Below are 72,089 nucleotides of genomic sequence, written 5' to 3'. Positions count from 1 at the left end.
TAGTGGGTTAGTAGGCCTTGAGGCGCTCCACGTTGACTATGTCGCGCCCTCGACGGCGCATGTCCAAAGCTGGTTCGATGGGTTCGATCAGGTAGTTGACCGGTGATGTGCGCTCGATGACCCGGTAGGGGCCTTCGTATTTCGGCAGTAGTTTTGAAGAGAGGCCAGTTGCAGTGGTAGGGACCGAGAGCCATACGAGCGCTCCGGCGACTAACGTGGACTCAGAAGTGGTGGTGCCACCGTGAAGGCTCTTCTGCCGCTCTTGTTCGTGCGTTGTAAAGGTCTTTGCAAGCTTGCGACACTCTTCAGCAAGCCTGGCTGTGTCAGAAATAGGCGCACACTCAGATGGATCCGGCTTGTAGGGTAGTATCGTGTCAATGGTGTGCGACGGGTGCCTTCCGTACAACAGGAAGAAGGGTGAAAAACCAGTAGTGTTCTGAGGGGCGGTATTATAGGCGTAGGTGACGAAGGGCAGAATGGCATCCCAATTTGTGTGATCGGCGGCGACATACATTGAGAGCATGTCGCCGAGCGTGTGGTTAAAGTGTTCGGTTAGGCCATTCGTCTGCGGGTTGTAAGCAGTAGTTTTGCGGTGAACAGCATGGCACTCTTTGAGAATGGCTTCGACGACTTCCGACAAGAAGACACGGCCTCGATCGCTGAGAAGCTTCTAGGGTGGACCGTGACGCAGCATGAATCGGTGTAGCAGGAAGGAGGCAACATCGCACGCTGTAGCCGCTGTGAGGGCAGCGGTTTCGGCAGATCGCGTTAGATGGTCAACGGCGATGATGGCCCAACGGTTACCAGCCGAGGTCAGAGGAAGTGGTCCATACAAATCGATGCCACGCGCCCAAACGGATGGTTAGGGCAAGGTAATGGTTGTAGACCGACTGGTGAACACGTGCGTTGAAGGTTTTCGCGTGTTGGCAATCGAAGGCAGGAGCGGACGAACTTCTGCACGTAACGGTACATCCCTCGCCAGAAGTATCGTTGTTCGAATGCCGGTGGTAAGTTTTGGATACCCCAGAGTGCGCGCATTGCGGATCAGAGTGGAAGGACTCGCATATTTCAGCACGCAGACTTCGGGGTATCACAAGTAGCCACTGGCGGCCGTTGGCGTTGTAATTGCGTCGGTGCAGAGGTTGTCACGAATGGCGAAATGTGGGCTTGACGACGCAACGGGCGAGTTGGTTGGTGTTGCCGACGGATCAGTGAGCAAGTCTATCAGCGAGGTGATCCATTTATCCTTGCGCTGCTCGGTAGTGATGGTGTGAACGTCGATGGAAGAAGAAACAGCAATGTGAGATACTGAGCAGGAGGCATTGGCGTCAGGCAAGGGGGAGCGCGAGAGGGCGTCGGCATCAGCATGCTGGCGTCCGTTGCGGTACAGCACGCGGATGTCGTAGTCTTGCAGGCAAAGTGCCCAGCGGGCGAGGACGGCCCGAGGGATCCTTCAATGATGACAGCCAGCATAGTGCATGATGATCGGTGACGACATCAAAGTGGCGACCATACAAATAATACATGAAAATTTACTACTTTGAAAATTATTAGAGCAATACAAATGCAGAGGTTCATTATTGCACATAAAGGCCTATTCATACAGCAAATATGAACAAACTAAGAGTGTTTCACCGAAGTAACCATAGCGTCCCAAATTGACTAATTTACTACGCAGCGTTTGTTCGTGAATTTTTAAAAAGCTAATTTGCTCAGAATTCCATCAAAGTATAGAGCTATTTCTTCTCACGTCACTTATTAATAGAAAGATATTTGTAATGTATAGGCTTCAGTAGCTGCCAGCATGGTTGCGAATTTACGAAAACGCACTCTTCGTAAGATGGTCGTCGTCAACCGGCGACGCTCGTCGAATTTTCCTGTGTTGAAAAAAATTTTTATGTGAAAACAAATTGCGATTTCGTGCTGTGCAGTCATATGTGCACAACATACAAAATTATCAGGAAAATCGGAAACATCAAGTATACACCTTTTTTTTATCTTTCGTGGAATCGACCATTGTAAATGATGTTATCTCTGTGAAAACACTTGGGTTCAGGTGATATCTTAAGTATCTGCGTGATTTCTAGAAAAGTTAGTCGTGAGTCAGCACTGCTATGTGCTCTTTTCTTGAGTAGCTGTGCTATCCTGTCAAGATGTTAACAAGTAACAACGCACTTGAATGTGGATTCTTCTTTGTGGCAAAAGAGCGCAGACAATGGGACGAAGAACATACAGGGCACAGAGCTGACTATCACTGATTTCCTTATTGGAAAGGTCTGAGAATCTGTAGGCAGGCGAGCAAAAATCGAAAAATGGCACAAATGCTATCAAGTGACTCGGCCCGCCCGGCTTTTTTTTTGGATAGGGTTTACAAGATGCGGCAGAAGCCGATTTCAATAAAACACATAAACACAAGCAAAAAATGGCAAAAAAGACAATGACATGGTGGTCAATACCAAACTGATTAAAACCGCTAAAAGTCTGACATTCATAAATCAACAAAAAACGAAGAACCAGGGTCTGAAAAAAAAACAGGTTTTTTAAGCAAGTGACAGCAAGGCTAGAAAACTGCAACCACCTAACAATAAAACAGAAAACAAACAAGAAAACAAAACATGTGACAACAAGCTTAGTGATCACAATGAGGCTCATGGCAGCTAATTTCTTCGGCAATAGTGCTAGTGATAGCGCGCTAACGCAAGCTGCTCCCCTTTGTGAATTATGTGCGCCTCACAAATTTTGTGAAGCACATTACTCCCGATATTTCATGAGAACTTGCACATTGTCAAGCAATGGGGAGCAGCCGCATGATGTACAATGCCAGGTTCCTGCCTGTTGTTGCTTTTAAGATTTGGCATGTTCACGCATTTTGTAATTTATGCATCGTCCGGTTTGTCCTACATATATTTTCTCGCATGATAATGGAATGTCATAAATGACGTTCTTCACGCATTCAATGAAATGATTTCTGTGCTTCTTGTCACAGCAAAGGAATACTGTTTCATCCCTGTTAACTAGCCTGCATAGGGAGGCCAGATGGTTTGGGATGGAGCACAAAACTCTTATGCCCACTCTGCCTGCAGTCTCTTCAACCTATGAGAGAAGCCGTGAATGTAGGGAATGTCAGCCAAGGGAGAGCGAGTGTGCTTGTTTGGCCTGTTATTTCTGATCATTCTAAGAGTGACGAGCATCTTTTCAGCTAGGGAGCTCAAAAGAGCACTAGGGAACCCCGCGCTCCTCGAGCGTTCCACCTGAATCGTAAAAACTTGTTTCCGTCCACTGAGGGCATGATCGGATGAGGGCGTTTCTCATGGCAGAATAGCCTATTCCTGGAGTCATCCAGGAGTCATGCATGGAGTACCATTTGAGTAGCGAAAGGATGCTGTTATGCAACGTTACATCAAAGAAGCTGACCGAGCTAATTGGCCTGTATATGATAGCTGGCCTATCTATGACACCACAGCCCTCAGAAGTGCTGTATAGCGGTTTGTTTCTTATGTTTTGATCAAGCAGCATTAAGCCAAGGCTATGGGGTTGGGCATTGAATACTTGTGGATTATTCAAGTAAAATGGTAAAAATGATATCACTATTTCGAAACAGAAAGTCATCAATCATAAATTGCAGCATCTGTTGATGTGTTGCGCTAAGCTGTTCGCTTCAATGCCAAACTACATTTTCACACTCTCTCTTGCAGGTTTTCAAATACCAGCAACTGTACCACCACAACAGTGCAGCACAGGAGAGCCATATCGTCAGTGCCGCGTCGAGAAATTAAATAAAAAAGCACTTACATCCTGGAAACTTCTCGTATCATCTTATTGGCTTGTTTGTGATATAAAACTGCACTTTCATGGGAATTGAATCAACTAGCCCCATTTATTGTCCCATTGAAACTAAATAATTGACAATGTAGAGCTTGTTTCCAAATGCCTGCATCATAGGCCTACAAGATTACTTATTGCCTTCAAATACTCTTACATGTAAGAACGCTGTTGATATAGTCATTGCTGGAAATGTTCTGCTGATATTTTTGTACAATCCTCTAAAGCCTACACACTTTCGTATTGTTAACCACAAAAATATTATTGACCTGGTGCAGCAAACATGCTGTTGCAGGCATAAGGCTGCAATACGCTGAAACTCATACATCAGAAATTCTACACACTAACAGCAGCCAATTCCTGTAGACCCTCATTACGTGTGCAATGAGAAAGCGCATTAGACTGGCAAAAGACAGTCTAATGATTCTGATGTCTAAAGACATTAGTCTCTTTATTGAAATACATTAAGTTTTTTCATAAGGGATATACTTCTGTGAGATTAGCTGATGCATGCTCTTGTAAGTTAAGTAAGATGCAATTTTTCTAGTTCATGAAGTGACTGACGTTATCAAATGATGTAGCAAATTTTCATCAATAGTTGCTGCAATAGCTACATTCACCGTGGAAATTTGCTAACTTACAAATACTATTTTCCTGCATTTAGTAACTAAGTATAACCTTCATGGTAGTAATGTTCTAGCTTAGCTTACTACCTTTTAATAAGTAGTAACAGAACTAGTAACTGTCATGGTAGTAAATTTACTAACTTTCTTTACTACCTTTGGTATGTAATAGCTGCAGGTAGTAATGACATGGTAGTAACTTACTACCTTGCCGTTTACTACCTGCAGTTACTACTTAGTAGTGAATGTTGTGACAGCAATTACTACCTCAAAGGTTAGTAAGTCGCACTACCGTTTCTTTTAAGAGTGTAGAATGATGTGTCTTGTAGTTAATATTGTTTGGGACACAATCGCAAGGAAAAGTGCACACGCTCAAGCCAAATTGCTAAGGTAGCTTGCTAGAAATAACAAGTGGACTGCCCCCTTATTTGTTTGAAAGGATAAGGTTCATGAGATTCAATTAGCTTAATCTAATCCAGTAGCAGCTTTGAAAACCACTTCAGAGAAACTACTGCCGAGATCCTTTAGGGGGCCATTATGTGCACAGGTGCTGAAGTGGAACACGTGGAGGTTGAAAATTGAGCAATAAAGAATATGGCATGTATTTTAGGGTGATTTTATTTTTACAATTCGTTATTTTGTTCACACAATGCCCTATTACTCCAACAAGAGAGCATATAGGTGAAGAACCCTTGCAATGCATCCTATTGTATATGTAGTGATGCTTGTGCTCTGCAGGTGAGAAAGACAATGGGGACATCAATGAACATCAATGTCTAGTGGGTCTATGGGATTTTGCCGAAGACATCATGTTTGTCCATGATGAACCGCAGTGCAACCACACACGGACATAGGAAAGAAGGCACATAACACAGTGCTGTGTTTCGTGTACCTTCCTCTGTGTGTGGTTGTGCTGCTGGTTCATCATGAAGGACAACCAACTAGCCCAAGTTTCAGTCTTGCTAGACATGTTTGTGCCTGCTATTTTTTTTTGTGTCAACAAGCTGGCCTCCTACTCTTGTAGAACTTCTCACTGTCTTGTGTTTGCGTTGTAGCGTGACAATATTCTCTATATTTTCTCTCATGGCTCTACATCTCATTGTTCTGCTCAGTATGCAGCTGCGCAGCAGCATAACATGTTACCTTCATTCACTTAGTGCACTAAATACTGGCATGGGTACTCGAAGAAATGGCACAAAATGTAACAACAATTAGCGGTGCCAGATGGAACACCTGAATGCCACAGTTCTACAGTAATGGGTGAAGGGAAGGGCTTGAAGCTAGAGAATGGAAATAGGGACCCATGCATACATAATTAAGTGCCAGGCTGGCACAGTGATGGATTTGGACTCGATGCCGACTAACTTATTGCAAATATATGTCTCAACACTGCAAGGGAAAGGTCATGTTTTGAAAGGTACCAGAAAAATAACAAATACATTTCAGGTCTCAACATTTAGTGAAGGACAAATCTAGTACTATATGCAATACCCTTGATGTGGCACAATGTCTGACAGATGGTGGCCGTGGGTAACTTGCAACGGAAGGGGGCTGCACGTAAAGGATAATATTGAAGAATTGATCGCTGGGCAAGTTGGTAATCCATGACTACAAAGAACTGCGCGAAATAAACTGGCACAAGGAAGACGCTTGTCCGTTGCGTCTCCTTGGTGCCAGTTTATTTCACGCAGGTCTTCGTAAAAAAGAATAATAGCTGCACATTTAGACGTGTATGTCTGCATGCTTATGTGGAGCGCTATATGAGGCTGCTAATTCTGAAAAAAAAGCTGCAACACTTGCGCTTGAACTACTACAGAATGTTATTGGTGTATAGCTAGTGTTGGTACTCGGCAATAAATCTTGGAATTCTCAAGCACAGTTTGTATTAGCTGCTGTACCAGCCAAAGCTAAGGATGTTGCATGACAGCTTATATTTAAATAAAGGGTGCACGTAAAGCTACATGGTATGGAACAGGGGGCGTAGCCAGGGGGGGGGGGTCATTGGAGGGCGTTTCAACCCCCCCCCCCCCCGAAAATTTTCAATTTTGCTTGTGTATATATACACACAGACATGCAAACGCATGCACAAACATACATAAAGCATGGATGACTCCCCCCCACCCTGAAAAAAATTTCTGGCTACGCCCCGGGTATTGAACATGAGGGAGGTTGACTGGAACACGTAAAGCTCACATTTATGGGTGTGCTATTAGTGTGAAAGCGTGCTTTTTATTTGCAGCTGTTATTTGCAATTATGACACCTACTGAGTAAAAGAATTGTTCCTCTATATCTACTATTTAGTATTATACGTTTGCATGTCGTGTCCCATGATCCGAATCAAGCAGGATGCTACTAACTGCACATTTTTAAGACAGGTGAACATTTATTCCTAGAAGTCAAGATTACTGCCCGAGTTCAGCCACTTCTAGCATTCTGCTAGTTTATACGTTAAAGCGTTGTTAAGCTCAAAGCATACTCGACTGGATGACGTGGAGTGAAGTAATACTGGCCCTTGTCGCTCCGATCACATCTCGTAGCCAAGGAAAGAATCACTTTCACTCGTCGACAATGGGTGGGATACGAAACAACCTTCAACCTGCTATGTTTCCCAACACAGGGCCTCCACCAGATCGCTGTTCGGCGCTGATATGTGGTCAACTGAGGCATGTTATAGAGCTTAACGTTCATGAAGCTTCAAGGTGCAAAACAAGTGCATATTTAATTTGGGGTTGTTATTTAGATTTAACAGCACCTATTAAATATTAGAATGTTTCAAGTATCTTTGCATCATTCAGTATAATTGTTCACATGATCCTTCTGAATCCTTCAGGCCACTTCTGACTTTTGAAGAAATAGCATGGTTTTATCCTTAAAAGCTGGATCATATTGTGACTTCATTCGATTTCATGCGTGCTCTTTCCGCGCCAGTCATGCACTATACGTTTCATCGTTTGTGGAAGCCAAGGGGAGCATCACTTCCAACTGTCAACAACGAACGAACCACGAGAACGAACAACCTCAGACCCGCCGTCCTCCCCAGCATGACAATTCCACGGCATCGCTCGTCCGCGCCGTCAGCCTCGAGCTCGGAAGACTGCATTCTTTTTCTGCGAAGGCTCGTTGTTCTTTCGACTCAACAACAACGTTCTTCATCGTCTATGCTACACTCGAGAGAGAAATGAGCGCGCCCGTTCTGAAAGCTGGTCCGTCGCCTCGTACGCGCTGCACTACACCAAACCCATCAGTTGCGCGAATAGCGATTATGTGTTTTAATCCGATTCTCTGAGACGAACCTCTACATAATACTGTCCGTATAACGCACCGACATCAACGCGATGCTCGCGAAGGACGTGGGAGACTGTACTTCGCCAAGTAGAGATGATATCAGCTGACTTCCACCGCCTGTAATGCGTCAAACATCGCAGAAAACTTTCTTTGGCGGCTGGTTGCACATCAGGGCACGTTCGGCTGCTGTATGATGCCGGCAAATGGAAATGCACTCGGAAACGCATCGTCATTGTCACCTCTTTCTCCGTGCGGGATGCGCAAGCAGTCGGACGAGAAACATAATTCCAGACACAAACTGACTGTGACTGCCCGCGAGGGTTCGCTTAAGGTCGTGCACACGTATACACGCGCATTATACGCGAACGATGCCTCTCATATATGCAAAATTATAGCGTTGTAGCCGATCAAAATCGTCCAAGATAACGTGAAGTGCATATATAAAGCCGCGGAAGTCCACCAAGATCGTGTGGTGCGGTGGCGTAGTGGTTACAGTGTCTGCTTGTCACGCGGTTGGCCTGGGTTCAAATCCCCGTGGTGGAGTGTGTGTGTGTTGATACATGGTTTGTGACTCTCTGTGCAGTGTTCTTGTGATGTGTGAATGCATAATCATGAGTTGAAAGGCTGAAGAGAAAAAAAGAAAAAAGAGGAACACTGCACGATCAACGTAGAAGAATTTTTTTTTTCTAAAATTTGCGGAAAGTACCGCATATATTTCGGCCGCATATTGAGCCGTATATAAGCCGGACAGATTTGACCTGAAATACCGCTTAACCACATCGACGGTATGCGTTACTTTAAGCGGTCACTTTTAAACGGTCTTCTGGCAACGAGATGGCCGCGCATAGGGAAGAGCCGCATAAATTTAGGCCGCATAAAAAAGAGCCGCTTAGCCATAGGCCGTATAAAGAAGGGCCGCATGAAAGAGCCGTATAAGTAGGCCGCTTAGAGAGCCATTTATAAGCGTCGAAAATTTGACCTACTTTCCGCCTTATATGCGTTGTTTTAAGCGGTCGTTTGCTAAGAGTGTACGTATAAGGGCCTGTTTTCTATTTTCGATATTTCTATACACTGGGTAAGAACAAACAGATTATCGTCTAACCGCCTGTCTGTTCGAAATCCATTCTGAAGTTCTCCCAAAATATCATTTTTGTTCTACCCACGCTTCTATTTTTAATTTTACTGCCTGCATCGCCAACCTGTATAGCACCGATGTAATGGTTAGCGGTCTATACGAGCGAATGTTATCCTTTTCTCCCCTGCCTTTATAGATTAAGTTCATTCTACTTTTTCGCCAACTATCTGGTATTTCCCTCTCCTGTAAGCACTTTTCTACGGCTTTCAGCAGTGCTTCTTTAGTGTTATGTCCGAGTTCGTTAATGAGGCTGACGGGAACCCCATCTAAGCCCGGTGTAGTGCGCCTAGGAATTTTTCCTTCGGCTTTCTTCCAATTGAAATTCTCTAGTACTACATCTTCGTCGGTTGCAATCCTTTGCGCACTTTTACTCACCGGGGGAATCCCCTGGGCGACCTTTTTAAACGAATCGGCTGTTATCTTTCGGATGTAACCTAGCGCTTCATACCCTTCCAATTGATTTCCTCCTTCATCTACCTTATGTTGTTGCATTGTGACAGACTTCCTACCCAGCGCTTTTAGGTGGCTCCAAAATATCCTAGGCGCGGCCTTCTTCTTTTCGCGAATCTCTGTCATCGAGCGTTCACTTTCACCTTTAATTTTTGCCTCGACTAATTTCTGCACAATGGATTTTTGCTCTAAATATATTTCCCATATTTGGTTGACTTCGTCCTGTGGCCGCTTCTCCTTTTTTGCTTGTCTGTGCTCCCGTGATGCCTCACGTCGCTTCTCGATCGCCTCCCGGATTTCTTTGTTCCACCAACTTTTTGGCTTTCTCTTTCCTTTCCAAGAAATAGTTTTCTTCTCTTTTTCCATTTCTTTTGTGATTATATGTAGCAGCTCACTATACTTCCACTCTTTACCTGGTAGGTCGTCTACTTATGTACTTCTATGAGACAGCGCCATCTGCCGTTTACACCGGACAGAGATACTGCCGTTGACGCCGGACAACGGAGACGTGACAAGGTTAGACTAAGAGGAGCTACGCCCCTAAAAAGCACTGCGAAAGAGATCCCAAGTTCGAAGTGTGGACTCCCGGTTCTCGAGCCATGTCCTTGCTGCATCTTCCAGGTAGAAGTACACGTGGCGCAGTTTGTCGTCGGCGTTCCAGTTGTTAAATGTTGCGACCCTTTGGAACGTCTCCAGCCAGATTTCGGGGTCTTCACATGGCGAACCACAAAATCTCGGCGGCTCCCTGGGCGGCTGCATCACTATCGCGGCAGGGTTCGCTGCGGTCGTCATCGTGCCTGTCGTTCTTGTCGCCGTGGCTTTTGTCTTGTGCGGTAGAAGACCGAATTGGGGGGGGGGGGGGAGTAGTCCATTCAGTCTGCGGCTGGCTCGACTGTCGCTGATGTTGTCGGTGTCTCTTCGCGGCCAGGGCTCGGCTCACGGCTGGATGGGGGCGTTCGGTACATGGACCGGAGCTGCACCTCCACCAGATGTCACGTGGTCGTGACGTCGACGAAGGCAGCAGACAGCGTATCCCAGATGAAGCTTTTTATTTGGCCGAACTTGTCCGGGAAACTGAAAGTCAAACTATGGCAATACACTGATACACGGCGTACGCTGATAGCGGCGAACAGACCGTCGACCGTCGAAAAACTGACAAGCGGTGAAGCCTGTCGGCATTTATACATGTGCCGTCGAATATTCCAGCGTTATCGCTGGCTGTCGTGCAAGTTCTATAATAAGCTCGAGTGTTCGCGTCTTGCGCGCAATCTTAACAAATCGATCTACAGTAATCGCGAAGCTTCTCGAACAATGAGGCGCAGTTTGCGCTGAGCGTTGCTGACAGTATTTGTGGGCGAAAACCGAATGCACGAAAAAGTGATAATAAGAAACGCACGTGGCAATATACTGAAGCTGACATGTACCGTTTTCTGCTTCATATTTCTTTTTTTTAGGCAAGACCTCGACGTCCCCACGTGGGAGGCCTAGGCCAAGGAACATAAATTGCTGGTTGATAATAAATTTATTCCTCCTCCTCCTCCTGTCTTCTATGGTAGCAAGCTGGTCTTCTATGGTGTGGAAGATAATCATGAACATGAGAAGGCTACAAAATCTGAAGGCAAAGTGACAGAATTGTGCGAACTACACTTAGGTATGCAACAGGTTAGCATCGAGAGGGCACACCGTCTAGGAAAGTTCAACCCAAATAAAAAACGCCCGTTAATCGTTAAACTTGCCAGCAACAAAGGGAAGCAAAGTATTTTATTTAAGACAAAAGGCTTCAGGGGTACAGACGTTAGCATCTCGGAAGACTTCTCGAAAGCGGTGCGTATGAAAAGAAAGAAGTTATGGAACTACGCCAAAGAGCACTGCAAAGAAGGCGATAAATTTAGCTTACGGTATGATTCTTCGATTTTTAACAACAAAAAGTTCGTTTATGATGAAGTATTAGGTTCGGTCATACCATCAGGCTGACTGACAGAGAAGCAGCATTGCCAAACTGAAGGTGCTACTTATGAATTGCAGAAGTGTTACAAATAAGGTGGACAATCTCGCTAGTCTTATTAATATGACTAATCCTTCTGTTGTACTTGGATCAGAATCATGGTTGAACAGCGAAATTAGTGACAGTGAAATCGTTCTCACTAATTATACGGCTTACAGAAGAGATAGGGCCAGACACGGCGGATGTGTTTTTATGTTGCTGAAACGGGAAATTTATTCCAAAATGTTAGAAGTGGGAACACAAACAATTGAATTAATGTGGGTGAAACTACGCTTGCAAAATGGAAAGACTCTGTCAGTTTGTTCCTTTTATAGACCGCCGAGTAGTCAGGTTCAAGAAATGAACGACTTGAATGAGGAAATTGAGGCAGTTAACGGTGATCACGTAATAATGGGAGGTGATTTTAACTTGCCTGAACTTGACTGGAATAAACCAAATAATGATTCTCGCATTATTAGTGGCTCATGTAAAGAGTTGTTAAAGATGTGTAACTGCTACTCGCTTACCCAACTTGTACGGCAGCCTACAAGAGGAAATAATATGCTTGATTTATTACTTACTGAATTACATGATCAGGACCAGCAAACGATAGTGTTACCCGGTGTTAGTGACCATAGCGCTGTGTTTTGCGAGTTGAGCTTGCGTCATGTTAAGGTTACGGACACTGGAGCAACAAGAATATACAGCTATAAGAAGGCGAACACTGAAAAGATAACAGAAGCACTTGATCGGTCTACGACATTTTCGAGACACTGTCAGATACGTCCGATGTAGATGATCTGTGGGAGCAATTTAAATGTAAGCTGTTTGATTCCCTTGTTACACAGGCAAGTTAACCGCAGTTACGACCAACCACGGTTAACCGCGTTGAACCACGGTTAGCGCCAACCATGGTTCGCCGATGTTATACGGCGCACAAGCGTCCTCGCTTAAAGCGGACTTTCTTTGGCGTGAATGGTTCTGCGTCTGGCGGCAGTCCGGCGTTCAACTCGGCTGTTGTTGCCGCGTCCACTTTCTCATTGCTTAGGTGCTCCGTAGATGATGCAAATTGTTTTCCCAAAGCCTAATCAGGCCTTCTTTGGTTCGTGCAGTCCAATTCGTTCGTTTTCACGAACGCTCGCCGGCGTGCACACATCCTCCACGGAGGCCGCCATTTTCTCGGTTAACTGCCAAACCGAGGTCGCCAAGCACGGTTTGGTACAACCGCAATTAGCGGCATAACCGGAGTTTCGCATACCGTGTAACATAAACGAACCACGGTTACGCGTAACCGCGGTTACACTAACCGAGGTTTAGGCTGTCTGTGTAACAAGGGTATGAGTTACGTCACCAGTATGTACCTTCATGGTTCATGTCAACGCGACGCAGCAAATGTAAACCCTGGTTTACAAGAGATATACAAAGATTAACTCGCAAGCGGCAGCATGCGTACAATAAATTTAAAAAGAAACCGAACGAAGAGGCAAAAGGAAAATTACTAATTCTCACGGCAAAAATTAATGACGCCATAAAAAAGGCAAAGGCCAATTACTTTGAAACTCGAGAACTGAGGATAAAAAATTGCCCAAAAGAACTGTGGCAAGTTTTCAAAAAAAAATGGAAAAGACGATCTAAAACCATACCGACTATTGATGACACCGACACGTTTGTGTATAACACTCGGGAGAAAGCTGAATGCTTTATCTCTTTTTTTAGTTTTGTCTTCTCCAGGCATGCGCATACACTCGGTAAGGTTCCTAGAAAAGTGTGTGGCATTTCTATGAGCAAGGTTGAATTTAGAGGTACATTTACAGCGCAAACGTAAAGACGCACCACAAAGAAAGAAACGACACACACAAGCGCTGACTATCAACTGACTTTATTAAGGCGATTGTCAATGCATTTATACCTCCAAGGCAGCCTTACCGCACATGCGCCACGCAATCAACATAAAAACAAAACTATAACAAGGTGGAAACAAAGAATCGGTGTATTACATACGCGATGAAATGAAATCAAACTCAGATGAGTGCAGGGACAGAGACGTGTCGCTTATGCAAAGATGAGCCCTTTTTCTGATATGATAGGCTTCTAATGCCAGCCGCGCATGCTCATTGTGGCTCCTGCCAAGGATCGACGTCCCTTCAAATCGTGCCTCACAATTGCAGCAAGCGTTAATGTGAGCCACAAGATGGGCTCCTTTATCTGCATTCTTGTTAATCTTTTGCGCGTGTTCCCTGAGCCGCTCGTTGACGCATCTTCCAGTTTGACCGACATAGGTCTTACCACACGAGAGCGGGATGGCATAAACCACGCCGACGGTACACGGGACGTAGGTCACACCGTGTCGTATTTGGCATCCTTCTCTGCTCAAACCGCAGGAGCGGGAGCATAGCTTGGACAGCTTGTTCGGGGCAGACAACGCCATAGAGACACCATGCCTGCCTGCCACTTTCTTGAGCTGATGGGTGATCCGGTGCATATACGGGACCACCACAGGCCTCACTTTGTCCCGAACGGCTTCCGCCCTCTTGGTGGTTTTCCTTTTCTGGATTAGCGTTTCAGCCACTGCAGTCAAAAGCGACTTGGGGAACCCTGCAGCCAAAAGTCGGCTGATCTGATTAGTGAAGCTATCTTGCATCTTGTGAGTGCACGATTTTCTAAGAGCCGATTCCATAGCAGACATCGCAATTCCTCTTTTTACAATTTTAGAATGAGCAGACTTAAAAGGTAAAAGGTCCTTATTAGCCCGTGGTTGATAAGACCAACACACATGGTGTTCACAAAATTCAAGCCTTAGTTCTAAAAACTGTAAAACACCATTCCGCGGGAGCTCAAATGTAAAAACATCGCAAATGTTTTTACATTTGAGCTCCCGCGGAATGGTGTTTTACAGTTTTTAGAACTAAGGCTTGAATTTTGTGAACACCATGTGTGTTGGTCTTATCAACCACGGGCTAATAAGGACCTTTTACCTTTTAAGTCTGCTCATTCTAAAATTGTAAAAAGAGGAATTGCGATGTCTGCTATGGAATCGGCTCTTAGAAAATCGTGCACTCACAAGATGCAAGATAGCTTCACTAATCAGATCAGCCGACTTTTGGCTGCAGGGTTCCCCAAGTCGCTTTTGACTGCAGTGGCTGAAACGCTAATCCAGAAAAGGAAAACCACCAAGAGGGCGGAAGCCGTTCGGGACAAAGTGAGGCCTGTGGTGGTCCCGTATATGCACCGGATCACCCATCAGCTCAAGAAAGTGGCAGGCAGGCATGGTGTCTCTATGGCGTTGTCTGCCCCGAACAAGCTGTCCAAGCTATGCTCCCGCTCCTGCGGTTTGAGCAGAGAAGGATGCCAAATACGACACGGTGTGACCTACGTCCCGTGTACCGTCGGCGTGGTTTATGCCATCCCGCTCTCGTGTGGTAAGACCTATGTCGGTCAAACTGGAAGATGCGTCAACGAGCGGCTCAGGGAACACGCGCAAAAGATTAACAAGAATGCAGATAAAGGAGCCCATCTTGTGGCTCACATTAACGCTTGCTGCAATTGTGAGGCACGATTTGAAGGGACGTCGATCCTTGGCAGGAGCCACAATGAGCATGCGCGGCTGGCATTAGAAGCCTATCATATCAGAAAAAGGGCTCATCTTTGCATAAGCGACACGTCTCTGTCCCTGCACTCATCTGAGTTTGATTTCATTTCATCGCGTATGTAATACACCGATTCTTTGTTTCCACCTTGTTATAGTTTTGTTTTTATGTTGATTGCGTGGCGCATGTGCGGTAAGGCTGCCTTGGAGGTATAAATGCATTGACAATCGCCTTAATAAAGTCAGTTGATAGTCAGCGCTTGTGTGTGTCGTTTCTTTCTTTGTGGTGCGTCTTTACGTTTGCGCTGTAAATGTACCTCTAGGATTATGAACCAACTAGGCCCAAAAGAAGTTTTACTGAAGGTTGAATTTAGTTTGCACGGAATCGAAGCCTTCCTAAAAAAATTAAATCCCACAAACTAGCGGTCCAGACGACATCCCGGATGCTTTATTGAAATTAGGTGCGCAGTCATTATCTAAATATTGATGTCTACTTTTCAGTAAATCCATAGAGGAAGGTTGCTTACCTTCTGATTGGAAAAAGGCACATATTGTGCCCATTCACAAATCTGGACCGCGTAACTTGGTTTCGAACTACCGTCCTGTGTCGCTAATCAGTACGGTATGTAAGGCGATGGAACATGTACTCTTCTCAAGCATAATGAAGCATCTAAATGAGAGCACTTTATTAAACAACTGCCAGCATGGATTCCGTTCTGGACTTTCCTGTGTCACACAACTAACAGAGTTGACTCATGGCCTATCAAGTGCACTGGACCGAGGTGACACCATTGACTGAATATTTCTCGATTTCCAGAAGGCTTTCGATGTTGTACACCACGATGCGTTAATAGAAAAGCTGTCGTGGTATTGTATTGACAGTTCTGTGAGTTCATGGATTAAAAATTATTTGCACTTTAGGCGCTTAAGAGTTATAATTCATGGTGAAAAATCGGGCGAGGCTGACGTTACCTCAGGAGTGCCGCAAGGGTCGGTGCTTGGCCCCTTGCTCTTCTTGATTTAACGAACGACATCAGTGATAATATTGTTTCTTCTGTACGCATGTTTGCAGATGACTGTGTGCCGTATAGATTTATTCACGACAAAAGTGATTGCGCAATTCTGCAAGATGGTATATAGATCGGATTACACAGTGGTGCGCAGATTGGCATATGAAACTGAATGTTAAAAAAAAACAGTACACATGTGTTTTTGCTAAAAAAAAGGAACTCAACAATTTCAGACTTTTTACAACATTAATGGAACACAGCTATTGTCCGTACGCGAATTTAAATATTTGGGAGTGCTCTTTACGACCGATTTATCATGGACACGACATGTTGACTACGTTACTGCCAAAGCATCTCGTATACTCGGCTAAAACAGAAGGAATGCCAAACAATTTCCAGTGAACGCAAGGGCTCTACTTTATCTTTCCAGTGTACGATCAGTGCTTGTGTACGCCAGTACGGTTCGGTATCCCTGGACACAAACGAACATAGACAAGCTTGAACGAATACAGAGTAAAGCAGTGCGGTTTGTTTCTCGAAATTATTCAAGGCAATTCAGTGTATCCGAGGCAAAAAAGTTAATTTGATGGGACAGTCTTAAAAAACGACGCTGTATTCATAAATTGAAAATTTTCTATGACATCTACCATTCACGTACTGGAATCGACCGCGCGAAATATTTCCATGACCCTGATTATGTGTCTACGAGAGTGGACCACGATTTAAAAATAAAAGAAATATTCTGTAGAAGTACCATGTATAAAGAGTCCTTTTTCCCCAGTACAATTGCAGCCTGGAATCGGCTACCATCACACATTGCGAGGATAAGTTCAAATGCAGCGTTTGTCTAGGCGCTCCATGATGTTATTGTACAGGTATAACTACGTTGTGATGTACTAGTATAGTTATGATCATGTTTCTCTTTCTACGCACGTAACCTGTATTTTTGTATTATGTACTTTATGTATCCCCCCACTGTAATGCCTATGAAGGCGCTGTGGGTATTTGATAAATAAATAAATAAATAAATAAATAAATAAATAAATAAATAAATAAATAAATAAATAAATAAATAAACAGCGCAAAGCCTTTTCCACGTTAGTTTAACCATCAGCCTATGAGACGCAGAACTGCGCTCTCTACTTTTAATGTGATAGAGTCATCGGAAGCTTTTAAGCTTTACGGATTGGCGAATAATCCGAAGACTAAGTTGACAATTTTCGAAAGACGATTTCTCTTTACCGTGTATTTTTACTGCTAAGTGTAGACAGGATCCCACCAGTCTTTGAAAAAAAAGGCACTTGCTATGCGCACTTCAGAGTCCTGCCTAAATGCGTAGTTGCATATAGCGAACGTGAAGGCTCCAACCGCTACTACTACATGCGTTTCATAAGCACTCTACTCAACAGCGCGCAAGGTGGAAGGCGGTGCATCGCGTCATAAAAGAAGAAAAAAGATGACAAAGGACTCTTGGGTGAACGCGCGGTGTAGCGAGAACAAGCATCCCGTCACAAAGGACCAAATTCGCACCGTCTTAGCTTACGCGCGGAACAGAAGACTACAGCGCAAGCACCGCAGGTGAGACCAGTACGTACCTTAAAACAGCTAATATTCGAAGTAGTATAAGTGCCACGTCTTCTGCCCCAAAGGGCAGCCCAAGCGAACGCGTAATAGAACAGAAAAAAAATCACAGCATATCCACGGAGTGAATGATGATGAGTGGGCGAAGCTGCGGAGGTTCATCGGTAAACCGTGAATCTCCCGTGAATTCTGCCCAGTACATCATCGCCGACGTGAGATCGGGCGCGTTTATACTAAAGGTTCGATGAGAGTTATGACGACTTGCAGCTCACTTTAATTTTACATGTACGCTGTGAATTTTCATTGTTTAGAAAACATCTGGCGTCTTTCGTTAAGAAGCTGGCATCTTTTCGTTTTGCTTTAGAAACATCTGGCGTTCTTTCGTTCTGCTTTTAGAAAACATCTGGCGTCTTTCGTTGGTTGACTTCATCAATCAACGGCGTTTTGAACAAAATTTTTATTGTTTATTCACGCACAGGAGAAATCTCACCAGGCACTACCTTGGAGGTAAACAATGGATGCTAATGGGAATGAGAGACAGAAGAAGTCGGCTTTTAGCTAACACTTACACTTCTACTTCTACTAACGTTTCCTACTGGAACATGCCAATGGCTGCTAATGGGGAATGAGAGACAGAATTCGGCTTTTAGTTAACGCGCACGCTGCGAATTTTTTATTGTTCAACAACGCACAGGAAAAATCTCCCACCGGCACCACCTTGGAGGTCAAGATCTGGTGCTAGCGTTACGACTGGTTACGCACTACGACTACGAGGGACGAACGGGTGCAGCTTTAAGGAGTTTCGCCCCTAAAATTACACCATCTCCCGCTAAAGAGAACCATGTGTGGATGCAAAGCAGCGGGGAGATGGTTCGCTTGAGCGGGAGATGGTGTAATGTTTAGATGCGACGCAGCTCTTGCTCGGGGCTGTGTCCGTCCTTCCATTGGCGACCCTCCGCTCATATCCCACTAAAGAGAACCATGTGTGCTGGCACGCGCTAGCGCGTTCGGGCCTGTGTAAGGGGCTGGGTAAGACGCTGTGGCCTCTCCCCCTTACGCTCTGTCAGCAATCATGTGATGGCGTCGGGGAACGAGATTCTGCAGACGCGCGATGAACCAACGCGTCGTATCCTAGTGAGAACGCGCTGGCACGCGCTAGCGAATTCGGGCCTGTGTAAGGGGCTGGGTAAGACGCTGTGGCCTCTCCCCCTTACACTCTTTCAGCAATCACGTGATGGCGTCGGAGAACGAGATTCTGCAGACGCGCGATGAGCCCGCGTGGTGTGCTCTAACAAGAGTTCGGGACGAGTACCAGCAACAGCAACAATAGTGCACTCATGGTGTGCTCCATTTGCAAGGACGTGTTATGGTGCATCCAGACGACGGGCCAAACCGCTCTTTTCGCCCGCGGCCTCGCCGTCACGTGACCCTCCACTTCCGGTTGGGAGAGGCCGCGGGCGGCCCGGGGACGGAGGGCGCGAGAAATCCCGAAAACATTTTCACGGGCCGCCCGTACCGGCCCTCGACGGCGGCCCGCGCGCTCGCGGGGGTGGTGTGTCAAGAAAACCGGGTTTTTTATTATCCTTTTTTGGTAGCTGGGCACGCCGGCGGTTATTCGAACATGTGTTCCTGTTTGAAAACAAGCGCGCGGGATCATTCGCGTCGTTTTTGTGGCCCAGTACTCGTTCTACCGTGCTTGTGTAAAGACGGCTACGTGGAGCGACGATGCTACGTTATACTTTCTCTCATTGGTGGAGCAGTTCCCGACACTTTTGAACGAATATATCTGCAGATCCTCGTCGTCCTCAACCGATAGCGCGAGAGCCATAGCCGCCAGGGATTTCTTTCGCGCAACCTCCATGTTCAAACTGAGAACTTCCGTAGCGGTACATTCTTTCCTCTTAGCTTTCGTGTTGTCACCTGGTATCAATTAGGTCTTTCGCGCGTCTCGCGCGGTTCTTCTCAGTGTATTTCTTTCCGTCACTGCATTTTTTTTCTTGTTCACATGCGAAGCGCTCCCGACTTTCGCCTGTGGCCAGTGCCTTTTCCCATTTTCCGGCGCTTCCTATCCTCTTTTGTCTAGCTCCGAGCCTTCGCTGCTCTCCCCTCCCCCTATTGTGACCTCTGTCAGCGACATCCACACGCCAACCCTTTGACCGACACCACCAACCTCTTGGGAGGCCACACACCGTGCTTTGCCCGCTTTTACACGCGTTTGTTTTTTTGTACCATCACTCCTGGCTTTATTTGTTTGTTTCTTTCGCAAAATAGGCTTTCTGTTTCTGCCAGCTCTGTGTGTACTGCGCGAATAGACAGACGGCTGAGCGGAGCCTGGGGTCTTGAGGCGTGTGAGAGGCACGCGCACCGCGTGTGAAAGTCACTGTCGCAGCGTCGCCCACCAAGCTGCGGCGAGAGGCTTGAACTAGCCTGGCCCACGCATCTCCCTCGCGTGTGTACGGCGCGTGTGTTTTGGTCCTCGCGTGTGTACGGCGCAAGCGGCCGGGCCCCTCGCGGCCCCGGCGTCACGTGACTCAGCCGCCCGCGGCGGGCGGCAGTTTGGCCCGTCGTCTGGATGCACCATTAACAACGGGCATGGTGGCCGTGATGAGCGGAAATTTATGCCGACCCATGCGTTGCTTCGCATGGTATCTTTAGTGGACGATGGTGTAATTTCTTTTTAGGAGCCTGCTCACCAGGTTAATAAGCTGTGCCGAAGTCCCGCGCCGTAAGCTGCATCCATCTATTTGAAGCGTCGTGGAACGGGAAGAGGAACGCTACGCGCGTCGTGTCTTCTCTCTAGCCTAGCCGTTAATTCTCTCATGGCGAGCGGGGAATGCGGTCGACATGTGCGCGAGAGCGGGGGAGCGTAGGAGAGGAGAGAAAGGGAGAGGGGACGCGCATGCGCTGGCGCTCATCGCGGCGTTGCGCAGGAGAGAATGAGGTGCGCGAGAAGAGGGGGAGCGTAGAAGAGGAGAGGATGATGCGCATGCGCAGTGGGGTGTGGACGCCGCACGGTGGAGGGAAGGAGTGACATAGCCCCGACCATAAGCTGCTTCGCATCTAAAATTGGAGGGAACTAGCTGCGTAAGAACACCACCCGTTTGAGCGAAAAGCCAAACATTTCGGCGTCCTCTCCACGCGGCGCGCGACAGCTCAAAACAAACTGGCCATAAGCGCCGCCATCTTGCCTGAAAACATACAAAATACCGGAAGCGCGCGGGGATCACGTGACCACCTCCAGCCAATAGCGGCGAAGCATGGGTCCCAGCCATTCTAGGGGATATGTTTCGGATACACGCCACGCGGTCCCGTACTGCCGCGTGTGTTTTGCGCGCTCGTGAAAGTGGCTTTGAAGTTCGACAAAATGCCGCATGCATGTGATGTTGCCAGATGCCCGAATGGTGCACGCCACCAGCGCACGCCGCCGCGCAGGAAAGACGGCCAACGTTGGACATGGCAACAGTGACGTGAGAAAGACCGCTTTCAGGCGCGTGATTTGAAGTGCGCTAACGCGATGCGCACCACTAAAAAGTGATATTTGTTTTTCAAAATAAGCACTTCATTGGCACAAAAGAAGCACTACGAGGTTTCGGGACCGCTATTTCAGCAATCAACGCCGACTTAATATTTGTCTTTGGTGTCCATTTAAAGACGTAACAAGTTTTTATTTCATTTACCCAGGCAATCTGTAGCGCGTCCTCTTAACCGAGGTTGCTGCGGCGGTTGCTACGTTAATTAGAGAGCACCTGCCTCCCTTGGGCTCAAGAGTCACGATGAATGAATGAATGAATGAATGCACAAACATTAGCGCAAGATAGTGATCATTTCATTTTCATTTTATTATCAATCCGGAAAAGATTTTAAAACCATTGTTCGCCTCACTTCTCAAAATCATACTTTTACCTGCATACTTGTGTTTTGCTCAATTGTGTGACGATTAATTTTAGGCTTCTGTACAGCCGAATTACATTTTCATTGTAAATCACTGTGCAAGGCAATCTTAAAACTCATACACAAGGCGCTCTTTGGCCAGACTTAGTCCTTCTACCATTGCAAGCCACACATGATCATCATCATCATCCCAACTCACTGGATAATATATTTCGTAGTCTTGGCCCTGCTGCAGTATGCATATATAAATAAAACAGATAAACAAATATATCGATGCATTTGTACACTTTATTCCTTTCATATTTGCACGTGTAAATCAATAAATAAATAGTAGAGGCAAAAGTAGACGCAAAAAACAAGGCGCCAGATTATATGATGCTACTTCTTCGTCCACGTTCCTCTTTTGCGCCAGCGATTTTTCTAACCAGTTATGCACCAACTAGCCCGACAGCACGCGTCATTGAACTCTTCACAGCGGAGACGATGCTGCTCTCTAGAAGAAGAGTGAGCCAGCTTACATAGTTTTTGCATATTTTCTTCTAAATACTATTTCGCCCCCCCCCCTCCCCCTCATTTACGGCACAGTGCCGCCGGAAATGGAAAGACCAGCGCGCCGCCGCCGCCGATTTGCAACCGGTGCTCAGGTCTAGTTCAGAGTGCTCTTAAGGTGTGCTGCAAGAGCCAGTTGGCACTCTAGCACGTCCTATTGACATTTAAACTTGCGTTAAGCTGATCAAGTCCACTGTTCGTTCCGTCAAATGAGGTAACTATGTCCCTTGGAGGATCCATCATGCTAAACTGTGTATAGCGCTTACTGGTCCATACAGCCGTGTTTTAAGGCTTCCTTGTGTAGCAATCCGCGTTTGCTCCCATGTACGCAGGCCACCGCTGCCGTCCGAAAGGCAGCGGACCCGCGCATCGGTCACAGGCGCACTTCAGACGCACGCGGTACACAGTCAGCTGGCCCATGCGCCGGTCGAACGGATCGTAGGCTAGCTGGTCATTGTCGTCGTCTTGGCCGCACTCAGCTGCTGCCAGCTGCTCGAAGGCATCGTGGTCAAGCCCGTACAGCGGGCTGTCAACTTGAAAGCGGGCCCCCTCGTGGGCCCTAATTCGCTCCAGGCAGCGCCGTTCATCTGTCGACATGGTGCGCACGCGCGTCGGCAGGAACCAAAAGGTGGCGAAAACCAGGTCAATGCTATGCGGCTCGGAGCCCGGCATCAAGGTACCTGCGAAAGCGCGCGGTGATTCACTGTTGCAGCAATGCTGACCTTCCATTATGAAAGAGGGACGTACCGGTAGAGATAGTACGCTGTACACCACCCGCATCATGCGGCCCCACGTGGCGACGTATGCGGCGGTACTCGGGGTGTTGCTCTAAGAAGCGGGACCCAATGGCCGTGAAGTTGAGTAAGCCGCTGTACTCGAGGGTCCGCTTTTCATCTGCAAAGTGCGCAAGCAGCGGAACGCAATACCGGAGACGTGATTTTTTAAACCCTTAATATGGTAATTTACGTGCTTACTGGGTTAATCCTGACCCCCTAGATTGCTTTGGCACATACCGATAGGTCTATGTAAACGAGTAATCTTTTTGTCTTTCTCACCCACTGTAACGCGGCCGACGTCGATAGGAATGAAAACCTGGAGCTAAGCATCTACAGCTCAGCAATTCAGCTAACAAGATGATTCATGCCAAGTGGTGCTCACCTGAGTCGTAGAGAAGCACGCCGGGTGGCCCGGCGTTAGACCACAGAGCGTATAGTCGCGTGTAGAGGCGCGATCCGAAGCGCAGCCGGCAGAAGTCGGCTCGGCTACGCAGAAACACACTGGTGCCTGCAGCCAACGCGAACTCCTTGTCCTCGCGTACTTTGGCACTGTGGCAGTCCGAGAGCCAGTAGAGGAAGATGTCGCGGCCCACACCGGGCATACTGATGGCCAGCGGCGATGCCTGCGCTCCGAGCGCGGAGTGCACAGGGCGCGACAGCAGGGGCCGACCTGTGCGACCATCCAAAACAGTCGTTTGGCTGGACACGTACAACGGGAAGCCCGGCCCTGTCTGGTAGCTGACCATCACGTCGGGTGTCCTGTCGTCGTTGAAGTAACCCACGGCCGGTGTGCTGTACGATTCAGACTGGGCAAAGCGCTGTGACCAAAGTCGCGCGAAGCTGAGGCCATCCAGCGCGAATACGGTCGAATTAAAGGCGGCCATGACGAGGTCCGCGACGCCATCACCAGTTACGTCAACCAATGCGGGTGGTGTCATGATGCCTTTGTGGGGATCTGTATAGAGGGCACGCGCTTCGTCGACGCGACCGGCAAGCAGCTCGCGCAGTGGGAGGCTCCACAGTGAGCCCCCGTGTGTTTCGCCGCCTGTGCCGAACAACACCAGCTCAGTGCCGTCAGGATAGAGCATCAGCTGTGGAGAGTAGTAAGTCTCTCGGCCATCGGGCACCATGGCCCAGCTGAGCAGCTTGCCCGAGCGCCCACTGACGACAAGCAGGCGGCCCGCCAGTCGGTCCGAGGGTGCGCCCGGCTCACGTAGTGGGTCGCCTCCATGGGCGATCAACAGGTCGGCCGTACCATCAGCGTCCACGTCGCGGATGTGCTGCGCCGTGTACATGTTAGAGCGCTCGACCACGGCATCCCCCGCTCCCGACAGTGTCCACAGTACACCGCCCGTGCGTCCACTCACAGCATACAGCCCCTGCGCAGATGAAGACATACGTCGGCACTACTATTAGCCCCGAGAAGTTGGGGTGGCGCCGCCTGGCGGTAGGCGTAGATGACGTCACGGCACGGACTCTTCGACGCCCGCCGTGGTGCACCTACACAACGTGCGCTCGCTTCGTACGCTGTTTCTCTGTTCGCGTTAGGTTTTTGCTTGTCTCAAGCTTCAGACAAATGACGAAAACAGCATCGATAATGTTCCGAGTAAAACGACAAAAAAGCTCTACATTATTTTTCTGTACAATCGCATATGGTGTCCGCGCTCCGTCGCGTATGCACACTTCTAAAGGTCGGATCAGGTTGTGTTTTTGTGTCGCGCTGCTAACCTCGAGGATGGGTGTGATTTCCGACTACAGCTGCCGCATTCCGACGGCGGTGAAAAGCAAGAATATCCCTGTGCTTAGATATATGGGCACGTCAAAGAATTGGAGGTTGTCAAAATTAACCTGTAGCCTGCCTCACAATCAATCATCTCGTGGTTTTGACTTTATTATATTGCGTTGTTCACGGGCGATTCCTTTAGGAGACGTGATGATTTCGCCTCTGAAAGCGTTATTTGAATTGTACAGTAGAGCTCAATATGACTTGCAACACGGGAGCGTGTGGCTTCGCGAATTGAAAAACTTCTCTTTCTTTCCACTAGCCCTTATTTCTACAACTAAACGCTGTTCTCTCACTGGGGCATGTTCCCAAATAAGAAAATAATATTAAGTTCTCAAATGAAGCAAGTTGAAGCCGTGCGCACTTATTAAACTCGTCAGTTCACGCGCTCCCGTGTTGCAAGTCATATTGAGCGCTACTGTACGCATCCGCGATATGCGGACACCATTTTGCCCGGTCTGCCAAGCCCCGCGGACAGTTACAAAAACGCATGCAGTATCGACTCTCGCAATATATCTAAAGCGCTCGCCCCAAAATACCGCCGAAGCTGTCGTTTTAGTTTTTCTTATGTACTCGCACACTCATCATGTTGTATAGTTCGAAGTTTTTCTTGCAATAATTACGGCGCTTCATTTCACTACAAAAAGTAGAGGTTAATTGCGGAAACTTCAGAGCGTGTCTTCGTGCAGCATTGTCGGAACAGTGCGGCCACGCCGTTTAGATATCCAACTCGTAAATTAACTTTTCTCTCACATCATTACCCCTGAGCAGCATCAACCTGTATAGGACATGACGTGCGAGACCAGCCGTTGCTACAATTAGGCGAAGGAGCTTTAATTATTATGTGGGTCTAATCTTTGAGTGCGCCATCGAAACACTGCAGAACGCCCATCTTGAATTTCTGGCGTTTGTCTGACAAGCGATTGCTATCAGCAGTGTTTCCACGTGAAATGAACATTAATGTTTTGGACGCGGCGGTTGATCGGATCAGTAGTTCACGCAAATAAGGGTATACGTCTACTAACCCATGACGCATGTTGAGAAGAAATCTGTAGGTATGATCCAAGTATATGCCAACATCTCAGCATTTCCGAACCCGTTGTTTATTTAGTGGCAGACATAACTTGCATGACAAACCACAATGTATTTAGTGAATTGAAAACGCCTCAATTTCATTTGTAATACTTCAGGGCATAAGTTTTAACCTTGGAGTCTATTCCTTGTCGTAGTGAAGTTAGAAACATTTGGCATAAATATTTTCTTAACACCGATTTCTTGGAGTATAGGTGGTGAAATCAACGAATGTCTTGCTGGCATGCATCACACGTTTCTTTTCTTTTTCGTTCGGAAGGCAGTTTTTCCATCCTAAGCTATATTATTTAAACTTTTCATGACTTTGTTAAGTCTCGCTAGTGAATACTTCGACTTTCTACCTTGGAAGATTTGCATCGTAAAATACAGGAGTAATCGCCACCGTATCGCGAAAGAGCGCGTAGACCAGTGGGCGCAAAAACGGAGATCCTCGGAGGCGGAGCAGGCGAGTCCTTGCCGTGACGTCGCATCGGCGCGACTGCAGCGACGCCAGTGTTCGTTCTCGGGACTAATAGGCGATGCGCAAATAAAGCCCCTTGATCTTGGGAAAGTACCGCCATTCATTGTACCCGCCGCCGCGCGCGCATCCTCCTCTCTCCCTCCGCGCCCCTTTCGCGTCCTCCCGTTCTCCGCCGCTTTTCCGCGCCGACGATTGGTCTCCTTCGCCGTTGCCCTTGGAGACGCGTGGATCTTGCGTTTTGCTAATATTTTTCTTTTTCGCTTGCGCCATTTTACGCCGGGGCTCCGCGTAGCGAACGTTGCACGCGCTTTGTTTTCTGTGCTTTGTGTGGGCGCTATGCCGCGCTGTTGCGCCTATAACTGCAATAACGAGAGTGCAAACGGTTATCCACATTTTACAATTCCCCAAGGTCAGCGGGATCGCTTGCGCAAGAAGCAGTGGCTGCAAAACATCGGCCAAAGAAACTTCGTTCCGACAAAGAACAGCGTTCTTTGAGAGGTAGGATGCCTGTCCTATTGCTCGTATCAAAGCATCGCCGAATGCTACATTGTAAATATCGTTCCGGCCTGCTCATCAACGTCTTTTTTTCCTAGGCTATTTGCACGTTGCTTAAAAATGGGGTTGTCCTCAATATGCTGAATATTCAGTTGAGAGTCCATCACCTCGTACGTCGGCAACTCTTATTCAGTCTAAAGTGCACAACTATAGGATCTGCTTTCCGCTGCGAACAATTACGCGCGATGATACAACTTCTCGATCACGCTTGTCGTGATTGTTAGATTCCGTTTATTGTGAACGTTTGGTGTAAAAAACAAACGAATGGACGAATAGAGATGACACTTACTGGCGCTGGTTCCCAAATTAGGGTTTTTTTTTTTGGGGGGGGGGGGGAGGATTCACACATAAAAATCGTGACACAAATGCGATCAGTCGCAAGAACAAAAGAAACACACAAGCACAACACAGAAAAAAACATAACATTCTGATGGCGAAAGTAAGCCGTTATCTAGCAGGCCGCGACCGAAATGGCTCGTTTGGTCACGCCTGCATTAACATTTCTTCCGTTCACTAATGAAAAACTAGATTATCTCTTATACCAGTGTCACACGGGTAGTTTTGATCGCGATCAGAATCAGTCCGGATCGGATTTCTTTATCGCGATCAACAATCGTCGCTGCTATTCGGTCCAAACTAACCCGGATCGAGTTTGGCGCAAACGTCAGTCAAATCGCAATCAGGGAGCCAGATATCGATAAACAGATCGCAATGATCTTGATCCCGATCGGGCCGGATCGCAATTATAGTGACAGCGTAGCAACACCTGATCTGGAACGGCCCTGATCGCGATCAAAAGGGCCCCTGTGACACCGCTATTGCTTACGGCGTTGTCGTCTACATGACGACTCACTTTAGTAATCAGTTGTTTTTTTTTTCGTGCCGTGTTTGTGCTTTCCTATTTTCCTTGCTCAGATTTACAATTGTGACTACTAATATGCGTGCTTTCCCAAATAAACCTCACGTACAATTCAGCGCTTATCCGTGTGGCCTCTACTCGCCCGTTCGTTTCTTTTTCCGCGCTGTAACATTCTTGCAGGATAAGTTGTCTGTTTTACTGAAAATGGGAACAGCGGCTTGCAAAGGCGTTATTCTTCCAGCTTACTTTGATATGCGCTTCGGCCACCAAAATGCAACGAATGCAGGCCCTGAAAGAATTAAATGAATGAAAGAATGAGTGAAAGATTAAAATGAAAGAATGCAGTCCCACGGTGTTGTAGATGAGCAGCGCCAGCTTGCTAACAATACTTTTTCTTTTCAGTTCGTCAGTTTGCTTTTGAATTTCGATTCCACGCACGCATAACTGGGAGACGATTATAATTTGGTTTTCTCGCGGAGACGACGTGCAGGGTGTGTTCTACTGATTGCGCTCATTTGCTGTCGTTATCGGCTTCGAGGCAGAGGCCGAGAATTCTCGCTCTGATAGCAAATGCTTTAAAATCACCCTTCTGCATTTTTTTTTAGAGTTTCTTTCTGTTCATGTAACACGAGCCAAAGTCATCGCATCGATGTGTTTTGACATTCGTACGGAATGTCTCCTCTCAACGGTAAACCGAGTGCTAGTTTCTTTGACACGAACGCCAAAATACTATTCTGAAAAATCTTTCTCCGGCGCTTCTGGTATTGCGGTAGATGAGTTGCTGTTGGCGCCGCTTGATCGTACTGACACTGCGAAAGCGTCTTGTTCAGTTTGGAGACCACCGCGCAAGTCTACTTTCACGTCGGATAACACATGGATGGACAAGGTATTATCCACGAAGTCATTTCAAGATGCGACGCTGTAAGTACCTGAGTTGCACATGCGCACACAGGAAAGGGACAAATAATCCAGACACAGGTGTACATGACGCAAGCTAAACTATATCAGATGTAAATGTAAAGCATGTTATCATGTGGCAGAAAAAACATCTGCATCATGGAACGCTGCATAAAGCTCCTTTTAAATTAGCATGCCCCATTTACACGGCTTTCGAAAGAAACTAATATTTTAATAAACGTTCATTTCAGTGTTCTCGATCATGTTATCACCATTCTTCAAAGTTTTCTACAGCACCGGGGCGCGAATGCGGCCCGACATCACGCGCCTTCATTGATTTCTACGGCGCATCTACGGCGCGCCCGCGGGAGCGCCGGCGAAAAATGGTGCTGTGCGCAGAGCGCGCTGGCGGCGGGCGAGGAGAATCGAGGAGGAAACGCGCGCGTGGAGGAGAGTGTCGTTACTTTCCTAGATCAAGGGGCTTTATGCGCAAAGCGCCGACCACGCCATCTGCCGCCATGGCTCGGAAGCGCTTGCGGGGCCCGGCGAACAGTGTTTCAGCGAGCGTCTATGCGAGTGCACGGATGGATGTGTTTTTCAACGTGATTTAACGACTCTCTCGGGCTTCAGCGATGTTGAAAAATGGCTGCTGCGTTGTCGGCTGCTCAAACACATACAAAAACTCGCCAGGAACGCACTTTTATATGTTTCCGGTGCTATTTCATGAGCGAGAGCGACGGCGGCGGTGGATTGTGGCTGTCCGAAGCAAAAGGTAAGCAATCCCACTTTGTTTAGGCCGTGTTGGAACGATTACCGTGTTTTTATTTCTCCATTTATGTCGCTACGTCTTCAGCGAACGCTACTACGTTTATATTTGTCGCCTCGCCTGCATTGTAGACGCTACAATGCACATGAGGTTGTTATCACTGATAAGACGCGATGCCTAGGCTCTCTTGAAAAACGAATGGTGCGAAGCGCTATGCCAGAGAATGTGGGGCAGGTGGCGGCTCCTTTACAAAAGCGCCGTGGAATCACACGTGCGCTGCACGAAATGGGCTGCATTGTACCTAATGATGGCACTGGAATGCGATCACCGGTGCAGAATGTTCGCTGTGCGCTCGCCTCAACTGTATGCATATTGGCTGCAAAACATGGCACCTGTTCGCACTGAAGGCTTTTGACAGGACATTCAACCGATTCAACCTCCCTTTGAATGCCTCGTAACATGACTTCATGCTAATAAAAAACACCCTTGATGTATCCCACTATTACTCATTCGCTTTACACAAGCTGTGTTATGAGTGGGGCCATAGGCGTGCTCACGGGACGTGGGGGCTTTCCTATTTGCCTAAGAGGGGGGGGGGGGGGGGGGCGGCGCAAAATCTGCCCCTTGCATTAACTTAGTCGGGCCTGGGGGCGCTGAGATGATCCTTTGCCCCCCCTTTGATGGGGAACCCTGCGCACGCCTGAGTGGAGCCGATTATGGAACTTACGTGCTTTCTTTTCTTTATTCTTACTGGTGGTGCTAGCTACTGGTTGCTGTTTTCTTTAGCATGTAATTGGTGAGTATATGTTGGTGCTGCTTCATTGTAGTTATATCACACCTGAAAAAAATTTTGCATGCCCAATGCTTGGGGTCGATCCTCAAAGTTTCGTGTGTTTTTTTTTTTATTCTTGCTAGTGGTGCTAGCTACTGGTTGCTTTTTTGTGTGTGAAATTGCATGGACTTCAGTAAAGCGCTTGGTTTTCAAGCAATATATATGACCACTTTTAGCATTTGCTTTCAAACTGTGAATATTGCAAATATGTATTCTTTTAATTAATTCCTTGCTTCTTCCACTTTTCTGTAACCTTATGAACATTTCAGAGAGGATGGGAGCCCCTGGGAACCCACAAAGAACTCCAGGATCTGCAATCGGCATTTTATCAAGCCGCCGAGATATTTTTTCACGAGTTTATCGTGCTGGTTTCAAAGTTTTACCAACTCTGACCCTTCGCGTGGCCGCACCCGTGAAATCCATGCGCCGGCGCGACAGCGCTCCCTCAAAATCTACTATATAAACACATGGCACGCAAACGAAGCTACTGTGTCGAGAAAAAACGTTGGTTCATGCCTCAACGCATGCATGCATTAGTGATCGGGACGTTGTAAAGAAAGCGGTGTACTTACGATGAGCTCCACTTCGTAAGGAAGCTTGTTGACGCTTGTCTGTGGTAAACACTTGGCGCGTATAGTGACATTGTCGTCCCACACAGCTGTTACATCGGACACATGTCCACTATTATAAAGCGCGGCTCCTTTGCGCACACTGTCGCCGCAAAAGTAATTATCAGGGACGCGCACAAGCGGCAAATGCACGCGCGCACTTGCGTCATGCTCGCAGTGAAAGGAGGCGTCCGCTACGCGACCCGCATGCGGTTCCAACGGCCGCCGCTACGCGGCTTTCAGTGGCGCCCCGATAGGCGCTGCGCATCGCGGATACTCGGCGACAACTTATCTTAGCATTGGAGCGAAGGCTACTGTAAGGTTCGGGAAAAAACAGAGAGCTGGGGGAGGGCCGTTGGCGCCAGTATGCCGGCACCGTGTCCCGCGTAAACAGGGGGACGGCGTGGGGGTTACAGACATCTGTCAACGGGGGCAAGTTGGCGCCGAGGGAAGGCAGTCGGTGGCCGGTTGCGGCGTGCCGGCGTCGTTTCTTGAAAGCACCCCCCCCCCCCTTTCCCCGAGTGCGTGCTACCGCGAAAACAACTCGGGAGGTGACCTCATTTGGAACACCGTACGTCATCCCTTCGGTGGAGCGCTTTTCCCTCCGCGGGTGCGGCCACATAGGTTCTAGGAACTGGCGCGCCAGAGTTGGCGGGACGACGTGGCCGCATTGGGGAAAGGGGTGCTCAGAAGGAGGAAAAGAGGCCGACCGTGGGAAGTATGTCAGTCTGAGCAAGGCGGTGTTACAGCGAGGCAGTACTCGGGTCTCCCGAGGTGTGGACGATGTCCAACGTAGACACTCTGACTTTGTAAATACGCTGTAAATATGTTGTTTTTGTAACCATCTGTATATAAACTGCTCTAATTCACCTTGATATCCGAGCCTCTGCCTGCAAATCGCCACCACGACCGTCGCTGACGGGGCACCTCGGTGACGAATCTTCACAAGCCTGGTGATCAGCCTCTGGCTGAATCGCGATTATCGTATCGCGGGTAAAGAACTCCAAACTTTACTGGTGGCAGCGGTGGGATCTCTTCAAGCATCTCGCGACGGCGAAGGGATTCAACAGGCTGTGAAGGGGAGGCAACGCTTCGGCAGCGGGTCAAGATTCCGTGTCGAGCACTCGGCGCGGGCGGAGAGAAAGCAGCGGCCTCAGCAAAGCAGTGCAGCACGAGGACCAGGGTCCTAAGGACGCCAGGAGACAGTCGTAGGGGTCGGCTGGCCCGTTTCAAGCCATCCACCGGGCGCCGGCGGATCGAAGCGGAGGGCTACAGCAAAACCAGCGCGGAGAGGAGGACAGGAGCTACACAGCGGTCGTCTCGACGGGTGAGTGCTCTTCTTCTTCCGCCTGGGCCTGTGCACCGTGTTCGGAGTAGGCTAGGTGGGGGTGTAAATGGAAACACGGCTCGCCTATCTAAATCCAGATAGACGCACGACCAGCGGTATGGGCGACTCTGGCGCCACAACGAGGAGGTCGGAAACGAGGCCGCCGGTCTGGAGGAGCCAGAGAGCCATTCAGAAGTAGAGGTGCTCAAAATGAAAATCAGATTGAGGGAGTTAGAGCTAGAAATTGCAAGAGAACAACGTGGCTCCGGGCCGACTCCGCGCGGTAACGGAGGGCAGGAGAGCCACGGTGAAATGCGACACTTTTCAAAGTTGATTAGCAGTGTGCTGCCAATGTTCCCGACGGAAGCCGAGGTCCCGGTATGGTTTGAGGCTGCCGAGAGCGCGCTGGAGGGGTACGAAGTACCAAAAGCTTGGTGGGGCCAGATTATTTTTCCATTTGTTGAGGAAAGAATCCCATTTTTGTCGACGCGCTTGGCACCACCACAGCATAGGGACTACGAGGTACTGAAGGGCGCGGTACTCGAGGAGATGAAGCTTTCCGCCGGAGAATACCTCCGCCGGTTCCATAGGGCGAAGAAACGAGCGGCAGAAGGGTGGCGCGCGTTCGCGACCAGGCTGCAGAGCTACTTGCGTTGTTACGTGGAGGCGAGAGGCGTGAGTACCTTCGAGGAGCTACTCGAACTTTTCACCGCGGACCAGATGAAAGACGGCTTGTCGGAGGCCGCCTTAAAATATGTAACGCTCCAAGAGGGAGGGAGCTGGCGCAAGGCCCACGAAATTGCGGCGTCAGTCATAACATTCGAGGAAGCGGAAGGCGAAAACAGCGGTGTCAAAAGGTCGGAACGCAAAATCGTTGAGACAATGACCACGGGGCCACAGGATCGGGCTAAACCACGAGCGCGGGACCCCACAAAGGCGCGGGGTTGCTTCCTATGCGGTGTGCATGGGCACTTGAAGGCGGATTGCCCGCGAGTGGAAAATCACGACGCCGCGGCGTCTGGCTCGCAGGAAAGGATAGGTTTGTCCGCACGCGTATCGGCGACGGCGATAGTTACAGGAGGGCATGAACGTGAGCCCATCGGATTATGTTGCCGAGACGTTGGGGTTCGCGCCATGCTAGACACGGGCACTGACGTCACGGTTGTCCGGGAGAGCGTAGTCCCGCCGGAGCTTGTGCAGCCGCACGGGTCAATTACACTGATCTCCGCGTTCGGGGAAGAGGTACGTGCAAAGCTGACAATGCTGCCGCTGGCGCTGGCGCGTGGCACAGGAGTCTTCGCGGATGGTAAGGCAGCAGTGCCGGTGTTGTGCGCGCTGACGAACAAACTAAGGGCACGCACTGACTGTTTGTTGTCCGAGGAAGCGTGGACGTTGCTTAAGGAGGCGGACAGAGTGAGACAACAGACCGCGCACGCAGCGCAGCCTGACAGGCGGGCGAAGCCGTCGGGTGTTCGAGTGAGCGAGGCCGTGTTAGCGTTCGACGAACAGTGCTCCGGAAAAATGTTCCCTAAGCGGAAGGGACCGGGTAGGGTCCGCGGCAGACACCGTTGGCGACGTCGACGGGGCAAAGGTAACACGGTAGTCGCTGGCGCTCCAGGGCTAGAACGTTCTGCACATCACAGAAAGGGCAGCGCCCATGTCAACGAGGGGACGGTGTTGCGCGTGCCAAATGCGTGTCGGTATCCGAGTAACAGTGCAGGGCAGTCGGCGGAAGAGGGGGAGTGCTCCCCTTTGTGCACCAGCAATACGGAACTAAGTCTGTGAGCTCCGTGCCGCGGTTGACATTTTGTGCACGCGTTTTGCACGCCTCTGAAACCGTGTCACCCACAAACTGCGAGGTGGAAGTGTGTGTGCGCAGTGGATGGACGTACATGAACGTTATTTGTTTTCTTGTTTACATTCGCCGGGTCACCCCTGTAACTGGAGACCCTGGCCCACTGTGTTCATTGCCGCCTAACGCAACATTAGACATTGTTGCCGTGTTCCATCTTTTTTTTCTTGTGGAAAATCGAGAGCGTGTTGGCGCAAGTGTCGTGGTGCTTATATGTTTAGCGTTGCGAAGGGCCATTAACCCTTAGCCGAGTACGGAGGACTTAAGGTTTCCCAAACCTTTTTTTTTGTTTCGTTGTTGTTCCCATAAGACGCCTTGGCCTCTTATGTGAATCTTAAGGGGGGCGTGTAAGGTTCGGGAAAAAACAGAGAGCTGGGGGAGGGCCGTTGGCGCCAGTATGCCGGCACCGTGTCCCGCGTGAACAGGGGGACGGCGTGGGGGTTACAGACATCTGTCAACGGGGGCAAGTTGGCGCCGAGGGAAGGCAGTCGGTGGCCGGTTGCGGCGTGCCGGCGTCGTTTCTTGAAAGCACCCCCCCTCCCCTTCCCCCGAGTGCGTGCTACCGCGAAAACAACTCGGGAGGTGACCTCATTTGGAACACCGTACGTCATCCCTTCGGTGGGGCGCTTTTCCCTCCGCGGGTGCGGCCGCATGGGTTCTAGGAACTGGCGCGCCAGAGTTGGCGGGACCACGTGGCCGCATTGGGGAAAGGGGTGCTCAGAAGGAGGAAAAGAGGCCGACCGTGGGAAGTAGGTCAGTCTGAGCAAGGCGGTGTTACTGCGAGGCAGTACTCGGGTCTCCCGAGGTGTGGACGATGTCCAACGTAGACGCTCTGACTTTGTAAATACGCTGTAGATATGTTGTTTTTGTAACCATCTGTATATAAACTGCTTTAATTCTCCTTGATCTCCGAGCCTCTGCCTGCAAATCGCCACCACGACCGTCGCTGACGGGGCACCTCGGTGACGAATCTTCACAAGCCTGGTGATCAGCCTCTGGCTGAATCGCGATTATCGTATCGCGGGTAAAGAACTCCAAACTTTACTGCTACGAAGGCGGGGCATCCACACATTTGTGTTACTACGCAAGTAGTTCAGCATCTTGCAGCGCAGTTCAGTTCCAGTTTCGCTTTCGCTTGCTTGCATCGCTAGAGCGTTTAGCACTACGTATACATGCAGAATAGGAACATAGTGAAATTGTGATCAGTGTGCGTAGATGCATCTACCTACTGTACTGTATATTGTCACGGCGTTGTTACATTGACGAAGGCAGCAGTGGGCGTGTCGAAGATGAATGAATGAATGAATGTGACCTTTATTGAAATAAAAGGACGACTCTTGGTCGTCCTTTTATTTCAATCAAGTATCATGTGCACTTTGTTGATGCGACGGCTAACAATGATGAAAAAAAAATCACAGCATATCCACGGAGTGAATGATGATGAGTGGGCGAAGCTGCGGAGGTTCATCGGTAAACCGTGAATCTTCCGTGAATTCTGCCCAGTACATCATCACCGACGTGAGATAGGGCGCGTTTATACTAAAGGTTCGATGAGTTATGACGACTTGCAGCTCACTTTAATTTTACATGTACGCTGTGAATTTTCATTGTTTAGAAAACCATTGCTTTAGAAAACATCTGGCGTCTTTCGTTAAGCAGCTGGCGTCTTTTCCTCTTGCTTTAGAAACATCTGGCGTTCTTCCGTTTTGCTTTTACAAAACATCTGGCGTCTTTCGTTGGTTTATTTCATCAATCAACAGCGTTTTGAACAAAATTGTTATTGATTAATCACGCACAGGAGAAATCTCACCAGGCACTACCTTGGAGGTAAAGAATGGCTGCTAATGGGAATGAGAGACAGAAGAAGTCGGCTTTTAGCTACCGCTGCGAATTTTTTATTGTTCAACAACGCACAGGAAAAATCTCCCACCGGCACCACCTTGGAGGTCAAAGCGTAAGACTGGTTACGGACTACGACTACGACTACGAGGGACGAACGGGTGCCGCCTTAAGGAGCTTCGCCCCTAAAATTATGGCTGAGCCCTATGCAATGGGTTGGAAGCTTTAACGACCCACTAGTTATGTAATTCGCGTTGTGTGACGCCCGGTCGTTATTTCATTCTCCCACCACGCTATATAACATATGTTAAAGTGAGTAGAAGAGAGAGAGAGCGAAATAACCTTATGAGACCCTGAGGAATTGAATCATGAGGGCCTTATGGGCTTGCACGGCAACCAATACAAGTGCACTTGCGAGGTACCGACTACGCTATAAATCACTATAATAGTTGTGATGTAGAGAAGCAGCCATTTTGTCATTTTTCGTTATTCTACAGAGAACCGTGGTACCTGCTACACATCTGCACGGCATTATGTGCACTTTGTCGATGCTATGCCTGAAGACCAATTAATGCTGCTGTGCCTCAGGATAGCATGTTGGGCCCATTGCTCATTAATATATATGTGAATATGCAGTAAATATGTGCGCTAATACTAAATTGATCATTTACGCAGACGATACAAGTATTTTTGTTACAGAACCTTACCTTTCATACTTCATAGAAAAAGGCAACGTAGTCCTAAGTAAAATTCAAACTTGGAGTATCGCCAACTCCTTGAACTTAAAAGCGGCAAAAACGAAAGCTGTTTTATTTCGGCCTCAGAACAAAGCACTGAATATAACAAAGTCTAAATTTAGGTACGTCAACTGTAGAATTATCACACGTTGCAAGAAGCCTGGCAGTCATTTTTGAAGAACATATGACGTGGACAGATCAATTGAATGCCACCTTAATTAAACTTTCGAAAACTGTAGGAATATTATGCAAATTTCCTTACGTCCTTCCACAGAACATAAAGTTGTTAATTTACAAGTCATTCTTTTTATCTAACGTATCTTATTGTTACTTAGTCTGGGGCACTACCACCAAAAACAACATTCAGAAATTACACAAACTTCAAGAGAAAGCCATTCAAAACTTCGTTAGTGCCGCATACGACGCACACACGGAACCAATTTTCAAGGCTCCGCACTTATTTTCAGTGAATGAACTCTATCGCACAATTTTAAACAAACGCTACACATCAGCTACGAAAAATAATGACATATTTTTCACAAAATCGTCGGGGCTAAGTCGCGCTGAACATGTTTGCACTTTAAGGGTACGTGAAGTCTGGAGGTTGCCCAGAACGTGAAAAGTTACGGAACTCAGATGTTAAAATACCAGTTACCGTTACTACTGAATAATTCCGAGTAACATACGTAACAATTTCGAGTACTTAATTCGCATCTGTGTGATGACAAAAGTATGTGTATCGAGTGCATCTCAATCTTCCGTGCCTTTTTCTTTTCTTTTCTTATGTACATATTTTCTTTCATTCGCTGCTGTGTACATACCTACAACATTGCCTTTTTTCAGTTGCTAGTTTATTTATGATGTACCAGTCAAAAGAACTGACATGTGCCCGTTTGCCCTTTCTGTACACTCTGTATGCCACGTTTCCCAAGCCCGGGGTTTCGGACCCTGTCAAGCCTGATCTCCGGCTTTATAGATGCGAAGCATCTTATGGCGGAGTTCAAACCGGTGGTGTGCGGCGTGACCACCCTTACTGCGCATGCGCAAACCTCCTCCACACACCTCTCCGCTCCATTTCTCCCTCTCCACTCTCTTTCACCTCTCCACTACCCCTCTGCCCTCCCCCTCTCCACTACCCCTCTGAAACGGGGGCTCGACATGCCGAAACGCTGCTTCGCATCGCCTCATGGTCCCCTTTAACGGGAGATGGTGTGATCTTTTGCCAGTACCCACCAAGCTTCATTGAGTGTTTTTGAAGCTGAAAATAAATCCTGATTGATTGATTGATTGATTGAATGATTGATTGATTGATTGATTGATTGATTGATTGATTGATTGATTGATTGATTGATTGAAGGCGATGAATAATTATGGCAGCGCCATTTGTAATGGGTTCGAAGCATTCAACGACCCACTCGTCGCGCAATTCGCTTTGTGTAGCGCCTGGTTACAGAATTCACGTTCTGTGACGCCTGGTTGTTATTTTACCCTTCTATGACGCTATATTACATATGCTAATGTCGTTCTTCGCGACATGAAGCCTCTATAGGTTATTTTGCAACGGAGTTTCAAAATTATGTAGTGCGCCGTTCACTGTAATAATAGGTCATCTTTTTATACATTAAAGAAAAAAGCATTGGCATTGTATTGATATTTCCTTCAACTACAGAATCAATAGTCATTACAGAATCTGACTTCAAAAAACGCATACACTTCACGCATGAATCCTTGCTAATAGGGAAGCGAGGCACAATTAGCAGATACCACTAACACGGCCGCTCGATGAAAAACACACGGTGCGGCCTGCCGCGTGGAGCGGATACTGCGCCAGGCGCCTAGTGCTCCTGGCTGCCGCCGCGGCGCCACCAGTGGGGGAGCCCCTGGTGGTCGTCCGCGCGGCACTTACTTTTGGGAACTCAGTGGTGTGCATGAGGGCAGACGTGCAATCGGGAATGAATATAAATCAAAGGACTGAATCAAAGGACGGGAAGACGGCAAATGAGGCTGTAAAGGGCGATATGGGATGGGCAGGTTTTGAGGCGAGGGAGGCTCAGAGCAAAATAAGGTTCGAAGAAAGGCTAAGGAATATAAAGGAGAGTAGATCGGCAGAGAAGGTGTTCCGTTATTTGTATAGGAAGAGCGTGGACACACAGTGGAGAAAAAGAACTAGGAGGCTCACTGGTAAATATACGGCTGGTAGTGTAAGCAATATGTCAACAAAGAGCGTTAAGCAAAAAGTCAGAGTCAGAGAAGAGGACAGTATTTACTGGACGGCAGCTATGGAGAAAAAACCGGCTTTGAGTAACTACCGAAAGGGCAAAAAATGAAATAATGAGGGAGGCGTTTTACGATAATTCAAGGGCAAGCGCTGTACTGTTTGATGCAAGATCAGGTTGCCTTAGAACGGGTAGTTATAAAGCGACATTCAGTAAAGAAGAAGAACAATGCACGTGCCGCGGTGAAGATAAGGAAATGGCGGAACATGTTCTGATTGAATGTGGAGATGTCCACCCAGGTGTACGTTTGGTCACGAGCCTGCATGACGCCTTGGGTTTTATAGACAATGGAAAGCTGAACACACCCGCGAGAGAAAGGACAAAAATAAATTTTGAAAAAGAATAAGGACATTCTGCCGTAAAGGGCAGGGAACGGAGCTGAAAACTTGTTTTCTTTTTTTTCTGGAGTAAGATAGTTTTAATTGAAGTAAAGACACTAAGCCAACACTAAGAAAAAGAAGAGTAAAGGTTTTTTTTTTTTTTTGTCGAGCCTGGTGGCACACTTGTCACCGCCCCGTCATAAAGGGGACGCTCATAGCATCCATCCATCCATCCGAAAGGCCGAAAGCGAGAGCGCTGGAATTATTGCGGCGGATCGCGGCTTGACAGCGCAGCTGCTATGCGCTTTTTAGTTGTTGAAGGGTTACAATAAACTTGCTTTAGCGTTAACTATATTGGTGATCGTCCTACCGAATGTGCGCCGGCGATGCTTCAACCTAAATATAGCAAGTGTTAGTTTTATCTGAGGTGGTTGCTCGTGCGAGTTGCGATTTTTCGCTTCATGTTTTCTCTCTTTTGTTGCCGTTGCGCTGTTCACCCTCGATAATGTATGTTTGTGCTGCAGTTATTTTATCAACAGGAGAGTCGCTCATTGACAGGTGCGGTTGTATTTCCGGAATTAGTGTTGGTCACACCTTAGAAACAAAAGCATTGTGAACATCAGGGGAGTCATAATTGCTTTATTGCACGTGCCTGAAAAAAGGGTCACTGTGTTATTAGAATCACAGGCGCAGCACTTTCCTGGCGAGAGGTTTTTGCGCCAAGCGTACCAGACGCTCAACAGACGTATTAACATTTCCTACCGAGTTGGCAAGAAGCGTTCGTAAGAGCTTTCTGATGAAAACTTTGCAGACTTCCATGGCGTGGTCGTCCACCCCGCAAGTCCATTTTCAGCACTTCCATGGTCATAGAGAACAGCTGGTCAACTTTCAGACATATCGTGAAAAAATATCCGACAGGAATAATATATGATGTTGACAAGCCTCTTATTACAAAACATAGTAATCGGTTTGCCACTTGGAGTACGGCTGTTGAGTGCTCTTCTTCATCACGGTCAACGAAAGCAAAAAGTTTGTCGACTTGTCGGTCGTACATGACCCTCTGCTGTATGGCCATCTCGTGAACGATCAGGGAGCAGAACGCTTATTTTTGCTCTACACTGGGACCCTTGAATTCAATGCACAGCCACTCCTTTATCAACGAAGTGACGCCGATTCCACCTGTTAAATGGCCTGCATATTTCTGGAGCGTTGAGCGACAAGGGAGCTGAAAGATATTTCTGGACCTTGCATGCTCATAACTCTTGCTGAAGCATGCCTTCCAAACTGCACATTCCCTTAGAATGACGTCACTGTATTGGGGCTTCTTCGTCGAGAAACTGCGGACTTGGTTTCTAGCGAACTCGGCAGTCTTGTCACCTTGCGCAGCACCATTGAGCCACTTCATAAAACAGGCAATGTCCGTGTTATTTTCATAAAACTGCGCGCGCTCCTCAGCCTGATCCACTTTTTCTTGAAGGGCCTGCAGTGCTCCTTTCATACGAGCGATCTTCGCTTGGAAGCCGCGCATTTTAGGGGCGAAGCTCCTTAAAGCGGCACCCGTTCGTCCCCGTCGTAGTGCGTAACCAGTCTTAACGCTAGTACCAGATCTTGACCTGCAAGCTGGTGCCGGTGGGAGATTTCTCCTGTGCGTTGTTGAACAATAAAAAATTCGCAGCGTGCGCGTTAACTAAAAGCCAAATTCTTCTGTCTCTCATTCCCCATTAGCAGCCATCGGCATGTTCCAGTAGGAAACGTTAGTAGAAGTAGAAGTGTAAGTGTTAGCTAAAAGCCGACTTCTTCTGTCTCTCATTCCCATTAGCAGCCATTGTTTACCTCCAAGGTAGTGCCTGGTGAGATTTCTCTTGTGCGTGAATAAACAATAAAAATTTTGTTCAAAACGCCGTTGATTGATGAAATAAACCAACGAAAGACGCCAGATGTTTTCTAAAAGCAAAACGAAAAGACGCCAGCTGCTTAACGAAAGACGCCAGAGCTGAAACTTGTCTTCCTCCGTGCCCTCTGCACGAACTCATTGTTGTGTTTCGGTTTCGGTTGAGTATTGCACTGTACGAAGGCCATGGGGCGCCGCTCTGGCATTCCTGTTTTACCCAGGACACGTGTAAATAAAAGAGTGTGTGGAGAGTACTCGTTCAGTGCGGACATTTCTGCTTCGGCGCGTCGCCCAAACCGCGTGTTCGGGCTGGCTGGCGTCCCCGCCGGTCGCGTTGGTCACCGCCGGTCTTCGCCTGCTGCTGCGCCGGGAGTACCAGCCCGCAACACAGCACTCATGTTTCCCGACGTATTGCCAGATGGCGTCCATATCTCACGGAGCGCCTCTTTTATCGTCTTTAGACGACCTTTGCAGCGAAGCACGCAGATACGCGGCCAATTTTTTCATCGAGCGGCAGTGCCACTAAACTTGGTAAAACATCGACGAGATTCACTTGTAAAAATGTTCGAAGCAGCGGAAGAGCACAGTCCCGAAAATAGAAAAAAACGAACCACCAGTGAGATATCTGATTTCCTGGACATTTGTACAGCTGTCTATATGTTGGATTGCCTAGACACGACATACTGGTTCATGTGAAGAAAATGCCTATTTCACCAATGTCCAAGACATTCTTCTACAAAGTGCATACAGAGACGCTGCCTGTAAAAACCTCGTTAAGCAGCAAAGGCATCTTTGTAACTTTAGTTAACTGTCGCCTCTGTGAAGTTCCGGAAACTATGAACATTGCTTCATCAGTTGTCAAGATGCCATACTCTTTTGAGAAGTACTACAAATGGCTTTGAAAAGAAACAACACGATATAAATTCTTAGAGTATACGTTATCTCGTGCCACCAAAAAGCAATTCTATGCCTGTGGACATGCTCTTACTAATGGGTATGCACAGTTTATGGAAAACTCGCATGTTAGACAGGCATGCGGAACCCATATGGTATCATCACGGTTGCATTTCATTAAAATGGCTCTTCAGCTACAAGACTTTTATCAGCAATTACAGTTTCATGCAGACTGTTGTCCACTCTTCTTGAAATGCTGCATTAATAGTCTTTTAGTACACAGAGTTACTTTATACTTCTTTTTGTGTAATGCTTGTTGTACGCTTGTAGAGGCCGCCTTGAGCATTTTGTTCGCTATGTATGGTAATTACGCACGTATGTAATATACAACATGACACAGAACAAGAAAAAAAGCATCGGCATGGCTCTATGGTTTAATACTGGGCTCCCAGGCAGAAAGCCGAGGTTCGAACCGCGTTCCACCCTGGATATTTTTTCTTATTTCGTTTTTTTTATTTCGCGCGATAACAGTTACGGACACCAGTGGCGGCGGCGCACAACAACGGCGCCAAAAACGGCCGTTGTTGTGATCTCATAACAGCTTTCGCTGTAAAATAAAGAAAACAGAGGACAGATATGCACATCTTCTTGCGCATGCTTCATGCATGTGGCTAAACGTACGGTTTTCAGACACGCAGGCTCTTGAAAGAATAATAATAACAATTGTTGGGGTTTAACGCCCCAAAACAACGATATGACTATGAGAGACGCAATAGTGGAGGGCTCCGAAAATTTCGGCCTCCTGGGGTCCTTTAGCGTGCACCGAAATCTAAGTGCACGGGCCTCAAACATTTTCGCCTCCATCGAAAAATGCGGCCGCCGCGGCCGGGATTCGATCCCGCTACCTGCGGGTCAGCAGTCGAGCACCATAACCACTAGACCACCGTGGCGGGTCGAGTCTTGAAAGAAGCGCTGGATTTTCTGCGCGTGTTTTGTTAGAAGCCTTCTTTATCGAAAATAACAAATATCAGTGTCCTATCGAACCATCTGCGTCGTTGTTTGCGACGGAGATGGCTTTTCTTGATGCAAGAATTTGCGGGCTTATATCCGTTTTTTTTTTCTTTTCGTTGTTATCTTCGGTGGGTTCTGTGGTTGCTCATGTATATTTTGATTCACTAGTGCCCTTTCGACATGCGTATCGTCGTTTACATATATGGGTTCTACTACGTGCAATAAACTATTACTATTGAGCGCTGTTTGCGAGGTGTAGTGGTGAGTACTTGCTTGTGTGATTGTGTGTGTGGATGAGGGAGTATCAAATAGCACCTAATTTTCAAAGTGTCTCCTACCGCGGTGCCTAGGCTTGCATCCCATCCGTAGTCAAACCAATGACCACTGAGGCCTCAAAGCACAACAAACTTATTTACGTGACCACTCACACGGAAGGGTCGGTGAACGCCCTATGGACTCGAGGCAGCTGGGGCAGCGAAATCCAGCAGCCGGCAGCTATTGGCCGGACGGAGTTGCAGCGTGTATCCTTCCGGGCAGCCAATGCATAGCATAAATAACCAGTTTATAGAAGGGAAACTTTAAGAACGGTAGGATAAATGAGCAGCAGTAGCATATGGAACTACCCATGGCAACCAAGAGATGGTGCGGCGCAAACAGGAAGCGGGAACGATAATTGCTTTGTATAGCCTTTTTTTTATGTACAAAAAGTTTCAGAACGCCTGAGCTTCGCCTCAAGAGTAGAACGCAATAGCGTAATCTGGCCGCTTTCGCATCGCCTTCTCAATCGGTATCGCTCCTATGTCAACACCTCATCCGTGCTTCAAGAAAGGGAACGTCTGTACGCGTAATATAAGCCATATAAAACTATCCTACAATGCCTGCTGCAAGTACAATTGTGAAGTGACCCTTACGCCATAATTATTCCTTTTTCAGATCAGCGAGGTAACAACTACGCGTCCGTAAGCCAACACGGGAACCTACGCAGCTGCTCACTTTGTCGATGCTATTGCTGCTCATGATGATTAAATGCCTGAGCGATTTTAATGGGTGGGAGTATAAACCCCCAGTCTTCGTGCAATTCACATGCACTGGCGCCTGGCCTGATTCCACGCCTATGCCGCGCAACATTACATGCGTTAAGGAGACTCCTCGCTCTACATGAAATTCGTATAGGGCGTTTCCGGAAGCAGTTTCAAGCACTGGCGTGGCTCTGTGCTAGAACACCTGCCCTCCGCGTAGGAGGCCTCGGATCGATTTCCACTCGAACCGAATTTCTTAACCGCGGAGCTGTTCAGGCGGTGCGTAATGAGTCTGCTGAATCTTAAAGCTATCATCATTATGAACCGGCACACGTTCTCTTCGTCTTATACTTCATCTTCGTCTTCTTCCTCATTTTCTACTTCGCTCCCAGAACACGTGTGCCGATTGGTCCGGCGTAAAAATGGAAGGCGAGAGATTACAGAGAGAGAGGGAAAGGGATATAGGGAAATTGAAAAATATGTAGAATGAAAACGAAAAAAGAGAGAAAAAGATAAAAAGAGAAAGAAATGGACATAGAAAGAAAGAGAGAAACAAAGAAAGAAAACAATAGAAGGCGAGAGAACGAGCCCGGAGATGCATAGAGAGAAACAGATAGAAAAAGAAAAAATATAGAAAGATAGAGACAGTTACAGACAGAGAGTGAAATAGATACACAAAAACATACAGAAAAAGAGAAAAAACAAAGAGAGCCATGCACAGTGTAGTATAGAAAGGAGTGGTGAGAGTGAGGAGAAGGGTAAAGTATATATAGCACAGTCTTGTATAGTATAGTATAGTCCAGCAAGATGTGGGAAAGAAAAGCAAGGGCGAGGAGCAAGGAATGAAGGAGGAGCTCCGCCGCTTCCTCAGTCTTGGCACCACTAGTATGTAGCTGCCCCAGTGCATTTTATTACTTATTTATTTGCATCTATCTCGAATTTTCTCTCACGGACCACGCAAATTTTTCGCTCAGAACCAACGACGCTGACACCGGCACCGGAATTTCTGCGAAACGAGCTGTTTAATGCGATCGCGTGAAAATGGCGGCTTTGTTAGTTTCTTTTTTTTACGTATTCTGTGCACATACGCCGACGCTGTGAAATAGGACGGGACGCGCGTAAGACAATATGCGCCTACTACTTTTTTGGCCGCTTGTTTCAAGTGCGTTTATACGTCCGGCTGCATACCTCAGAGGCCTTTGGAACGCTGTACGGCTGTGTACAAGGTTTACAAGAAACTAAAGGACATGTGCTTAAACCAGTACAAAGAATTCACAAGTGAGTACAGAAATCAATATTCTTTATTGACAGCGAACTAGCAATGCTCTTTCAATGAAAAAATAAAACTATCGTGTTCAAACCATCATCGAGAGCTCGTAAAAAGCTCGCCTTCGTCTCCATAGACAAAAAGAACTGAAAGGCATGTGTCACTCTTTTGCACCGTCAGTTAGCGTTTGAAACAGCGTTCACGTGGGAAAAGACCACCCGTGTGGAAAAGCCCACCCGACCGGGGAGAAAGGTTGCCAAGCCAGGTATCGGATTCCATACCTCGTTAAACGACGAAGATGGGAACGTGCCAGGATAGAAGAACAAGTGGAATACGACTACGTTGGCAAGCAAAGAAGCCCAAGTACAGCCAGCAGGAACAAATCGGATTCCCTCACAAGCGTCAGGAGCAGGTCACGCTCCAGCAATCGATCAAGGTCAGGGTCCACACTCCGCAGTGTCAAGCCCACCAACCACCCCAAGCCACTGATAAAAGCAAAGGCATAACCGGAAACTATAACACCAGACCCCCATTACAGGTGAGCTGGGCTGACGTGGCTTCCGGAGCGCACGCGGAGAGGCAGAGGCTGAATCAAACACTAGAAACAAAGCGTTGGAAAAAGAACTAGCAGAAATTAACGAATTATGCTACAGCATCATCAACGGATTGTAGCTCTAGAAGAAGAAAACAGTAGATTGAGGGCAGAAAACACCACTCTTAAAAACGAGCGAGGTATCACTATATATAGCATAGAAGAACAAGTGACAGACATGGAGGAAGAGGCTAACACGCCAGCCAAACGCAAAGCCACAGATGATAACCAGATGATCACAGAAAAAAAAAGACTAAGTCCAAGAAAAAGATAGAAAAAAGACAGGATGCGCATGACAGAAAAATTGACAGTCTAGAAGACAAAATAGATATCCTAGATACAAATTTTAAAGACATGGCTGCATAAATTACCCTGCAAGTTACACAGGCTATTATGACCCAAATACAACAACAATTAAACACAATAGCTACTAGATTAACCTATATTGAGATTTGTATGAAGACATGGGGACTTCAAACCAGTGGAGGCGGCCTCACCAAAACAACCAGTAGGCCATATATGAGACCCTCGACATCTATGGTGCAGGGGACCGGAAAACCGTAACTGCCACCATGGATCGACACGACCGTTATTCGCAATGCCCATAGACTGTCGCGCCGCCAAGCGGAATTCAGGAGCGTCCTCTCGAGGAGGGTTAGTAGACGACAAAATGGCAGCACTACGCAGTCGCTCCCTTGTTCGGCTGTGCTAACCTCAGTGTTAACGCGTTGGCAAGGAAGGAACACTACGACTTGGCATGTTCCCTGCATCAGTGAACAAACCGGGCCCTCCGTGACACGAGAAATCTGATTCGTTCTTGCGAGGCGCGAAGTTTTCGTGAAAATACGTGGCGACTCGCGCTTTCAATGCTAGCCCACATCGTACGCATACTATCAGCTTCGCGAGGCTTTCTGTTGCCACGTAGGTTAGTTAAATGTTATCGTCTGACATATTCAGTTGAAATTCACCCTGTTTTACTTGTACGTAGCATTGGTCAGTGTTTCTTGTAGTGCATGAATCCCATAACACAGTACGCGGGAGGTCGCGCCGGCTCGCGATGTGCTCTTGTAAAACTGAGCGATCTCAAGTTTTCGATACATTAAAATATGCCTCCATCCTTTGTCAGCAAAGCGCTGTTACTAATCGTGCGAGCGACGTTTCAATCATTCGAGGACGCGTCTGCTCCACACCTTTCGTGGAGCGAACGCTTTCCACGCCGTCCTTCGCCAGTGTGTTGGTTTCATAGCCAGCGCTGCGCCGCTTGTTTTTGTACGTTTGTTGATAGGTGGCAGCACACTGCAAACGATTTGCTCGTTGACCGATCTGAGAGCGAAATCAGCGAAATGTTCTCCGCGCCCAGACGTCTCTGTAATTGTAAACGTGGTGACGCGGAGTGGTCGAAGTTGTTCGGCGGAGGAAATTCTTCAGATTGCTTTCAGCAGTGATGTTGAAAGAAACCATCTTGACGACGAGGATTTTCACTGGACGTAGAAGACTGTGAAGGCACCGAGAGTGACAGCGACGAACGATCAGCTGCTAACTCACGAGGAGCGAGTCCCACTTCACGTCCCCTCGTGCGTTATTCTTCTTTCACGCTCGTAAGTCACTTTGATTGTATTCAATGTATAATATCCTTGAGCGAGATCAAAATAAAAGCATAGTTCCTCTTGTGCATTGCACGTATCAATTATTGTGGATATTATGGAGCGCCGCATGCCGCGAACACGCTCGAGCTCGACCAGATAAGCGAAATGGTTAGAGCGTTGGAACGTGCAGTCAAAGCCACAATCCACGCCTTTCGGCTAACTTCTTCGACGTTGCGAAAAGGATACGTGTGCATTCTTTTCGATATTCGTGTTTCGATCGTGCTGATCGAGCCTGCAACATGCGAGTGAAGTGAATTGCACACGGCTAGAGTCTCAGCATGGCTGTGACACAATTGCGCTACTGAATGGAATCCGTCAGGCAAGCTCGGTACGTACTACCTCGGAGTGCCGTTATGCTCATACGTCAATTTTAGTTCATGCAGTTTTATGTAGCACGCACAGGATTTCGCAAAGCATCGTTATGCACGGTAACGGAGCTGAAATATAACCTTTCAGACCACAGCAAATAATTAGGTGGCGAGTACTTAGCACTTTCCATGGTTTGGGAAAGTAGTTTAGTCTCATATCCAATTCAGCAGAGCTCAAGACTTCATCCGGTGAAAGTGGCACGGGCCGTATGTCCGCACGTACTATATGTTCCTATGCTAACAAACGGGTTGACCCTCCTCCTGGCGCCATCTTGAAAAGCACGGCGCGCCACCTATAGTTCGTGGGCATTGCGAATACTATCTGGCAATGGAACTGCCGAGGCTACGGTAGAAAAAGATCCAACTTACATCAATACCTAATTAATAAGGAACATCATGATGTTATATCGTTACAGGAGACACACTGTAAGGCCAAATTATCTGGGTACAGATCATTCTGTAGTGCCGACGGGGAGGCAAGAGTTGTCACCACTCTTTTTTAAACGTCACCACACGGTCGTACAGCGTGATACAGGCATTGCGGATGTAGACAATTTATTAATCGAGTTAACACCTCTTGGGAAAAATAATCAAAGCTTATTTATCCTTAATATTTACAGCAACTCAAGAAATAGACATCCCAATTTCCGATCACTTCTCTGCAAGACCCTCTATATCGCCAATGGGAGAGCCTTAGTTATTGGGGGAATTTTAACACTCACCACATGGCATGGGGATACAAATTTCAGGACCGCAAAGGCAGACAGCTATGGCTAGATGCACAACAACAGGGCCTTACTCTCATCACAGACCCTTTGACCCCTACGAGGCAAGGGTCTAGTGTTAGTGTGGATACAATGCCAAACCTCACCTTTACCAAGAACATTAAGGATGCAAAATGACTCAGCACGCTACAAAATCTAGGCAGCGATCACAGTATCCTCGAAATCACTATTAAAAGCAGCGCCACGCAAGTCTAAGGGCCAACAACTCAAAAGCGCAGACTGGGACAAACTCAGACTAATTCCCAATGAAAAGGATAATACTATCTCTGATATAGTGGACTGGAGCACGCAGCTTAAACAGGATGTTAACTTAGCAACACACATCATTCCCTAGGAAGCGCAAATGGAACGGGTAGACAATAAACTCCTACATATGTGGGAAGCGAAAGAAGGTCTCCTGAGAAGATGGAAAACCAAGAGACACAACAGGACGCTGTGACGAAGGCTAGCTCGGCTTAACAGATACATATAAACACACGCGCAACAGCTCTGCATACTACAATGGGAGGAAACATGCACCTCTATGGATAAACAGTTATCCAGAACCTGGAACCTTGTGAAGTACCCTTGGAGTACCGAGGACACTAAAGCCACGTACTGGCACGTACTGACAAAACACAAACAAAATATTACACGCATATGAAAACACCGAAAAAGCTTTTATAGATGAAATAGCCGCAAGGTATTTATCTCGGGATAAGCCAGCAATACACCCACATTACACAGGCACCGAAAACGCACAACTAGACGCAGAGATCATTGAGTGGAGCTGAGAGGAGCTTATTTACAAAAGGCTAATACCAATTCGGCACCAGGTCTAGACGGTATAGCAAACAAGATGATCCGAAATCTCGATGATACTCCTCTAGAACAACTTACCAAGTACATTAACGACTGCTGGGAATCAGGCACAATACCACAACAATGAAAAACTGCTCAAATTATTCTAATACCTGAACCAGGCAAGCGGCTACAGTTGGAGAACTTGAGACCCATCTCGCTCACTTCCTGTCTGGGAAAGCTTATGGAACACGTTGTCCTAACAAGACTGACAAACTATCTCGAGGACAACGACGTTCTTCCGCCAACCATGTTGGGCTTCCGGAGAAATTTGTCTACACAGCATGCAATGCTCCAACTCAAACATGAATCACAGATAACACAAGTCAAAACACCAAAGCTATCCCAGGATTAGACCTAAAGAAAGCGTTTGACAGTGTTATGCACGACACAATATTAAACAGAATAACAGAGCTAGGCCTAGGCCAGCGATTATACACCTATATTCGAGACGTCCTAGCTAACCGAAAAGCACGTATTAAGATTGGAAACACTGAGTCCAAGGAACTACAGCTCGGAAGCGCAGGTACACCCCAAGGGCCAGTAATCTCTCCGATGCTGTTTAACCTCGCTCTGACCGGCTTACCAGCAAATGTACAGGAAATCCACGGCCTCCATCATACCATCTATGCTGACGATATTACCCTATGGGTGAGCGATAACAGTCATGAACAAGTTGAAAATACATTACAACGTGCGATAGAAACAGTCGAACCATACTTATCAGGAACCGGACCGGCGTGTTCGGCGCAGAAATCTGAGCTGCTCATGTATAAACTATCACGACGTGGCCAAAAACCACACAATTACGAGAAAAAGAATAACCTAGAAATTCGCCTCACTACGGCGGATGGTAAATTCATACCCAAGGTTGACAGGATCAGAGTGTTGGGACTCATTATTGAAAGTAACGGCCACAATGGACAGACCATACGCAAATTAGACGACGTAACGTCTCAAATCAGGCGGCTACTTAAACGCATCGCCAACAAATATAGCGGGATGAAAGAAGGCATGGTGAAACTTGTGGCGCACAAAAAAGACATGGACGAAGAAAGTGAAGACTGGACGATGCACTTACTTCCAACAGAATGTTTATTCAACAGAGGCGGAACATATACTATGAACAGTGCGCGCAGGCGCTGAGAGTCCTGGCTGGGCCAACAAAGCAAAATCAAATGCGATTAAACTTGGGACCAGCAGAAGGCTGATTAAAGCGCTTAAAAAACTATACATTGGCACGTGTGGAGCCACGCCACTGCGTTTTGTCTAAGAATGCAAGCCTCTTGTTCCGTTAGGTCAATCGATGCTGTGGTGATACAAGAAGCTCCCGCTTTCGCAATTTCCACTGCCTCGATAATCTCACGGGTTGCCTTATTGTTGCTAGTACCGATGACGATGCAATTATCAAGTGAAGGTACACAACCACAGGCTCTGCAATGCTGACTAAGATGACCGGCTGCTATATTCTGAGAACTTCTGAGAAAGAAGGCAATCTGCTTAGGCTAGGCCAAACGTTTGAAATAAGCGAAATAGTTTACGTAGCATCATACCTACGGTGGCATTCGTCAGAAAGATACAAATTAGACTGTTTGATCAGGCAAATATACAAGCAAGTAATTGGACTGTCCATCACCACTAGCAACGATAGCCTACTGCAGCTAGGTCTTAACAATACACTGGTTGAGCTTATCGAGGCACAGCGCATCGCACAATACGAACGCCTGTCCAAAACTAAAACAGGCAGGCAAACATTCGATCGGCTAGGTATTACTTATCACACCCAACATGGGGTCAAGGTAGATATGCCCAGACATATTAGAGGCGTGATAACCGTACTTCCTATACCCAAGAATATGCATCCCGCCCACCATCAGGGCAGACGGGACTCAACAGCGTGCGATATACAAAAGAAATTTGGTAACAGCATGGACACCGTGTTCGTAGATGCAGCTACATAGACAAAAGCGCGCCTACACAGCCGTGGTGATAAATTATGAGGGAAAATGTTTGACGAGTGCTACCGTCAGTACGTCACACGTAGAAACCGCAGATGAAATATCTGTCGCATTAGCCATAGCACAAACACAAGCGGACGTGATCATCAGTGATTCGCAGAAGGCGATACGAAACTTCGCAAGCGGCCGAATCTCCCCAGAGGCACTGCGATTTCTAAATCTCGGTAATAATGAAGAAAAAAGTCTTCAAAATTTGCTAGCGCGAAATTGACAAGGACTTGTCTTTGTCAATTTCGCACTAGCCCATTTTGAAGATTTAGTCCTTGTCAATTTCGCGCTAGCCAATTTCGAAGATTATGAACCAACTAGCCCAGCAAGGTATACTATTAAGAAAGAAGTGTCCATCTGATATGGACACCCGCTCACACACTATCAGACGGTAGCAATGAGGCGGTGCACCGCATGGCTTGAGGGCTTACAGACAGAGTATCGATTAATGCCGCCTCAGGGAATACCGGTGAGTGGGAGTGGGAAGATAGAATGACCACATTTCACGAAATTACAGTACACGATAGAATGCAGAGGCATACATTCCGACCGCCTCACCCGAAATTAAGCAAGAAACAGTCTGTCGAATGGCGGCAGCTACAAACCCGATCCCACGCGAGTCCAGGTATCATGCATATAATGCACCCAGATTTATGCATGACAGACAAGTGCAGACATTGCGACTCTAGAGCCACCTTCGAGCATATACTATGGGGATGTCCAGATATAATAAACAGTAGCCGTGATGCAGCCTTAAACAGCGACAGCGTCCGCGCGCGCTGGGAGTCTGCGTTGCTCAGCTCGGACCTGGAGCACCAATTCTGGGCCGTCCAGCGAGCCAAGGAAGCCGCCAAGGGCCAGCAACCCTTGGCCGAAGCCTAGGCGGGATCCAGGCCCATCCCACCTATTCACAGGGCAATCAATAAAGTTAATTGATCGGAACTGATCTGAATGATAGTCATCTTGTTTTTTTATTATTGTGCTTAATCAGGCGCCTATAACAGGAAATTTTGCGTTAACACGGACAGCATTTTCAGGGAAGGCACTTTTTTTCTCAGAAGCTGCGCGGTCGATTTTCTTGCCCCCTTCGGCAATGAATAGAACTTGAGACTTTCTGGGCCCTGGCCAAGGAGCCAAGCCCGGGACAGCACGTGGGCTGTCCCTTTTAAACCACGTAAGCAGGCACCTCCACCAGTGGCGTAGGCAGAACTTTTTAGGGGCGAAGCTCCTTATAGCGGCACCCGTTCGTCCCTCGTAGCGTAGTATGTAACCAGTCTTACGCTTTGACCTGCAAGGTGGTGCCGGTGGGAGATTTTTCCTGTGCGTTGTTGAACAATAAAAAATTCGCAGCGTTAGCTAAAAGCCGACTTCTTCTGTCTCTCATTCCCATTAGCAGCCATTCTTTACCTCCAAGGTAGTGCCTGGTGAGATTTCTCCTGTGCGTGATTAAACAATAAAAATTTTGTTCAAAACGCCGTTGATTGATGAAATAAACCAACAAAAGACGCCAGATGTTTTGTAAAAGCAAAACGAAAGAACGCCAGATGTTTCTAAAGCAAAACGAAAAGACGCCAGCTGCTTGACGAAAGACGCCAGATGTTTCCTAAGCAATGGTTATCTAAACAATGAAAATTCACAGCGTACATGTAAAATTAAAGTGTGCTGCAAGTCGTCATAACTCATCGACCCTTTAGTATAAACGCGCCCGATCTCACGTCGGTGATGATGTACTGGGCAGAATTCACGGAAGATTCACGGTTTACCGATGAACCTCCACAGCTTCGCCCACTCATCATCATTCACTGCGTGGATATGCTGTGATTTTTTTTTTCGGAGGGAGGCATGCCCTTGATTCAACATGGGGCCCGGGCAGGTAAGTGTGGTCGAGTGTCGTTGTGTGTCCCATGGGAGACAAACATTTTGGGGAGGGGGGGCACGGGTCTTCCATGCGAGCCCCTGGCTACGCCCCTGACCTCGACTGCACAGCTGCAGCATTAACTATTTCTAGCCGGTGCGCGCGGTTGTATTATCGCGTGGCTGCCTTATCAGTCGGCCTAATTCAACTATATTAGCACGAAACTGTTTTACACCGGGTACCACCAAGACTACAGTGACGTATTTCCGTGACAAATATGACGTTGATAAAATGGACGCTAACGAATGAGAAAGTAACAAAAAAACTATAAAGTTCCGCTGCCGGAAATCGACCCTGCGACCACTCGGTCGGTACAACAAACGCCCGGGGTGCAACCGACTAAGCTACCGAGGCACATGCACGACTCCCTACAAATGCGCCTTATATCTCTGACACAGTCACTCTCGCACTGGGTTCTCTGTTGTTGGGGCAAGTCGGGGTGGTGCGGTGCCGCCATCTGTGAGTGGTGTAGTGTATGCGTGATGGCACTTACTAGCGCCGATAGGAAACGATCTGGAGACGACGCAGTTAAAGCATAGCTTCCGAGATTCCGCGCAGTCTAAGAGGTTATGCTTCAACTGCGTGGTTAACGATGACCTCCGAGATTGCGCTCAATATCGGAGGTCATATTTAAAGCGTTTCAATACCAGCCAGAAATACTGGGCGCGCTGGAATCGGCAAGTAGCCCTAGACGCAGTTACGTTCTCTGCCTTTCGATTCTTGTTAGCGTGTGACGAATCGTTGTCAGAGTAGTGCAGCTACTACAGGCGCCAACGGTGTTCCTCCGCCGCCGACTGCTACGAGTGCGACAGCACCGACTAATAAAACTGCTGCGATAGGTGCTGTAGAAAGGCAATGATGTTGACGGGCGAATATCATGCCTTGGTGGAGCGAGCCAGAGGCCAGCGGGACGTGAACGCCTGTGCGCGTTCGCGGATCATGCTATGAACCTCTGTCTCCCGTGTTGCTGAGGCGCAGTAGCCGTAGTGTATGCATGAGCCTAGGCGCAGGTTACCTTATTACCCGGGAGCGCGCACTATGACGTTTCTCTCCTTAATTAACGACGCTTTGAAGAAGTGCATAGTAAATATCGAGTACCAGTGTTTATTATGTGCGTGTTGATGTCATCATTGCGCTGGATTCATGATAAAGTGTGTCCAGGTATATGCTAACAACTGCATCTAGCCACAATGGTTAAATCATGATCGTTGGCCTTAGTCGTCGCGATGGATATGTGCAACTGGGCATCAGTGTGGGATGCATTCACATCAAACGGTGCTATAGCTACCAAACACCAATAGACAAGCCCTCATATATCACTACACAGTAAGAACTACTTCCGTGAAGACACGTTTCACTTTCGTGTTACACCAGTTCCTCTGACGGAGGGATCAGCCTAGTTTTCCCCCATACCCCACTATCCGGAGCCCTTCACTTCGGCGTCTCTCACAACCATATCATAGTTTTCGGATGTAACACCCCAACACTGACTATTACCCCACCTCGCCGCGCCTCTTGGTTGTGTAACGTACCATCTCTTATGACTTTCATATAATGGTCGATGAAAAACGGCAGCACAGTAACTGAGAAGGTGCATACTCTATGTTTAAAGGAAATTTACCGCCATGCGGCCTCCGGCGACGCAGTCCCACACGCCGTCGGCGTCCAGGTCCAGCCGGCAGTTCAGCGCAAACAGCTCGTGAGTCACGTAGATACGCCATAGCTCGTGTCCCGAGCGGCCGTCAAGCGCTGCCAGGCCGCCGCCACAGCCTCGATCACCAGCCGCGGGCAGGTAGACGTCACACGCCACCAACGGGTACCGGTAAGCGTCCAGGCCTGCACGCGCGTGCTCTGTCACCAGGTCCACGCGGCAAACTTTGTGCACTGACCGGTTCCAAAGCCGAAAACAATGTCAAGCGTGCCGTCCTCATTCACGTCCACGTGGCGGAAGGCCGACTCGGTAGTCAGCATGGGCATCGTGTAGTGCCACACGTCGTGCTTGCGCACCTTCCGGCAGATACCGGAGTGCGCTGCCCGCCGTGTCCGCTGGTACCGAAGCACCAGAGCCGCCGCGCCTGCGAGTGCCGCAGCCCTAACGTTAGATAGAGCTGAAAGCCACTATGACGACTAAAGCCAAAGGGAGAAACACCAGCACCACTTCCAACAACGTTACTCCAGAAAAAAGGATGATATTTGTACAGCTAGCGCTGCCACAGTTCATCGGTACGCATTCGCATTCAGATAGAACTGTTCAGGTAGCGGCTCTCAAACATGCGGCCCGCGGACCTCTCGCTGGCAGCGCGGCCCGCACGTTACTAAAGCACATGCTTCTGGTCTAGTTGGTGCGTATATTGCTTAGGTACAGACGACTGTGGCGCGAAATACATTTCTTGAAAAAGGGACGCTTCTCCCTTTTTCTTCTCCCTTTTTCAAGAAATGTATTTCGCGCCACAGTCGTCTGTACCTAAGCAATAAACGCACGTTACTGTTTTAAGTGCGAATGCACTTTATAAGCGACCCTGAATCCGCCGTCCCATAGCAACGGCGCGAAGAGCGGAGAGGAGCGTCTGTAGCAACGGCGCAGCGACGTCACGCCCCACGTGACTGCGCGCGCTCCGCCCTCCGCTCCGTGGCTGCGCGCGCCCCGCGCATTGCCTGTGGTGACGAAGGCCGGCCGCGAGACGCCGAACGAAAGCGTGCGAAGCGAGTCGAGCACCCCGAAGCCGATCTGGCGCGGGGACGCGCGATGCGTGAGCGAGCGCGGGCCCTCGAATTCGATCGGCCGGATGCGCGCTTCAAGCGAGACTTCCTGGACCGCAGCTTCGGATATAGCTGCGCGGCGTGCGATCGACTGTGGTTCGACAACAACCTGAGCCCCATCTCGGGCGTGCGCAACGCCGCCAACAAGTTGAACGCGTTGCGGGTTCTTTGGAACGAGTTCGGAAGACAGATCATCATCATCAGTAAAAGTGCTTTGCACTTAAAAACGGCCAGACCTCGTGGGGTCGGCTGGCGCGTGCTCTCTCGCTGCCGTCTCCTTCGCTCGGCTCTGCAGTTTAGTCGCGCGCGCCCCCTCATAGCATCACCCCGTGCTTCGCACTTCCTCATACTCCCCTTCGGGGAAATGCGGTTTTTTTTCCCATACTTTTTGCTCATTAATTATGTTCATGAGCTACGCAGACGTGACTCGTCGCAAGCATTTTAAATGCCTTAGTGATACCAAGGCACTTTGAGAATTTCTATCTATCTATCTATCTATCTATCTATCTATCTATCTATCTATCTATCTATCTATCTATCTATCTATCTATCTATCTATCTATCTATCTATCTATCTATCTATCTATCTATCTATCTATCTATCTATCTATCTATCTATCTATCTATCTATCTATCTATCTATCTATCTATCTATCTATCTATCTAACCACGTACGTTTGCACTCAAAGAAAAAAAAAGTATGTGTGAATCCTTCGGGAAGTGCTGACTTGCCACGTATATGAATCTCTTAAAAAAGACGGGTTCACTCTCTTGTGAGTCACACGGCTCTCAGAAGAGAGTATATTGACCACCGAAGAGAGTTGACGTGCCTCTTTAGAGAGAGTCATATACGCGGCAACTACTCGAAAAGAGTCACACATGCTCTTTATTTCATAGAGCGTGGGCACTCTCGTGATCGCCTCCTTAACTTGGTGTAGGCCAAAATTGGCATGGGAGGGTAACAGGTTTCACGAATATGACTGTCTGGTCATGACATGAAAAGGGGCAGGTAGGCAACGGTGTTCAGCTCCACCGACGTGAAACCTGGGGAGGGGCGAAGCATGCAGTGTGCGACGGTGTTTCCCACAGCAAAACGCGCGCCGTGCGCTCTCTCGCGCCACACGGTGAGTGCTGAGGCGCCGGCTCTTGACCAGACAGTCATACCCGTCAAACCCCTTTACACTCCTATTCCAATTCTGCTGTACACCGAGTTAAGGATAATAACAGTGTAGCGAAGCCTTGGAGATTAGTAATGGGTTGCGCTCTCTACAGCCTTGTAGTGGGTCGTCCTTTTGGCTCTTCCCCCTCGCGCTGTGAGTCTGTGTTTTGCCTTGACTGTCGCCATTGGGCATTGTGATGGTTAGGTTCGTCACGTCGCAAGGCGTGTGACGCGAGAAAGATGGAGACAGTGCGTGACAGAAAAGACATATATTGAGCGACAAACACAGAGGACACAAGAATAACAATACGGGCCCGCGTACGCGGTTCCAAACAAACAAACAAATATGCAGTCTCACAATAGTCTCCGAAGACGTCCAGTGCCTTGTGAAGCGAGGCTCGATGCGTCCCTGCGTTGCGACTGTCGCTGGTGTGCGACGGCCAACGTCCCAGCGCAGAAAGAAGCAGCAGGCTCAGGCGAAGCCGCAAGTAGCAGGCGGCCACAGCTCGCTCGACGCGGTAGCCGGCGACTCCGGGGCCTCGAACACGCTCGCTGTCTCGACGATGGCCGGCAGCAGGGCTCTCCCGGAACTTGTGTCCGCTCACGCCATGGCCCGAGGACTTCGACGGCTCGAACACAGGAGTGCGGCCTTCGGAACCTCGCGCGTAGTTGCGGGTCCGCAGTAGGCTCTTTCACCTCGTCTTGCCGGCGTTTCAACCACCGGTCCTCACTCATAAAGCTGCCGATTGCTGGACCAACACAAAGAGTCCAAGCACAAAGCCGCTTTCTGCGCAAAGTGTCACTGCACTGAGCATCAGACAGGTGACTGCCCCAAAAAGGCCAGCACTATCGAGCAGGCCTCGTACTCGTTACAGCACGTAGATCTCCACGCAAGCCGTTGAACCAGAGTCAGGGGCTTTGCGCTGCGTTTCCGGAAGCTTGGAACGCGGACGAACGCAAACGCCCAGACTATACAAAAAATGTATGCCAACAGCTGAGGGTCTACTTGAAGGACATCCTGCTACAGTACTACGTGATACGGGGTGCGATGCCATTATTGTGAAGAGGTCCCTCGTATCAGACAGCAAACTGACAGGAAACACCTCATCAGTCTGTCTTCTGGACAGAACATTGCTCAAGCTGCCTGAAGCAGATGTGGAGATAATCTCACCGTTTTTCACAGGCAAGACTCGAGCTATCTGCATGGACAATCCCTTGTATGATGTTGTCCTAGGCAATGTGCAAGGCGTTCGTGATGTATCCGCTCCTGACAGTGACTGGAAGAGACACATTCGTGCCTTCTATGAGTCATCCAGCGCGGAACATTACAGCAGTGCTACCAATAGATCCTTCTCCGCAGAGACCTCACCATCAGCTACCTGTGAATCAGTTGTCAATAGAAAAGGTGCAGCAGTAAACCAACAGGCAACACGAGAGCCGAATCTGCTACCCGTAGCAGATGTCAACTACTTGGACATTAGCCCACAAGACCTCAGGGACAGGCAGAAGGATGACAGCAGCCTGCGGAAATGCTTCGAAGCAGTTCACCAAGAGTTGAAGACCAGGTTCGCCGACATCCTCTTCTTTATGAAGGAGGGAATTCTTTACCGCAAGTTCACGCTTCGTTCGAAGAGACAAGTGGAGCAGCTTGTGGTACCAAGGAGCCTCCGACGTTTTGTGATGCAATTGGCCCACGAAGGGATTCTTTCGGGCCATCAAGGGCTTAAGATAACCAAACACCGTGTGCTCGAAGAATTCTACTGGCCCGGTGTCCAGTCGGACATTACACGATTTGTTAAATCGTGCCACACGTGTCAGGGAACAGTTCCCAAGGATCTCGTTGGTCGAGTACCACTGGAATATACTTCATTTAAGAGAGTCGCCAACGATAATCTAGGACCACTATCTCGGATGTCACAGAATCCAAACAAGCGATCATTCGTTCCGTTTCAACAAAAAGAATCAACTGGCGATGTGAGCAGATTGGATTCTCTCACTCCTGACCGACGCCTGCAAGTCAAAGGTCGTCGAGAAGAACCAACAGAGTCCGCCTACGGCAGGTGGAAACACGCGACTGTATACGGGCCACGTAACTTCTACAGTCGAGAAAGGAAGCGCGATCGTTTCGAAGACTGATGAAATACGCTTTATAGACTGTGTATGTTATAGGGCGTGAAACTGTAGGGGTAGGTAACAGGAGCTGGTTGCCGTACCCATGAGCGATGTGTCTACGAAGACATAGCGTGTGGCAACAAGAGCAAAAAAAAAAGTTGTTCTTCCTTTCGCTCTTTGTTACTGTGTCGTAGGACACTACGCAGGGATCATGACACTTTAGTAGGACTTGTTTGGGGCAGCGCTAAAGAACACACGGACAAAGACACATAGTAGACGCCACGGGCGCTGACTTACAACTGAACTTTATTGCCTTTGCCAGTGCATTTATATGTGCCATAATCGCTCGTTGTGACAGCCACGTTGCCCGAACTACAAGCAGCGATAAACAACAATCTTAACAATCTGTTTAACTATAGCAGAGGAATTTCACATGGAGCATGCGTGCAAGAGAGAGAAAAAAAAACCAAACAATAACAACGACATAGTAAAATAACAACTGGCGGACGCTTCGCGTGTAAAAGCATAAAACGATGAAAGATCACATGACAACAAAAGGGAAGTGCAAGTGAGAACCACGCTAAATAAAACCTTTGAGATAATCAATCTCAGCGTCAGACAAAACGATTGAAGGCCTGCTAACGCAGTTGTCACCTGCCTTATGTATGAAAAAAGGCTTCCATGATTTCGCGCTCAGTTTTATCTTTCGCTTTCTTGAGGAACTGTGTACGATGAAAATCAGGGGTACAACCACAGCGTTTGCAGTGCTCACCCAGGAATCCTCCAGTTTGATTGCGCACGTTCAAATTATGCTCCCTAGCTCTCTCGTTAAAACATCGGCCGGTCTGACCGATGTAGCGGCGACCACACTCAGGGGAATGCTGTAGACGACATTAAAAACGCACATTGTAAACTTGTTCCGGTGTTGCGTGACGCAAACACGTCGCTTCTTACTGTTAGTCAAGGCACACAACTTTGAGAGTTTGCATGGAGCGGAAAAAACAACCTGGACGTTGTGTTTCCTTGCTATTCGTTTAATATTGTGCGACACTTGGTGTATATATGGGATGACCTTAACCGGCATGTCCGCTTTGTTAGGCTTGTCGTTTGCTTTCGGACGTTTAATATTTTGCAGGAGGGACTCACAAACGGCAGTGATAAGTTCTGGGGGGTAACCCGCACGCTTTAGTCTCAGAACTTGGGCACAGAAACTTTCGGAAAGAGCATGACTGCAAGTCTTATTGAGGGCCGAGTTCAAGCAGTTCTTTGCGATACCACGCTTGACAAGCTTCGAGTGAGCGCTACTGTGCGGTAGTACGGCTTTTTTTCGATCTTGGGTTGTATAACCAACAGATATGATTAACAGAAAAACGCAACCTAACACCCAAAAACTGAAGCTCATTGTTTACAGGCCTTTCGAAAGTAAACTTAAGACCTTGCCCTTCATTCTGGAATACACTGACAACATTACTAATCACTGCATCAAGGTCAGAAACATCTTTCAAAAGGACCAAAAAATCGTCAACATACCTATAGATGCTTACAATGCGCGGGTCTTGCAACTTTGCTTGGATGCGGCTTCCAACAACGGACAGAAAAATATCGCACAAGACTGGAGCGACCGCCGAACCTATACAGATTCCTTGTTTCTGTACGTAGAATTCGTTGTTGAACTCGACCACGGTAGAACCCAAATACAGTTCCAACAATGTTAAAAATTGTTCACAATTAACACCAGTGGCACTTGAAAACGCGAGCTCACCATGATCATCGATCTTCTCGCGAATAGCCACGAACAATTCCTTATGCGGCACAGAGTAGTAGAGATCTTCTATGTCAATTGAAAACCCGTTGAAACTGCCACAGTTCAAACCTTGTAAAAGTTGGACGACATCAGATGACTTCCTAATGACGAACGGGTCGTCTTTCACCAGTACTCGTAGCTGCGTTTGTAGGTAGCCGCTAACCAGACGCTGCCAAGTCGCTTTTTCGGAAACAATGGCTCGAAACGGGGCCTCAGGTTTGTGCGTTTTTACCGTGAAAAATATTTCCAGGACTCCCTTCTCTTCTTTCTTCGCTCGTCCTCTGATGCTCTGAAGGTTGAGATCATCCAGGGAAAGATAAAACTGAGCGCGAAATCATGGAAGCCTTTTTCATACATAAGGCAGGTGACAACTGCGTTAGCAGGCCTTCAATCGTTTTGTCTGACGCTGAGATTGATTATCTCAAAGGTTTTATTTAGCGTGGTTCTCACTTGCACTTCCCTTTTGTTGTCATGTGATCTTTCATCGTTTTATGCTTTTACACGCGAAGCGTCCGCCAGTTGTTATTTTACTATGTCGTTGTTATTGTTTGGTTTTTTCTCTCTCTTGCACGCATGCTCCATGTGAAATTCCTCTGCTATAGTTAAACAGATTGTTAAGATTGTTGTTTATCGCTGCTTGTTAGTTCTGGGCAACGTGGCTGTCACAACGAGCGATTATGGCACATATAAATGCACTGGCAAAGGCAATAAAGTTCAGTTGTAAGTCAGCGCCCGTGGCGTCTACTATGTGTCTTTGTCAGTGTGTTCTTTAGCGCTGCCCCAAACAAGTCCGACGATGAACCAGCTCGCCCAGACCAAAGTTTTGCTAGAACATATTTCTTATACAATGGGCCCTGTCCTATCAAGTCTCTTCCGCTCGGATCCAGCTATTGTGTGTGCCAACCTGATCGCCGTTACGACGTGTCAATCCAGAATTGTGTCCCTCTGCATCAAGCACAAGCAAGTCCCTCAAGAAATTCAGATGTTATTTGTCGTCGTTCAGCCATCGTGGGGTCACTGCAAGCGTATTTGCAAGATACTAAAGTCTGAATATTGGAGGCAAGTGAGAATGTTTCAAGACTGGTTAAGAGTTCTTGTGCTAAATGGACAAGATCCTCAAAAGGAGTCTAGGCGACTTGATCAACTTAGGAAGCAGGTTGCCGTATCTGTTGAGTTCTTGTGGCATCGCGCCTTGTCGAGCTTTCCGTCCCGGAAAAAGGAATCCTGTGTAAAGGAAAGCACCCTAACTGTACTCGGTGACGCTGTTATTCCCGAGGATGTCATGGGCGTTCTGGAAAAGGGCCCTAAATTTAGCCACATGCCTCATGTACAGCGGCCGGGTTTGCTGGCTATGGTCCGACAGGTCGCTGACCGTTGCGGTGAACAATCGAAAGAAAGTGTTGTTTCAGAAAGTGTTCAATGTCTCCAACGATGCAACAACTCGCAGAATTCGATGAAAAATCCCCTAAATAAGGTTTCAAGGGCCTTGAATGAGCGTCAGCTTAGCCTTCTAGAGGCCGACAAGGAAGGAGGATTCGTCATAATGCCGAACGCTCTCTTTCAGGAGAAGGCCTTGTCGGCAATAAGGAAAAATTTCAGGCAGGTTTCGTTCGATCCTCGGAAACAGAAACGCCTCGCACTCCGAGCCCTGGATGATCTCAACCTTCAGAGCATCAGAGGACGAGCGAAGAAAGAAGAGAAGGGAGTCCTGGAAATATTTTTCACGGTAAAAACGCACAAACCTGAGGCCCCGTTTCGAGCCATTGTTTCCGAAAAAGCGACTTGGCAGCGTCTGGTTAGCGGCTACCTACAAACGCAGCTACGAGTACTGGTGAAAGACGACCCGTTCGTCATTAGGAAGTCATCTGATGTCGTCCAACTTTTACAAGGTTTGAACTGTGGCAGTTTCAACGGGTTTTCAATTGACATAGAAGATCTCTACTACTCTGTGCCGCATAAGGAATTGTTCGTGGCTATTCGCGAGAGGATCGATGATCATGGTGAGCTCGCGTTTTCAAGTGCCACTGGTGTTAATTGTGAACAATTTTTAACATTGTTGGAACTGTATTTGGGTTCTACCGTGGTCGAGTTCAACAACGAATTCTACGTACAGAAACAAGGAATCTGTATAGGTTCGGCGGTCGCTCCAGTCTTGTGCGATATTTTTCTGTCCGTTGTTGGAAGCCGCATCCAAGCAAAGTTGCAAGACCCGCGCATTGTAAGCATCTATAGGTATGTTGACGATTTTTTGGTCCTTTTGAAAGATGTTTCTGACCTTGATGCACTGATTAGTAATGTTGTCAGTGTATTCCAGAATGAAGGGCAAGGTCTTAAGTTTACTTTCGAAAGGCCTGTAAACAATGAGCTTCAGTTTTTGGATGTTAGGTTGCGTTTTTCTGTTAATCATATCTGTTGGTTATACAACCCAAGATCGAAAAAAGCCTTACTACCGCACAGTAGCGCTCACTCGAAGCTTGTCAAGCGTGGTATCGCAAAGAACTGCTTGAATTCGGCCCTCAATAAGACTTGCAGTCATGCTCTTTCCGAAAGTTTCTGTGCCCAAGTTCTGAGACTAAAGCGTGCGGGTTACCCCCCAGAACTTATCACTGCCGTTTGTGAGTCCCTCCTGCAAAATATTAAACGTCCGAAAGCAAACGACAAGCCTAACAAAGCGGACATGCCGGTTAAGGTCATCCCATATATACACCAAGTGTCGCACAATATTAAACGAATAGCAAGGAAACACAACGTCCAGGTTGTTTTTTCCGCTCCATGCAAACTCTCAAAGTTGTGTGCCTTGACTAACAGTAAGAAGCGACGTGTTTGCGTCACGCAACACCGGAACAAGTTTACAATGTGCGTTTTTAATGTCGTCTACAGCATTCCCCTGAGTTGTGGTCGCCGCTACATCGGTCAGACCGGCCGATGTTTTAACGAGAGAGCTAGGGAGCATAATTTGAACGTGCGCAATCAAACTGGAGGATTCCTGGGTGAGCACTGCAAACGCTGTGGTTGTACCCCTGATTTTCATCGTACACAGTTCCTCAAGAAAGCGAAAGATAAAACTGAGCGCGAAATCATGGAAGCCTTTTTCATACATAAGGCAGGTGACAACTGCGTTAGCAGGCCTTCAATCGTTTTGTCTGACGCTGAGATTGATTATCTCAAAGGTTTTATTTAGCGTGGTTCTCACTTGCACTTCCCTTTTGTTGTCATGTGATCTTTCATCGTTTTATGCTTTTACACGCGAAGCGTCCGCCAGTTGTTATTTTACTATGTCGTTGTTATTGTTTGGTTTTTTCTCTCTCTTGCACGCATGCTCCATGTGAAATTCCTCTGCTATAGTTAAACAGATTGTTAAGATTGTTGTTTATCGCTGCTTGTTAGTTCTGGGCAACGTGGCTGTCACAACGAGCGATTATGGCACATATAAATGCACTGGCAAAGGCAATAAAGTTCAGTTGTAAGTCAGCGCCCGTGGCGTCTACTATGTGTCTTTGTCCGTGTGTTCTTTAGCGCTGCCCCAAACAAGTCCGACGATGAACCAGCTCGCCCAGACCAAAGTTTTGCTAGTACACTTTAGTAGTTCTGTGCATTGTTTCTACTTTTTCATTGTATGTACTTTTGTGATCAAATGTGCCGAGTGTGCGGGGCTCGGAACTGCTGTGCTGTGCAGTGGTGCTTACGTGCGTGTTTCCGTCTGCGAACCAACGTGTCCCCAGTGCCTTCAAGTTCTTCTACCGGAAGAACTTTCTTAAGTGGGGGGGTGATGTGATGAAGCAACTTGAAAGAATGCGAGTGTAGCAGACGACAGCGCTGCATCCCCTAGAAGATGACGAAAATGAAGTGACATTGAAGCTCGCGCATCGAAAAAAAAGAAGAGAAGGCGCTCGCGCAGAACGGAGCTGTTGGAACGGCGAGCCGACAAGACGAAGCGAGAGAGCCCAGGGCGAACCCGCAACTACGCGCGAGGTTCAGAAGGCCGGGTTCCTGTCTTCGAGCCGCTGACGTCCTCGGGGCACGGCGTGTCGGCGTGACCCGGCACGAGTTCTGGGTGAGGCCTCCTGCGGACATCTCAGGCACGGCGAGTGTCTTCGAGACCCCGGAGCTGCTGACCATGTCCAGCGAGCCGACGTCGATGACGGTGTGCGGCCACGCCTAGGCCTGGTGATGCCTTCTGCAGCGGGACGCTGACTCGTGTACCCAATCGACGACTGCACCACGAGCACGCAACGAGTTCCACTTCAAGGCACCGGGCTGCGGCACAGACTTGTGAGACTGCCTACTCCTTTTTGTTATGTTTGCGAACCGCGTGCACGACGTCTAGTTACTGTGTTTGTAATGTGTGTCTCTCGATGAATATAACTTCCTTTTGTGTTCCGCACTGTCTCCATCTTCCTCGCGTCACACGCCTTGCGACGTGACTAACCTCACCATCACAGGCATCATCGCCGACTGCCGTCAAATAAACACTCCAACAATAGTAATATCTCGGGCTTCACATCCAGAAACCACGATATGATTATGAGGCACGCCGTAGTGGAGGGCTCCAGAAATTTTGACCACCTGGTGCTCTTTAACGTGCACCTAAATCTAAGTACACCGGCCTCAAACATTTTCGCCTCCGTCGAAACGTACTGCAGCCGCCACGGCCAGGATTCGATCGCGCGATGTTTGGGTAAGCAGTCAAAAGTCGTAACCACTAGACCAGTGTGGCGGGGCCCAAGGTAGGCAGGCGATCACGACAGCATCCAGACGTAGGCGGCTAGATAGATAGATAGATGAATACGTACATAGAAACGCTCAAAGTGTCTTAGGTTCGCTAATAAATGCTTCACATTTAGACATTATGATCCCACTGTATTGCAGTAGACTGGCAAATAGGGCTAGTTGGCAATGATTCATGTTTGAACTGGAAAAGGCGCGCACACAGACACGGACACTAAAAGGAAAAACTCGAACACTGGCGCCTACTTGCAACCAGTGGCGTAGCCAGGGAGCGGCACACTGGGCCCGTGCCCCCCCCCCCTCTCCCCGAAATTTTTTCTCCCATTAGATAGAGAGTGTAAAATGACACTTGACCACACTTACCAGCCCAGTCCCCACTTCAAACCAAGGAGGTTCCCCCCAGAAAAAAATTTCTGCCTACGCCCCTTCTCGCAACTAGTTTGTTGGAAAGACAGGCATATGCATATATATCATTTCTGTCACATGACCTTGCCAGTGAAACAGCAAAAAGGAAACAAAAAATTACACCATCTCCCGCTAAAGGGGACCATGAGCTGATGCGAAGCCGGAGCACTTGCACGATCGCGTTCCGTTGGCGTTCGTTGGGCATGCTACGACCTCGCGTCGTGGAACGCGAAGAGGGACGCTACGCGCGTCGTATCTTCCATCTAGCCTGGCCGTTATTTCTCACAGGGCGAGCGGGGAACGCGGTCGACAGGCGGGCGAGAGGGGGGCAGCGTAGGAGAGGAGAGAAGGGGAGGGGACGCGCATGCGCTTGAGCTCATCGCGGCGTTGCGCAGGAGAGAATTTCGGCATGTTTAGCGCGCGTTTCAGAGGAAGAGTGGAAAGGGGGAGGGGAGAGGGGGTAGGGGAAAGGGGAGGGGAAGAGAGAGGGGAGGGGAAGAGAGAGGGGAAGGGGAGAGGGTGAGCGGAGAAAGGAGAGGGGTAGAGGACAGGGGGAATGGTGAGGGGGAGTGGAGAGGAGGTGTGTGGGGAGGGTATGCGCATGCGCAGTAAGGGTGGTCAGGCCGAACACCGCCACCACCACCGGATTGAGCTCCGCCTTAAGATACTTCGCATCTAAAAACATATATACACGGGGCTAGAATACATGTGCCTCAAATCAGACTCTCAGAGTGCTGATGTCATGAAAATTCGTTGTCTGTTAATGTGGTGGAGGGTGCGCTTACGCATTTTTCCTCACATATCTTAATGTGAAAAACCTTTATCAGCTCTCTGGTGGTGTAATCTCGGTGTTTAGATAAAATAGTAGCATCACAAAAAATGAGGTTGCAACCACACGAGCTGCAATGTTGGGGCATGTGTGAACTACTTTTTGTATCCAACGATCTGTGTTCCTGTAACCTAGTGCTGACACATCTTCCTATTTGGCCAATGTAAATGTGACCACACGACAGTGGTACCAAATAATCAACTATTTGACACTTTACATACGACTGCCTGTGATTCAGGCCGCATGATCGTAGTTTTAGGGGCGTAGCTCCTCTTAACGCGCGTTCACACTGAGACATTCGGCGGCGAGAACGCGCGGAATCCGGTTCGGCGGCAGCGAGATCCGCCGGAAAAGCCCTTTCCGCGCCGATCGGTCGAGGACCGATTTTTGCGGCAGCTGCCGCCGGATTCCCTCACCGCGAACCAATTGGAACGCGAGTCGAGCATTCGAAAAATGGTGGCGTGCTTACGATATCGCAGTCGTCGAAGCCCGTAGCGACAGCGAAGTCTTTCTCAATCATCCTGTAGTTCTCGACAACTGCCAAGTGTCGTCGCGATTAGCATCTTTGCAATACACCATCACGATCTCGCAGAACGGGTAACACTACCTCGGATCAACCAAGCTTCTCGCGTCTTGCAAATCAGGACGAACAAACCACAACTGCTTGCGTCGTTTTTTGTTCGGCGAATGCATGTTTCTCCTCGTCAGACATCGCCAGAAAGTTGCTTTCAAGCATGCCCAGCAGTTCGGCGACCCTGCTTCTGCTTATGCGCTTCGCCATAACGAAACGCGAACACAACGCAGAGCGCGTCGATGCCAGCGTTCCTTCGCGCGAAGAGACGATGGCAACTAGGCGCCCCTAGTTTCGGCGGAGCGTTTGCTAAGCAATGTGAACAATGTGGAATTTCGGCGGCGCGTGAATTCCGGTCGCGGTGGCCGGCGGATTCCCCAGTGTGAATGAGCCATTAGTCTATCTCCCGGCAGCCGGCAGTATCTGTCCGGTGGTGGTGGTGGTGGTGGTGGTGTGCGGCATGACCACCCTTACTGCGCATGCGTATACCCTCACCACACACCTCCTCTCCACTCCCCCTCACCATTCCTCTGCCCCTCTCCCCTTTCCCTCTCCACTCACCCTCTCCCCTTACCCTCTCCCATACCCCTCTCCACCCCTCGCCTCGACGAGCTCGAGCGCATGCGCATCCCCTCCGCTTCTCTCTCCCCTCCTACGCTGCCCCCATCTCGCCCGCCTGTCGACCGCGTTCCCCGCTCGCCCTGTGAGAATTAACGGCCAGGCTAGATGGAAGATACAACACGCGTAGCGTCCCTCTTCGCGTTCCACGACGCGAGGTCGGTAACATGCCCAACGAACGCCAAAAGAACGCGATCGTGCAAGTGCTCCGGCTTCGCATCGCCTCATGGTCCTCCTACGCCCCCCCCCCCCATCTTGCCTCGCGGCGCAGCGGCGCCGACGCAGGCAGCGTCGCGGCAGCGTCTTGATTGAAAAAACCGACCGCTCGCGCTGCACAACCGTTCACTGACTATCCCGTATATATAGGCACTGGATTTTGACCTCCAAGGTAGTGCGTGTGTGCGATTTCTCCTGTGCGTGATTAAACAATGAAAATTCACAGCGTACATGTAAAATTAAAGTGAGCTGCATGTCGTCATAACTCTCATCGAACCTTTAGTATAAACGCGCCTGATCTCACGTCGGTGATGATGTACTGGGCAGAATTCACGGAAGATTCACGGTTTACCGATGAACCTCCGCAGCTTCGCCCACTCATCATAATTCACTCCGTGGATATGCTGTGATTTTTTTACCTTTTGCGTTTTCCAATAGTTTTCTATCTATTCGACTGCATAACTTAGTTAACGTATTTGGGGCCGAAAATACTACCCCGGCGTCATAGCTATTCGCAACGTTTCTTTAAGCCATGGAACAGCTTGTGCATGTAAGGGATAATCCAGGACAGGTTCGCTTTGAACGTTGGCGGGTGCAGATTGTTGTGATTGGTGATGACACGTGCAGGCTTCGTGCTGCATCTTTACATGTTTTAAAGACGGTAGTCTTTCTTGGGGAACTTAAACGCAGAAATTTTGATCTCTCTTTCTGTCTGTCTGTCTTTCTGTTTGTCGGCACGTCACCCGATTCAACCAACCGGCCAAAGTTGAACCACTTGCTTACCGGTCACCCATCTTGAACTGGTACGGCTGTTCATACTTGCGAACGTTGTCGATTAAAAAGTAAAATATTACGCATATCTGAGGCGTAACATCATTAGGTAAGCATTAAGCGGTGAGTTCCTTTAATAGAAAATACATAGATACGCAATTTTAAAGACCTTCATGGTATGCGTTTAACGTTGAGACAGTAACGCGTTTATTAAAAGATTGCCACAGCTGAAGCGATCAGCGGTCCAAGCCGAGCAAGCGCGAGCGCCAACAACAACCGTCTTCGTCTTCTTCTTTCGCAGGCGTTCTTGTCTGCGCCCTACCATGTTACAAATCACTCCCCCGCGGAAAAGGAGCCATCCTGGCGACCTAAGGAACAGGTACAACTGGTGGGTCATAATGCGGCTTCAGTCGATCGACGTGAACAGTCTCGCGGCCGTGACGACGCCGGTCCGTAGAAGATTGAACAGGCTCAATCATATAGTTAACTGGGGATGCTTGACGTAGGACGCGGTAGGGGCCTTCGTACTTAGGCAGTAGCTTTGTGGAAAGGCTAGGAGCGGAGGAGGGAACGCGAAGCCACACCAACGTTCCAGGCTAATACGACTGAGGAGGCAGGCTTTCGTCGTGACGGTCCTTCTGGCCCTACTCGCCCTACAATGTTACAACCCTAGTTTCTTAAGGTGCGCTGAAAATGCGACTGCGCTGAAACTTCTCTTCCTCCGTGCCCTCTGCACAAGCTCATGTTGTGTTTCGGTTTCGGTTCAGTATTGAATTGTACGAATGACAGGGGGCGCCGCTCTGGCATTCCTGTTTTACCCAGGCGACGTGTAAGTAAGAGAGTTTGTGGAGAGTACTCGTTGAGTGCGGACGTTTCTTCTCCTTCGGCGCATCGCGCCAAACAGCGTGTTCGGGCTGGCCGGCGTCCCCACCGGTCGCGTTGGTCACTGCCGGTCTTCGCCTGCCGCTGCGCCGGGACTACCAGCCCGCAACACAGCACTCATGTTTCCCGACGTATTGCCAGATGGCGTCCATATCTCACGCAGCGCCTCTTCTATCGTCTTTAGACGACATTTGCAGCGAAGCACGCAGATACGCGGCCAATTTTTTCTCTCGGTTTTATCGATTCACAGTTATTGTATATAAGGCATGTGTGATCGCAAATAAAACCATTAATTGCAAGTTAGCGCTGCGTGTGCGTCCCTCTTCTCTGTCCTTGTCGTGGTGCGCTACGTCGTACGAATTATGAATCCTAACCAACTAGCCCGGCAACGTGCCTTAGCAAATTTCCTTTCCTTGGTCTTCGGGTTATATTGCTTTTAGTAGATTCTTCGCAACCTTCCGTAGAACGGGCTGCGGGAAGCCAGCTCTGCTCAGTCTTCCTAGTTGACTTGAGAAACTTTCTGCAGTTTTATCGGAGCACGATTAATGGCTGAACTCGAAGACAGAGCAATTCCCATCTTAACGATTTTTTAATGGCCTGACTTAAAGTTGAGTACGGGCTTTTTTGAGCATGGCATGTATGCCCAGCAGGCGTAGTTTGCTTCGCGATGCAAATTTTTAAGTTCAATTTCCGAAGGATGACAGTATTCAGTTTTTAGATCTAAATTCGCATCTTAGTTGCGAGTCGGCGCCAGGGTTGTTCCTGTTTTTTCCTCTAGTGTCAGTGTCTTCTTAAACATAAATTAGGATCCCAGCAGGAATCGGACCCATGCATTCTGCGTGGCAATCAGGTATTCTACCACAGAGCCACGCCCGGTCTAGAAAGTGCTTTGAAAAAACACCCTATGCAGGCGTGGTGTCCGCGCACTGTGATTTGTGATTGTAGTGCTGGCTATTCCATTTTATAACAAAGCAATAAACACTACATATGTATATTCCTACGATACAGTGGTCATATCACGTTAAAGTCAATTTTGGTTCCAGTGTTGGCTTCGCTCTTATAGGAGCCTAATGAAAATTAGATTTGTATTCCTCTGACTCAGCAAGGTAAATGCTAGCGTTTCTCGACCCCGGAGAAATGCGCTAAAGTTGCGCATTATGTTCACATCATCGCAGCGTGAAGTGCACTTCCTTTTGATTATACTGACGTAGGTGCTCTAGTGTGTGTGCTGACGCTACGTCAGACTCTAATTTACCCTTCAAACGCCAGTCGTGTCGACGTGCCTGGTAAGCCCACGATGTGTATAGTACTACACTCCAGCATAGAACTACTCGCTGAATGCTTCGCATGAGATCGATTCCCACAAGGCGTGAGATCTGCCGAATTTTTTTAAATGCGAAGCATTTCTTAGCGAACCTCTGGCACTTTGAGCGTTTCTATCTACGTATCTATCTATCTATCTATCTATCTATCTATCTATCTATCTAGCCGCCTACGTCTGGGTGCTCTCATGATCGCCTCCTTAACTTGGTGTAGACCAAAATTTGCATAGGAAGGTAAGAGGATTTGACGAATATGATTGCCGGGTCATGATATGAATAACGTTAAAAAATTGTCGCGTACGTCGTCAAACCCTTTCCACTAGACACGTGTGGCACATACCCGTTTACCACGGGCTGCGGTGTACGGGTATGCGCCACAGGTGATTGACAGTTTATATCTACCCAGCAACGGCGAGAACAGAGAGTGCTAACTTAAATGTTAGAGCGTTAAGGAAAACCAACATCGGCAGCATTGACTCAACGAATGGAAAGAATGAAAATTAGGATCCTAGCAGGAATCGAACCCAAGCATTCTGCGTGGCAATCAGGTATTCTACCACTGAGCCACGCCAGGTCTGTAAACTGGTTTGAAAAAGCAGCCTACGCAGGCGTAATATCAGTGCAACGCCAATTGTGGTTGTGGTGCTGACTATGTAATTTTGCAAGAAAGCAATAAACGCTACATGATACTCCTACGATGTGTACTCCTACGATACAGGTGTCATATCAGATTAGTGTCTGTAGTTCCAGTGTTGGCTCCGCTTTTATAGCAGTCTAATAAA

At 48.1% G+C, this 72,089-nt stretch overlaps 1 protein-coding gene across 1 annotated transcript; it reads right to left on the bottom strand.

The window, feature by feature from the left end:
• Window positions 1-21,638: 21,638 nt before the first annotated feature.
• On the bottom strand, window positions 21,639-55,168 carry LOC119395191 (uncharacterized). Its single transcript, XM_037662470.2, has 5 exons — window positions 55,020-55,168; window positions 54,752-54,966; window positions 23,076-24,072; window positions 22,665-22,811; window positions 21,639-22,597 (listed from the first exon to the last, which is right to left on the bottom strand). Exons 1-5 carry the CDS (start codon window positions 55,105-55,107, stop codon window positions 22,203-22,205), a joined length of 1,842 nt encoding a protein of 613 aa, XP_037518398.2. The 5' UTR covers window positions 55,108-55,168; the 3' UTR covers window positions 21,639-22,202.
• Window positions 55,169-72,089: the final 16,921 nt, after the last annotated feature.

This window comes from Rhipicephalus sanguineus, chromosome 5 (assembly GCF_013339695.2).
Source record: "Rhipicephalus sanguineus isolate Rsan-2018 chromosome 5, BIME_Rsan_1.4, whole genome shotgun sequence".
Classification (NCBI taxonomy): Eukaryota; Metazoa; Arthropoda; class Arachnida; order Ixodida; family Ixodidae; genus Rhipicephalus; species Rhipicephalus sanguineus.
The sequence above is the reverse complement of the archived record's forward strand: the minus strand, read 5'-3'. Positions and strand labels throughout refer to the sequence as shown.

What these genes read in the sequence shown, in the direction of transcription:
- LOC119395191 (XM_037662470.2), bottom strand. Translation starts at nt 55,107, where the DNA reads ATGCCCATGCTGACTACCGAGTCGGCCTTCCGCCACGTGGACGTGAAT. An exon ending in TCGCCGGAGGCCGCATGGCG is followed by an intron (nt 24,073 to 54,751) that starts GTAAATTTCCTT and finishes TCATCTGCGCAG; the next exon opens with GGGCTGTATGCTGTGAGTGG. An exon ending in ACAGCGTACTATCTCTACCG is followed by an intron (nt 22,598 to 22,664) that starts GTACGTCCCTCT and finishes GCGCTTTCGCAG; the next exon opens with GTACCTTGATGCCGGGCTCC.